At 36.1% G+C, this 72,089-nt stretch overlaps 1 long non-coding RNA gene across 1 annotated transcript; it reads left to right on the top strand.

The window, feature by feature from the left end:
• The first annotated feature begins 32,648 nt into the window (after nucleotides 1–32,648).
• LOC148126367 (uncharacterized) lies at nucleotides 32,649–43,093 on the top strand. The gene is made up of 3 exons (XR_015742615.1): nucleotides 32,649–32,753; nucleotides 41,171–41,271; nucleotides 43,069–43,093. It is a non-coding gene; the product is annotated as an uncharacterized LOC148126367 (long non-coding RNA).
• The last annotated feature ends 28,996 nt before the right edge of the window (nucleotides 43,094–72,089 follow it).

The raw sequence follows: 72,089 nt of genomic DNA on the forward strand, positions 1-72,089 counted from the left end.
AACATGTATTCATCTGTGATTAAATTTGTATGCTTACTTTGTCTATTTTTACAAATAATTCAAATAAATTTAGATATTGAAAGGAGTTGGCAAGCTTTTCTTCCATAAAAACTGCCCTCAGTTCAGGGAATCATGCATCAAAAAAGGATCATATGGTCACGATTTCTTACAGTTTAGTCTGGCAACTAGTAATATGGCACTGATGAATTGGCATGTTATGTTCCCAAAAGGACAGAAAAAAATTGTGAATGTACAGTATATGTTTTTCTTTAAAAGTTCAGCTATTAAAATAAAATCATGTGATGTTTATTAAGAAGTAAGTCTATTGTGATTAGTTGAAATTTCTCTCTGTTGTATATTTAGGATTGTAGCTGTTATTATGAATTAAGAAAAAAAAAGTCAGAAAATAGCTTAAGCCTGTGAAGAAAACAATATTGAGCTCAGCGTGATACAACTTCTGAAAGGAGAAAAGAAAAATCTTAAATTGTTCCTTAGTATATGACACTATTGTTACACGTCTCTTTGCTGATGGATCAGATCAACTATAATATATTCATAACAAAAAGCATTTTGTCCCAAAGAGAAGCATTACTTATAGATGAATAACACATATTCAGTAATAGCTGAAAAGTATTCACATACCTTACCAGGGTTCAAAGAATGGAAAGTGGTTTTTTTTTAAATTAATGTTATTATTTTCAGAGTATGAGAAAAACCTGGACAAGAGATTTTTACAATGTTTCCTTCTGAAACTGATTTGCACAATCAGGTTGTGCAGCACAAGTACAGCCACTAACAATTTCTCAAGGCAGAAATGCACAGTGTCATTCTTTTGCTCACCCTCAGCTCACTGCTAGATGTCAAAAGTAGTGTTTTCTAATTTAGGTCTCCTGGAGTTTATTCCAGAGTTAGCAAACTCCTTCAGGTCCACTTGAATTGTATAGCAGAAAGACCTCCTGCCTTCTGGTCATTGCCATTGATGGTCATTTGATTTTGGGTTACAGGGCTTGAGAAACAATGGAGCTTTTTGTCAAGACTTATGTTTGCTGATGGAACAATGGAATGTTGAACAGTGAAACTTTCTAGTCACATGACAGGAATATCAGCGAACGACTGGTTGAGAATGTTGATGGACCTGAGATGGATGAATCAGGAGGAAAGTGCCAAGTATGAGGAGGAGGATGGCTTGTGTCTCTCGAAAGACCACTCAGGAAAGCTGAAACATATGCTGCTTTTTTTTCAGCAAGGCAGGACCAAAAAAGGAACAACAGATTAACTAATGAATTAGAGTAGGGATAAATGCAATCCAGGTAGAACACCAGAATACTACTACTGGCTAAATAGTGAAGGAGTTGAAATCTGGAAAGGTTTTTTTTTTTTTAAGTTAGCTTCATGTCCACATGGTTTATACATGGGAGTCAAGCACCTTAAGGTTGAAGTGCAAAAAAGCATCTTATCTGGTCATTGTCCTGAATAAACTAGTGAAGTTATAGATCTCCCTTTTTCCTATTCTCTGGGAGGAAAAAGGGTGGTGGTCAGGACAAGAGGAAATTTCGCTAGATATTTACATCTGTGTTTTTGCCATTTACTGAGATAGACAAAGCTTCTTTACTGGGAAAGTAACTTATGACAAATATAGCAAAAATCTACACACTTGGAAGCATAAACTGTACTGATAGGCATAATTCTGTATGAGTTGTTTCAGCTTTTTCAAACCCAGTATGAGTTAAAATTATGACAAAAAAGGAGTGTCCAATGGTAAACAACATTTTTGTAATACTTCTGTAATACAGCCTTTCTATGCTATTTCGAACTATTCCATCTAAACAACGCTATTTTATAAAATAGTGCAGACGTACAATATATAATTGTTTGGTAGCATTCATTTGGTACAATGTTCTTTATAAAATGAGAGTTAATAGCTGAATATTTAATGACAACTTTAGAGAAAAATGGTATCATACTGATATTTTCCAAATGGAAGGCAGTTATAACTAAACCTGTGGATAAAGGATAATATTCAAGTATTAAGTGAAGAAGCATGTTATTTGAATTTTTTTGTACTTTATTTTGATTTTTCTCAGAACTATAGCAAATGATGTCACTGCAAGTTCTTTCACCCATGTAATGTTCCTTGCTGAATGCAACTGCAGGCTTATTTAACATTCATAATTTTTATGGATAGTTCATAGCTTGGAAGGATTTCCCAGGTAAAATATATAGCTTAATTCAATAGACTTCTTCTTACGAACATAAATTCCCCACTCCCAATTTCCTTGGATATATCTCCAGATCTTCCAAGCCATACGGAATTTGATTACCAATATAGATACAATGAGCATTGAACTGTACATAATCTACTAGCTTGGATTGAAAACAGCTCAATATGCAATTTTTAAACCATAATGATTGGAGAGGAGAGGCAATTGGATGTTTGATTACCCTTTCTAAGATCAAAATTTTGGCTCTTATTTCAAAGGGACGGAATTAATAATTCCACTGGACCAAGATGATAGCAATGTAAATGTGCTGGATTTATTTTTTCCACTACCTTATAGTACATTTAATAAGCACTGAATTCAGCTGAAAGGATGCTGAGTTCCATTAAATTGTTTCTTTCTTTTAGAGGCCATGGCTGGTGTCCAACTTGCCCACCCATATTATAGTATAGTGGGATAGTACTTGAATATAGAAGAATGAACACATTGCAACAAGGCCTTTAAACTTGGCAAGTTTAAGACTTGTGGATTTCAACTCTCAGAATTCCTGAGCTAACATGATTGGAGGAGGAATTCTGGGAGCTGAAGTCCACAATTCTTAATGTTGTCAAGTTTGAAGACCCCTGCATTACAAAATAGGTAGATTGTTTCAACAGTGGCTTTGTCCTTTCAGAAATACAATAGTAAATAACCAAGGAATGGCTTGCTAAAAATATAAAACTATTGAAACCTAAAAAATAAAATTGTAGTTTTACCTGGATTTTTTTAATAACAAAAAGCCTCACAAAATTAAATAATACAGAAAAAAATCCCCAGGTAGTTTACTTAAAAGCAGTTGTAAAATATGTTCTTTGCCACTTTTTAATTTTTATGAAATGTACTATTTTAAATAAAGAAGAATGACATACACCTGCTGTGTGTGGCCAAACTTGAGTTCAGAAGTGTGTTTTAATATGTGTGTGGAGGTGTGAAAATAGCAGTGTATGCACCTCTTTAAACCAATGTTTATTTCTGGGAGTGGGCACTGCTTTCTGCATTATAACATGATCCAAGGAAAAGATTGAGTTTAATGGGCTAACTTATGCCACTCCACCACCATGGTTCTGAAATACCAATTGGAAAATTAATCTAAAGTTCTGCAGAGCCATCATATACCATCACAATGGCATCCAATGGATTCTAACTAGAGGTGGTATTCAGCAAGTACTGACCAGGAGCGGTAGTGGAAATTTGGAGTAGTTTGGAGAACCAGTAGCGGAAATTTTGAGTAGCTTGGAGAACTGGCAAATAACATCTCTGAATGCCCCTGCCCCCGTCTGTTTTCTGCCTCCTGAGTCCCAGCTGATTGGCTGGGTCTTATTTTGTTGTCCTGCATAGGAGAATGGAGCTGGAAAGCAGGTTAGTGGAGTGGGGAGTGAATGGGGATTTTACAGTCCCCTTCCCCTGCCAGGGCCCACCAAGCCATATCTACCAAGCCACACCCACATAACTGCTAGTAAACATTTTTGAATCCCACTACTGATTCTAATGGAACTTCTGAAGTAAACAAATTCCAACTGGTGGGCCCAGAAAGAGAACCTGTACTATGGAATATTCTGTACCAGGAGATGAGACAGGCACTTACTTGTTCTCCTGGCTTTCTGGAAATGAGTACAAACATGGCTGTGAGATCTTCATGTGGAGCCCAGAAGACCACATTGGGGCTAGTTTGCATTTTAAAAGCCCTCCCTTCCCCTTTTAATTAATTTTCAAACAATGTTTTAATCATCCTTGCCTATTTAAGTTTTTAACTTTTATATGTTGTTTTCCCATTTTAATATTTATTGCACGGTACCCAGAGTGCCTCTGCGAGGGATACGGCTGATTTAAAAATATAATAAATAAATACTTGCTTATTTGGTCAAAATAATTATATATAAAAACTGTTTCTTCATATTTCTAGGCATTAAAAGTACTAGGAAATAAGTTTCTATGAGTTAAAATAGGAAGGTACCACATAAACAGGAAGCATAGAATAGCCCAAAGCATGGAAGTTCCCTAAGGGTAGACAGAAATTCCCCCAGGGGAACTCCAGCATGAGTTTGAAAATTCAGAACACTAAACCATTGAATCTTGCAGATTATCCTTGGACACATATATTTGCCTTCATTTGCAAAGTAAGTACCGTATTTCTCCAACAATACGCCACCCCCCATAAGAAGACCCAGCATGTTTTCTAGGCATAAAATGAAATTAAGCCCCTCCCCCCAAATTTAGGCCTAGTTTAAAACATGCGAAATTGGAGGGGAAGGTGGGGGGAACTTGCCATTAGGAGTGCCCCGCGGGCAGCTACGCCTCACCATCAGCTGCTCCTAACAGCCAATCTGGTGGAGCACGGAGGGCTCCCTTACCCCCACCAAGTGCCTTTGCTGCAGACACAGGTCAGCAGGTGGGCAGCATCGGCATGGATGTCTGGCAGTGTTTCAGCCACTTCTCAGGCCTCCGTAGCTTCCATGGTTCCCACCAGTGCTGGGCCCTGTCTCACCAGCACTTTCTCCAACAACAGCGTCTGAGTTGCTCCCACTTTTCCCCCGTCCCCATAACAACAGGAAAATAAACCATTTTTTTTAAAAAAAAACAAGTTTTATTGATTTTACAAACAAACAAACAAAACAAAACATCATTAAACATTAAAAACATAAAACCTCTTTCCATTGTAGATCCTTACAAGGCAGGTAACATATTGCTTTATATCACATACTTATAATTTATCCCATTTCCATATAAACACGTAAATTCCCTTTACCAAATTCCACATTGTTTCTCTTTAATCATTATTCAATCATATTTCCTTTCTGATTTATCTGCTATCCAGTCATCAACTTTATATTTTCCTCTGGCTTGTTTATAATTATTCTCATCTAGTCTTCCTCCGAGGTTTTATTATTTAATTCTTAATTAAACACACACACATAAGACATAGACATAAAAACATAAAACTTTCTTCTAGAAAGTAACTTGGCCCCAGATTACCACTTTTTGTATGGACTTCAATTGAATTCATGCTCTTCTTATATACCATTACCCATCTTATTTACCATTCTATATCTATTATATAACTCCTCTCCACTTTTGCCTCCTCTTAATTCTGTTTTATATATTTAATCTTGCTTTAAAGAAAAATATTTTTATATCTTTTGTCCATTTCTCCATTTACATCTGTCTCATTTCCAATTTAAGAAAGAATAGTTTCCCCTGGAATCACTAATCGGAGTATGATGCCTTTCTATCATTCCCCTAAGTTAAAGTTTAAAATAACACCTAAATCCCAATCAGATTCTGCTTAGTACATTCTACTATTTCAGAAACCAATACTACAATAATAAATCCATAACAATCAACACATTAATCTATTAAACTCTATATTCAAACTAATAACTAACTAAGCGGCTGGGTGGGCGTGAAAAGAGCCGAGTGAGCATCTCTGCTGCTGCTACCCTTGGTGTTCCAGCCTCGGGCTCTGCAAGTTTGCAAAAGTCCCAGTGCACAACCCATTCCTGCATTCCAAGCGCCCAGGCCAAGCTGCAGCTCTCCCTCTCTCACCAGCGCCACCTCCAATAACAGTGGCAGCAGTGGCGGAAACCATGGAAATTACAGAGGCAGCTCCCCCACCCAAGAAATAGCTGAAATGCTTCCATGGTTCCCGCCGCTGCTGCCACTGTTGTTGGAGACGGTGCTGGCAAGAGAGGGACAGCTGCAACTCAGCCTGGGAGCTTGGAATGCAGGAACGGGCTGCGCACTGGGACTTTTGCAAACTTGCGGAGCCCGAGGCTGGAGCACCAAGGGTAGCAGCAGCAGAGATGCTCTTTTCACGCCCACCCAGCTGCTCGGGATTAAACCAAAACACAGCGCGCAGTGCTCCCAGGTACCTCAAAAAATTTTTTTTCCTGTTGTTACAGGGACGGGGGGAAAGTGGGAGCGACTCAGATGCTGTTGTTGGAGATGGCTCTGGCAAGAGAGGCGCCAGCACCGGTGGGAACCGTGGAAGCTACGGAGGTCTGAGAAGCGGCTGAAACGCTGCCGGCCGACAACCCCGCCTGCCTGCTGACCCGGGTCTTCAGTGCTTCGTGGGGGTAAAGGAGCCCTCTGTGCTCCACCATGATTGGCCCTTAGGAGTGGCTAGTGGCGAGGCATAGCTGCCGGGGGGGCACCCTAGACGAGGGTGTGCGTGGGGGGAGAAAGAAATTAATTCACCCCTGAAAAGACGTCCTAGCCATTTTTTCAGGGCTAAAAAAAAAAAAAAAAAGACCCGGCCTTATTATATGAGAAACATGGTACTACTCAGAATCATGTAAAGTGAGCATCAGTTTGTAATTATTTTAATTTTATTTTAATAAATTTTATTCAAAATTTAATTTAAATCAATCTACTTTCAGACTTATGAGGTACAATCATTGTTTTAAAATTGTGTGTGTGTGTGTGTATGTATCCCCACAATTCTTGGTTCAATTAATACCAAGGCTTTGAACAAGAATGGTTTTAAATGCAAAATATTGCTTACTTTTTTGGGAAAACGTATTTTCATCAGCAAATACATCCTAAGAGGCAGACTTGCTAGGTTCTAGATGGAATATTTTGAAATTAGTTTTCCTTTATAAATATGATTGAAAGTATATTTTCTCTCACAAGGACAACAAGTTCCTGGTTTAATCAGTGGTATGTAGAGGAAAGAAATAACTTTAAATGATTCATAAGATGTGGTAGATCTTTTGAAAACTTTAAAACATGATGGTTAAATGAAACTTATTTGTCCAATAGCATTTGATTTATTTTACCAAATATTATGCAATTCTTTTAAAATATACATATCTATTCACATTTTTATAACTTATGATAATGCAATAATATTTCTCCACAAGTGCATGTTTAAAAGTAAGGATTTCAATGGATTTGTGGAGAAAGATGGAGTCTGTTTGTTTCTTTCTTTTGCAGATTTGCATGTTTTAGAATGCTATGAAGGAAAAATAGATCTTTCACAACACGTATCTCTGTTTCTTATATAAATCAAATAACCTTAATATTCTTTAAAAATTAAATATATTTCCAAAATATATTTGTATGTTATACAGTATAACATATTGTGATACTAGCACAGATTGGGATGAAACCGGCCTACATGTTGCTAGCTGTCTTTCCAACTTGGGTTGTGCTGTCTGAAGAATAGGGATGCCAAGATCAGAGGGAAATGTTGGATGAGCTCTGTTCAACATACAGCCAATACAATCGAAATGTATTTCATTCTTCTGTTCCCAGAAACACAAAAAGAGCAACTAATAGATTATTTGACAGCTGTCTAGATGAGAGGAGATGACTTCATTCATTTCTGATGAATGCTGTTCTTCATAATGTATTAATGTTCATGGCAAGTGTGGATAACCTGTAGCTGCAGGACTGAGATAGCCTCAAAGTCTTTTCTTCTAGTTTCTAGAATAATTTTCTAGAATTCCTAGGGTATGGGTTTATTAAAAAGTAATTATCCTCTTTTAAGATGGAATTCATGAATATATCTACTACAAAATATAAATACTAAAATACTCTAAAATAAATACAACATAGTTTTAAAAGTCATTGCCCAAAAACCTCCAAGAGAAAAATGCAAAATATAACACATATGTAAATTATAGTCTTCCTTACTTTCACCTTTTCAAATGAAGATTCATTTAATCCAGGCATACATTAATATTTGAGATGTTCCATATATATTCACTGCAGCTGTGAGCTTGGAAAATGATTAAACAGAAACAAAAGTTCACAATTCAGCTTAAATGAAAACTGCATACCTGACTCCCATGTGCCCTTTAAAAACTCCCACTGTAAAAATATGATTAAAAAGTGTCTACTGTAATCAGTCATTAACCAAGGGACAATACCTGCTTTGTCACACATGGGAGATACCCAAAGATCTTTGGAATGTTCCTGAACATAAATCTATTCTGAAATGGTGATATTGCTGCAGCTGTTGCTAAATGTTTTACAAATTAAAATCAGTTTCTTTTGCAGACTGTAATTCATGCATTCTGAATCTATTTCTAGATTTATTTCTAGATTTGTTAAACAGATCCAATAAAAAGAAGAACTGGCAGTTTATTTCAAATAAATATTTGGAAAAAAGTTCTGCTGATTGTTGTGAAAAATTTTTTTAATTGCATTTGTTAGTCATGCTAGCCATTAGAGAAAAAAACATATACTTGTTATGAAATGAGCAATGGACTCACTAAACATTGAATACTTATCTTGACTATGATATGGGCACTAACTGACTTTCTTCATTTCCCATGTTAAAGCTAATATTGTGAAGAAAATTTCTTCTTTATACTGTATAATTGTTTTGGATTTTTGTTCCTAAAGGAATACATACACACAATATCAGCTTCAAACACTTCTCTTAGTTGAAGAATATCTGATGTCTGTGAAAGTGTCTAATAGTATCCTTAATTGCACAATGTTCCAATAGACATCACTTTCCATAAAATCCAAAATTTTGGTTTGTACTAGTGGGACACCATCTGATGAAATTTTCTCGAATCAGGAAGGAAAACTACAAGAGACATAATAAAGAGAGAAATAGATATATATGAAATAATAAGCACCAATTCTCATAGTCATCTAAAGACATTTGTGGAGGTCGAGGAGCAGGGAAGTTAAAAAGTCAGGATGATGATCGTGAACTCATGAAAGACCCAAAATGTGCATCAGGCATATAAAAAGGGGCAGAATTTGGATTGATAGTCACATCCATGATCTTGATTTTGCTGATGTCTCCCCATGGTTACTCTTGATGTCACCCCACAATAATGAAATAAGTTTTATTAAAAATAATTGTTTTCTTAGTTTAATTGTTAAAATAATAAATATGAAAGAAAACAATGATTATGCAACATTATATGATATATTAAAAGAAACAAAAATAACAAAAACACCCAGTAAACAGAAAAAGATCTATATAAGAATATTTATTACATAAAATTAATTATATTATTAAATCTATTAAATATAAAACATAACAATATACTATGCTATTGTTTGATCCATTTGTAAAAATTAGATGACAATATTTTGCTATTTATTTATGTAATAAATTTATGGGTAGCAAATGATTAAAAACAAAATAAAAACAGTATAAAATAGCATGCATTTAAAAACATCAACAACATAGTTTAGCTGCATAATACAATTATGTAAAATTATTACTTTGGTGTATCCCCAGTTCAAGGGAGTTAATATTCTTCATGAAATAATAAATCACAGGTGTTAGGAATATAATTTAACATCACACAGAGATCCTTAAATATAATATTTATTTCCAAAATTATATTATCATATGTATAGGTTGGAAACCAATCAAAAAAGCATAACAGAAACTTTTAACCAGAAAGCATAAAACTCTAATAACTATTCTTTTTTCAATGTTCTTTGAGGTTCCAATATGCTGTGTATGAAATAATGTTTTCTAATGAATTAATTTCATTTTTAAATTATATAAGGTATATTTTCTATACTGTGTGAAATTTTGATACCTGATTTTCCGAAATGAAATATTCCAATTCTTCCTTAGTTCAAATATATAACCAATGCTTTCATTTTACCATCTTATAAAATTGAATTGTTGGTTTCTGTTCAAGCACTGCGTCTCTTAAAAAAGCAAGAATTCCTTATGCCTTCAGGGCTTTTAAAATATCTAGGCCACATTTATTTAATATATTTTTCAACTTTACAAATTGCCAAGGGTATTGGAATTAAAATGCGAGTTACTTAAAATATAGTTACTCAAAATATTTAAAACAACCATTAAAAATCAACTGATTTCAAGGATTAATCTCTTGGTTACCTCATGTATTTTGAAAGAATATTTTCCCAGTTGTTTTCATATCTGGATTACATCATAGCATCAATTTCTTTTGTGGCTTAAAATATAAAATGTAGCTGCTTTGCTAGTAATATGAAATGTACTTAGCAAAAAGCAGAATACAAAAATCCTGAATAATGACCTGGGCCATACAGTTACAAATTGAAAAAAGAAGAAATAATTTTAAAAGAGCCCTGAGAATGTTTTATTTTAAAATAAAAACTAGAAGTTTATCTCACAGAAGGAGAAAAATTTCAAAAGCTTCTCAGATTTCCTCACAGTATTTTTCAAAACAATAGTTTGGTGTAAGAAGAAATGAGAACTTAATCCATATCAAATTCCAAATTAAAGGTGAATGGGGATTTGCATGAGCTATAGGGTATACCTCGGAATGATAGGCAATTGATAATCAATTATTAAATTATTATTAAATTAAATCAATTATTAAATTTGGCTTGCAAATTTCTTTGGTACATGATGTATGATATCACTTCAGGATATTTATTTTATTTTTTATTTTTATTTATTTGATTTGTCAATCACTTACAAGATAATAGGTATAAGTATATATATAGTTATGAATACATGAAATGGGTACATATAAGAAAAATAAAAGAAACAATAGGACAGGGACGGTAGGCATGTTGGTGCACTTATACATGCCCCCTACTGACCTCTTAGGAAAGGGGTGAGGTCAATAGTAGACAGTCTAAGGTTAAAGTTTTTGTGGTTTAGGGAAGAAACCACATAGTCAGGTAGAGTATTCCAAACATTGACCACTCTGTTGCTGAAGTCATATTTCCTGCAATCAAGTTTGGTGCGGTTAACCTTGAGTTTGTATCTATTGTGTGCTCTTGTGTTGTTATGGTTGAATCTGAAGTATTCATTGACAAGTAAGTCATTGCAATGTATGATTTTATATGCCATACTTAGATCAGGCCGAAGACGGCGTATTTCAAGGTTTTCTAGGTCTAGAATTTCAAGTCTGGTGGCATAAGTTATTCTACAACGAGTAGAGAGTGGAGAACTCTTCTTGTGAAATATTTCTGGCCTTTCTCAATTGTGCTAATATCAGATGCATATTGTGGGTTCCAGACTGATGAGCTGTATTCGAGTGTTGGTCTAGCAAATGTTTTGTATGCTTTAGGTAGTAGTGTGATATTACCAGAGAAAAAGCTACGTAGGTTTAGGTTAACAACTCTTAATGCCTTTTTGGCTATGTAGTTACAGTGGGCTCTAGCACTTAGATCATTAGAGATGAGTATTCCAAGGTCCTTTACAGAGCTTTGATCATCAATAAGGTCTTGACTATTCAGCTTGTATTTCATTTTCTGTTTTTGTTCTTTTTTGCCAATATGTAAGACAGAGTATTTATTTGTTGAGATTTGAATTTGCCATTTGTTTGACCATTCTGATACACAGTCAAGATCTTTTTGAAGGGTAGCAGTATTGTCTGTGGTACTAAACAACTTTACATCATCAGCGAAGAGAACGCAGTTGCTCTTAATATGATCACTGAGTTCATTTATGTAGAGTATGAAGAGTGTTGGTCCTAGAACACTGCCTTGTGGGACACCACTGTTGACAGGTACAGAATTTGATAGGACACTCCCAATTTTGACCATTTGTTTGACAGGAATGCTTCTATCCAGTTATGCAGTTGTTCAGAGATACCATAAGATTTTAGTTTTAGGAGTAGTTTGTTGTGTACCATTGAATCAAAGGCTTTACAGAAGTCTATGTAGATTGCATCTATTGTTTTGCCCTGATCGAGTTATGTAGTCCATATGGTTTTGTAGTGTAAGAGTTGCAGATTACAGGATAGTTTTTTTATGAAACCAAATTTTTTATTGGAGAGTAGGTTGTTTGTCTCTAAGTAGAAGATAATGGATTGGTTAATAATTGATTCCATGACTTTATAGGTGATGCAGGATAAGGAGATTGGTCTGTAATTTTCAAGTAGGCCTTTTTGAAGATGGGGCTTGTGACAATAGTTTTGGCAAGGAGTTGGTCCTGAAAGATTTTTCAAAGATTATGCTTAGAGGTTCTGCTATGGCAGTGGATAGCTTTTTTTAAGAAGTAGGCACATATTCCATCTGGTCCAATAGATAGAGATGGTTTTAGATTGTGTAGTGCTTTTTCAATATTGTCTTCTGTAAAATCAATATGTATTAGATCATTGTAATTTTCTGTGGTTTGGGTAGAAAATACTGGGCATGATCCATTGTTGTTTACAAATACCAAGCCAAAGAATGTGTTAAAGATGTTGGCCTTAATGGTGTCATTGTTGCAGTCTTTACCACTAGATCCGATCAGGGGTGGGGTGGACCTTGAGTCTTTTAGTTTGTTGTTTACAAAATTGTAAAAAGCATGGGTGGAATTGATGTGTAGAAGGTTTTCCTCTTGTTTAATGTGATAATTGGTGCATTCAGTCATATCTGGTGGCATAAACTTTTTTGAATCGGCTTTTGAAGTTGGCAATGTGACCAGATTTGTTTTTCCACCAGAGTGATATCTTTTTGGATTGAAATTTCCTTATTGTTATGACTAATCTGTTTTTTTTTCTTTGTTTTGGGAGTTGTTGTTGGTACATATAGTTTGATGACTCTTTTGACTTCAAGTAAAAATTTGTTGTAATGATCTTCAACAGTATTGATCCAGTGAATAGAGATTGCCAATCAACGGATGAGGGATCATTGTCTATAAGATCATAGTTGCCTTTTTTGAAGTTATAATTGGGGATTATGTCATTGTGATGATTTTTGTGTGGGCGTATGTTGACACAAAAGTCAATCATATTGTGGCCACTGTTGGAAAAGGGTTCTTTAGTTTGTATTCCATAAATTAAATTTAAACTATTGCAGAAGATGAGATCGAGGCAGTTGTTAAGTCTAGTATTGTTGGTTACTAGTTGTTCCAGTCCAATATGATGTGATAGACTCTTTTGGAGATAAAATGTGTTTGAATATGGTGTTTCCCAGCCTTACTTCTGGCAACAAAATGTTTTTTTTTCTCTCTTCAAAATAGTAGTTAGCTAGTTGATAGCAGTGGGCCAGCTGATGTAACAGGGATGTAACAAAACTCAGTTCATATTCTGATGGCTACCAGGGTGTAAATAATTGTTGCAAAACTGTCTCTTTCATGCAGATTTGAGGCTACTGGCAAAGCCGCTCAGTCATCCAGGTCATGGTTGTCCCAGAGATACTTTTTCAAGAGGCAACTGGACTTTCTTTGTTTTTCCTTGGAGACATTTCACTTCACATCTAAGAAACTTCTTTTGTTCTAAAAGTTCAGTTGCCTTTTGAAAAAGCTCCTTTGGGACAAACATTTACTTTGTTCAAAATTAAAACAGACTAAAACACTAAAAACTGTTATTAAACAGAATCTTTGCATTACTTCAGCAAAGGAAGTCAAGAAGAACAAAAGTGATGTGCTATACCAGGGGTCGCCAAACTTTTGGACCTCAGGGACCATCAAACTCATAATTTTAAATCCTGAGGACCAGAGACCCTGGGAAAATCCCCCCAAAAGACTGCAGGAAAATTCATCACCCTGTTTTCCTACCGATTGATCATTCTTTATATGGGATCGCAGGATACCATCTCCAGCTTCATTCTCAGAGGGGATATCTATCTATATCTATCTATCTATCTATCTATCTATCTATCTATCTATCTATCTATCTATCTATCTATCTATCTATCTGTCTGTCTATCTATCTATCTATCTATCTATCTATCTATCTATCTATCTATCTATCTATCTATCTATCTATTTGGCTTCATGCAAGGAAAGCAGCAGAAGTGTTTCTTTCTCTCCCCCAAACTCCACCAGAAATGAGTCTGCCAGCACAGCCTCTTGAAGAAGAATGCCTTGCAGACTCATTTCTGGCAGAGTTTGGGGGAGAGAAAGAAAGACTTTTGCTGCTTTCCTTGCATGCAGCCAAAAGCAGAAGAAGAAAGAAGTGGAAAGAAGCAGCCTGGTGGCCAGGCACATGGGGTGAGTGAGGCAAGTTCCCCCATTCTGCCCTTTCCCCCCTCTCCTCACTATCTCATGTTGTTTGCAGTGCAAGCAACACAAGCCTTGTGTTCCCATGGGCCTTGTAGGCAATGCAGCCTTGTCTTCCCATGCAGCCTAGATTACTTTACTTTATTGTTATTGTTTAAAGTTAGTTTACTTTATTGTCATTGCACCTTGTACAACAAAATCAAACACCATCTTCAGTGCATATCATGACCATGAAAATAAACACAAACACACATCCTTCACACTCCACATTAATTGTTTGGGGGTGCTTTGGAGGTGACATTTCCCTGTGGATCATCAAAATGTTCTTGTGGACCATCAGTGCTCCCTGGCCCACTGGTTGGCAACCACTGTGCTACACCATACATTTCTCACAACCAATTGACTAATTCTATCCATTGATTTACAAGGTTGGGATTCCCAAATATCTTGTAATTAAAAGCCGTGTGTGTATGTGTTCGTGTGTGTTTGTGTGTTTGATTTGGTTGATTTGGAAGGATGCTCCAAATCAGTTTGGTGACACCATTCCAAACAATACATCAGTTTGGAAAAGAGATTGATTTGGAGAGTTCATTGAATCACCCCCAAATGTAATATTCGCACATTTGTTAAAATCAGTGTTCCGATGGAATTAGGTAAATACTCTGTCAACTGCAGAGTTAGGACAACAGTTGTTTCAAAAATGTATCAGACATACACGAGGGCTTACATTCTGTCATGCAGAGCTTGCAAACCCAGGAGCTCTGAAATTCAAATGCTATGTTTGAATTGGTAGACTATGTTGATATCTAAACAGGACCAACTGTCATTTTGAAGAGTTCTGCTAGATTTTCAACTATTATACAATAATCTGTTCATCCTCTAAAAGGAGGACAAAATTTTATAAGACTGTCAAAAAAAGTGGACCAGCTTTGCTTTGCTTTTCTACTTTTTGCTGATTATTTTGCTACTCTCCAATTTGTTTTTTTTATGTCTGTACTTTGGAATCATCATTGAGATCTAATGATTGCCTGGACTAATCCAGGTTTTTCATATATTGTTTGCCTCCTTCCTAGGGCTGAGGGAAAGTGACTGGACCCAAGTCAACCAGCTGTTATCATACCTAAGTAGAATTCATACTCTTTCAGTTTCTAGTGAAGAGTTTCTGTGCTGCCAATTACTGATCAGCTGAATCTTTGCAGCCCAGGTTTGCAATTTCAGATTGAACAAACATGGTCCACATTAACTTTCAAACCAAAAGTATTTCTTTATTCAAAGCTTTTTTCCAACTTTATGGTTCATTATATTCCTTTAGTTTTGCAGAGTGAAAGTAACTCAGCTCTAGACAACAAAATAATAGCAACTAGCAATGTATGATTTGCAGCTTTAAGTAAAAGCCAACAATAACAGTGTAAATTAAACGATATTATGAATCTAGAAATGGATTCCCTGTATTGTTACAATTTAGCCATGCATACTATTAATTTGATTTATTTTATTCAGGATAATAAGTACTCATTATTATACCCATATAATAATATGCAGGTTTTGCATATTGAAGAGGTACAGGTAAACTGAACAATTCAAGGAGTTACATCTATTAATGGTTGTTCTAGTTTACAGGCTTCAAATGACAGAAGGTGGTCCAGGAAAAACAGTACATTCTCATGATTGCCTTGGATTTTAACATTGATAGATGGCAGGGTTTCTAGAGCAGCAAAGTTAAGGTTAGGTTAAGGATAACTGTGCTATTCTGAAGACACTCATTCACAAATATACCAATGTGCACACAAAACAGGTCTATGTCACTTTTTACTGACTTCACCTCTGCCTTTGATTCCATTGATAGCCTTGAGTATGGAAAAAGATAAAAATTGGCACCTTGACAATATACTGACATTGCAGCTAGAATAAGCATGGACCGATAATGGTCCTTGTCAGACCCTACCATATTGGAGACAAAAGTTATTTGATTTCTTCTTATTTAATTTTGATATTAATAATATTGTAGTGGCCTTGAAATTATAGAGTTTTTTTTCTCCCCCTCATGCAATGGACAGAAAATTTAAGCATTAATGTATGCTGATGACATACCTCTTTTTCATATACTGAAATAGATCTTTGAAGATTACTGACCAGACTGGCTATTTTCTCTGTGATGAAAACCTGAGGATAAATTATAATATAACAAAAGTTTCTGGCAAAAGTAATATTAAACACAGGTGCCAACATATATGTCTGACTTTAAATACCTGGCTGTCACCTTTCATAAGTCCCTTTATGGAAAAGAGATATCTACTGCCTTGGGAACTGTCCAATGGGTGCTATTTTGACATTTATTTTATTTTGAAGGAGGGACTTGATAACCCCTGCATTTAAGGTGACAGCAGATATTATACGGGGATGAAATATAGCAGTTGGATGAGAAGGTCATTACAAAACAACTTCATAAGGAAGTTCTTGGGCCTTCCCCCATGCCTCCCCACTATTTACAAGAGCAAACAATAGATACAAACTCAAGGTAAACCGCACCAAACTTGATTGCAGGAAATACAACTTCAGCAACAGAGTGATCAATGTCTGAAATACTCTACCTGACTCTGTGGTTTCTTCCCCAAACCCCAAAAACTTTAACCTTAGACTTTCTACTATTGACCTCACCCCTTTCCTAAGAGGTCTGTAAGGGGCGTGCATAAGCATACCAACGTGCCTACCATCCCTGTCCTATTGTTTCTTTTATTTTTCTCATATGTATCCATGTATTCATAACTATGTTTTTACTTATACCTATTATCTTGTAAGCAATTGATAAAATAAATAAATAAAAAATTAAAAAATTAATTTATCATAGGAAGGAGGTAGGGCTACCTCCCTCTGTTGTTAGAATACATCTTTCATAATTGGGGCACCATAAGAAACTAGAAATAATTCAAAAATGTTATCTTGCCATATTCTGCTTTCTCTATTACACAGCTAGAAATCAGTGGACATTTCCTACAAATGTCCTCTGCCACCTTTGGGAGAATTTAGCTCTTGGTACAGATAATATACTGGATTTTTTTTTAATGGGATGCCAGTAAAGATACCATTATAGGACAATCATCAAATTTTCATCTTGTATCATCATTATAAAAGAAAAAAATTGAAGCCTCTCTCATTATCACTACCTCTGCTTGTGGTGTTGGTGAAGTGGAGGATGTTATCCATTATGTCCTTCATTTACAAGAAGATGAGGGACAAATTATTAATGGCAGATAATTTCAAGAGCTCCAACTTTGAAACACTGAATTATCTCCTTGCAAATGTGTTTCGAACTGTCAATGACCAATTTGCTAATTTTGGTCTACTGTCATTTGAACTAAGAAAGGAATATTTAATTGTTCTCATGGCTTTATTTTGTTGTAACCTTTTCACATCTAATAGCCCTATTACTCTACTTCATGTTATTTTATTGTATTTTATGATTTTCCTGTGTTATGACCTGAGGTTACAACAATAATAGTATTTAATTACTAGTATAGATATTCTGAACACACACATGCACATGCGTGTACACACATACATTTTGAAGCTGCATCTAGCAATAGCAGGGTGCACATATTTAGGCTTCATCTGTTCCATACATTTAAGAGATTTTATTTAGCTCCTGCTGTGAAACAATCATTTCCTCATTTTTGTGAATCTGTGTAAATAGCAAGAACATAACCCTTTCTATGCAAATGAGTATTTGCTTTGTATTCCCCAACTCCACAACCTGGAAGCCTTTCAGTTAAATTAGCCATCTACGTTGATCCAAACAGGAGCTATCATCCTTGAGAAGCAAAACCATCTTTTAATACTTAATTTATAACTGGCATTACAGTTAGAGCAAAAACATTAATGCTTAAAAAAAACCTTGCTGATAGCATGACAGCAAGGCAATGTACATTTTCGCTAAGCTGTATATTAAAATTATTTGGCTCATTAATGCTATGAAGGTATGGTGGTTGTTCTGAACTGGATAATACAATACCGTGTCAGTTCAGGAAGACATCAAGTACAAATAAATTAAGAAAATTCAAAGCTCCTTATCTCCAGTCAAAATAAAGAGTAGATGAAAAATACAAACTTACTTTCAAAATAGTATTAAATAAACACATTTTGAGTGTATATCAGTACAAATATTGGGATGCAGATTATCTTGTAAGGCAATGTTTAAATTAGAAATTCTAGCTAGTATGGAATAATGTGAACCCGCTTGAGTTAAAAATATGCCAAGGAAAGGAAGATGTAGTTTTAATTATGAATGAAGGGCTAATATGCCCTGAATTTGGTAGGAAAAACTATCACAAGTATGACTATATGATGAGAAATCATGTTCTGCAGCAGTACATGTGAAAAAAATTCAATTTCTCTTGGTGGATTATAAACCACAACGCAAGGTATTAAGGTAATGAAATAACTTAATAAAATAAATAATACATTCAAATGAATGAAACTGGTATAAATTATAAGGTTTGCTATGAGAGTCAGGAAACAACATACATTTACATTTGGATGTTGTTTCCAGTGAGGTAGCTTGGATTTATGGTGATGAGATTAATTTGATGAATTTAGTTAGGTAATAATTTAAACAAGGAGCTGCCATTTGTGAGAGGAGGACAATAGCACAGGAAACAGGAAGGGATATATTAAATAAATCTAATCATACTTTATTTTTATTCCTTTGATATCTTGAATGTTTCAAGGCAGCCAGAATGTTTACCTACTAGAGAAGGCCTGAGAAAGTGATCACTACCTTTCTTGAATTTATTTGTAATCCGCATTCATAAATTTAGTGCTATAGCTACATAGCTAAATATCACACACTGTATATATATATGCCATCATCAGAAGCCTGATGAGATTCTGCTGAAACGTTGCTACAACTTTAAAAGCACAACTACAATGACGTGGGAAAATACCCGAACAAAGCTGAATGCCATACATGTAAGTACCCGCGAAAACTTAAGAAAATATATATACACACACACACACATACGTACAAATAACACACACAATATGTGAGTTTACAGATTTAAATAAATAGCTTTATACATAGAAATATAGACAGAATTGAAGATGTCAATCCAAGGCAGAGCTTAAGACAGGTGGTCACAGGAAAACACAAACTTTGGCATATTTCAAAATTAAGATGTTTATACAGTTCTTTCAGTTAAATGGGTATTTTGTGACTGGGCATGCCCAGTGTGGCAATCATTTGTCACATAAATGTGGATCAAAGGCTCTTGTTATTCAATGTGTATTGGTTAGAGTTTCTACTCTGGGCTGCAAAGATGAAAATAATCACTAGATGGCAACAACAAAGTAGAGTTTTCTGCCATCTAGTGTTCATCCAGATATTTTCATTTCATACCAGCCACCACATTTGTCATTTAAAAAAATGTTTATATGGGTTGAGTACAATTCATGTTCCATCCTTGATAAAAGGAAAACTAGAAAAATGATATTTTGTTTCAGGCTTCCCAACTGGCAAATATTACAATCATGGGCTGAAAATTTATAGGATAAGTTGGATGTGCACATGCCATCTGCTTCAATGATTATACATTTCCAGACTGAGCCTTTACCATCATTAAAAGTTTTTGTGCTTAGTCAATTTAATGCACACAAATAATTCAATGGCTATGAGATTTGTCATAATATAAATGGATTTTTCTTTTATAGCATGACTGGCAATTTTGGGGTATTTTATAGAACAATTATTTAATTCATCTAGCAGTCACTGATAAAACTTAAAGGCCAAAGTCAGGGAGTTTAATAGGATAAGGTTTTATTAGTTCTGAATGATTGGAAAAGATAGTAAAGCAAGTTAGTAGACAAGTAATATTTTTTCCCTCCCTGATTGCAGCAAAGATGCTGTTGGTGTGTTTATTCATCAATGTGGAAAGCTTATACATCTATTATATCAGCTGCAGAATTTATTGTAACAAGATTCAGAAATGCTTTGCCATGCTTTCTGAATGTCTCTATCAAAGTGGAAATAACTGAGATCTATGTCCACTCCCCTGGAGAATCAGCCTCTGAGTAAATATAAATAGTACCAGACTGCATGATTTAAAAACTCAATTAAAGTTATATAAAATAGTTGAAGGCTTTACATTTCTAGTAACTTTACATCAAATAAGATAGTGAAAAAACCAAGCCAAAAAAAGCATGATTGGATAAGTCAGCACCAAATCAGAGTTGGATGGAATCTGGCAATTCTTTGCAGACATATTCTATCAAATGCATAGATGGCATTAAATGTATGTATTGTAGATAAAGTTAATACAGTAGTACCTTGGTAGTCAACTGCTTTGAAACTCATTGAATTTGGTACTCAAAGCATTTTGATGCAAAATTTTTATCATTTGTACTCATCACAGAAGTTAGAATTTGTTAGTGTCAGCTACCTTGTGACTTACTACATTATTCCTTATAGGAAAAAGAATTGTTTGGTCCTCATAATTTTTGGTATTCATCACACTTTTCAGAACTAATTAATGAGTACCGAGGTACCACTGTATGTACAAAAGTCTATTTTGCTTTATTCATTTTTAATTATTAAAATTGTTGTTTGTTTAAACATATTACATTAAGGATGAGTCTATGATGTAGCAGACCCTTGGATGATACTGAAAAACTAAGATGGTGGCCATGTTAGTACTTGGATGGGAGTCTCTTAAACTTAAATCTCTCTCTCTCTCTCTCTCTCTCTCTCACACACACACACACATAAGTAAAAATTAATATAAACTAAAACAGAGTAAGAAGAGAAAAAAAGAAACAGGAAGAAATAAAAGAGAAAACTAAATTGAAAAGAGAAAAAATGTTATTTTCATCTTGAATACAAGTTGTTGTTCTTTTTTTTTTTTTTACAAATTACTCTTAAACTGTTTACAATGATTTTGGCTCAGAGGCTGAACATAACTTTGCAAGAATTAATCATTAGGATTCATGTGGTTTTTTGGGGGGGAATATGGTCCAAAAATATTCACTGTCCTATTTCAGAGCATAAACTCTTAAGAGATAGACATGGACCTGCCTATCAGTCACTGTTCTTTTCACTCCCCCAAGTTCATACAGACAGCACTACCTAAGTATTGGAGACAGTGCTGGTGATTTCCAAGCACTTTGATCATATGTTCAACCAGATTAATTATTAGCAATGGGAGAGGTAAAACATGAAGGCAGTTTTTGTTTTGCCTCTGTCAGTTTTAGTCTTCTGTGAAAACATTATATGAAAAGCCTCAGCAGCTCCGTCCCTCAACCCCCAATCCTAATCTGCCTACTGTGATGGCACATCAATGTCAGCCTTTTATCTAAGATCCTGTTGTCAGATTGTTCCCTTTTATTTCTACCACCAGTTCTCCCTTCAAGCTGACAGCTGTGTATCCATGCTATCTTATAACATATTTCGGCATTTCTTCCCCTGTATTTTTCTATGTCTAGCAGCACTTACCAAAGTGGCAACTTAAATATCTCTAAAAAGAAAAGATCATATCCCCAGCTGTTGGCCCTAAGCTGCAGGTTATTTACAAGACATTATTGCAAAAAACCCGAAACTTTTAATAATGTGTTTATTACTTTGTATTTCTAAATATTGTAACTACTACTATTTCTACAATTTTGAATTGAGAAAAGGCTTAAAGATGTTGGTATCAATTTCCCTCTGTTAATAAAACAGAGTTGGTCTTTTTCCGATGGGTAAAACCTGCCATCTTCCAACATCTTGGATCTTTAGATCTCATGGTACATCATTTTTTCAGGTTTTCAGCAAATCTTCCAGCAGATCTTAGCAAATTTTTCTTCTTAAGAACAACATCTCTCTTCAGTAGAATTCCCTTCAAACAAGAAAGCCTTAAGCAGTATACCAATGTCTAGGCCAATTTATTTTACCAGCCAGCATTGTTCTTTATTAAATTGACAGCAACTCTTCAAAAATGTAATTAAGTGTACTTTAATTTTTTGACCATATTCTAGTTCTCCTTCCAGTTTAAGATCTAATTCTTATGCCACTTCTACTTGTACTTAGGAGAATAAATTTTTGTGCGTGGGAAAATAAAATATGGGTCAGATAATCCATAGAAACACATTTGTTTTTCTGCTACAACCAATCTTCTGGACAAATCTTATTTATCAATTTTTGGTTATTCAACACCACAGACAATACTACTACCCTCCAAAAAGACCTTGACTATGTATCAGAATGGTCAATCAAATGGCAACTTCAAATCTCAACAAATAAATGCTCTGTCCTACATAATGGCAAAAAAATAAATAAATCAGAAAATAAAATACAGGCTGAATAGTCAAGACCTTGTTGATGATCCAAACTCTGTCAAGGATCTTGGAGTACTCATCTCTAATGATCTAAGTGCTAGAGCCCACTATAAATACATAGCCAAAAAGGCATTAAGAGTTGTTAATCTAATCCTACATAGCTTCTTCTCTGGTAATATCACACTACTAACTAGAGCATACAAAACATTTGCTAGACCTATACTTGAATACAGCTCATCAGTCTGGAACCCATATCATGTATCTGATATTAACACAATTGAGAAAGTCCAGAAATATTTCACAAGAAGAGTTCTCCACCCCTCTACTCATTGCAGAATACCTTACGCCACCAGACTTGAAACTCTAGACCTAGAAAATCTAGAACTATGCTGCCTCCGGTCTGATCTAAATATAGTATATAAAATCATACATTGCAATGTCCTACCTGCAAATGAATACTTCAGCTTCAATCATAACAATACAAGAGCACACAATAGATACAAACTCAAGGTTAACCGCACCAAACTTGACTGCAGAAAATACAACTTCAGCAATAGAGTGGTCAATGTTTGGAATACTCTACCTGACTCTGTGGTTTCTTCTCCAAAAACCCAAAAACTTCAACCTTAAACTGTCTACTATTGACCTCACCCCCTTCCTAAGAGGTCCGTAGGGGGTGTGCATAAGCGCACCAATCGTGCCTACCGTTCCTGTCCTATTGTTTTTTATTTTTCTTATAAGTATCTATCTCATGTATTCAAAACTATATTTATTCTTATACCTGTATCTTGTAAGTGATTGACAAATCAAATAAATACTAAATACTAAAATCATCTTCTGCCAATGTTCTTTTGGATAGTTCTCAGATGAGTATCTCAGAATCTCTTCAATTTAATCATGTGATTAAACTCTTCAACTATCATGGTGATTAAGCATACAATCCTACCTAAATCGTACTTCATTATAATAGATAGCATTATATACCACAAAAATAAATATAATTATTAACCATTTGTGCTACCAAATCCCATAAATTAATAATCATGTAATATCCATAGAAATCTAAGGTGTTTTGCTTTTCTTTGTTTTGTTTTGGTGCCTTCATGGTAATTTTGACTCCTGGTGGATTGATTTTGTGGACTGATTACTATTTGGAGTTTTCTTGGTAAGATTTCAGAAGTGTCTTGTTGTTGCCTTCTTCTTAGGACTGAGAGAGAGTAACTGACCAAAGTCACCAAGCCGGCTTCATGCCTAAGATAGGACCATAATTCATGGTTTGTAGACTGTTAACCAGTGCACAAACTGGTTGTCTTTCAAAAATATTGTACTTGTATATTTATTGATAAACCCTCTCTGTCCTAGAATTTGGTTTTATTTCTTTTTTAATTTTAGAAAACAAAAATAGACTTTTAATAAATGCTTGTTCCACTTCTATTTCATCTTTCCAATTAAAATGAATTAGAAAAGATCACTGCCCTAATATTTCTCTGAACTTCAAGTTTAGAGAACAAAACAGTACTGTAAACTCAGAATCAATATTAATAAAATTCAGACTATATTCTATTGATTATCCTTCTCTTTCTCTAAAATTCCACTTTCTCTTTCCCCTGCTCCTTATTTCTCAATCATTCACTCACTCACACACTCACATGCACACTCATACCTCATATAGCATATGATCAATGATTCAGATGGCTTTTTTTTTCAGGGATTTCAACCATTTTGAATATGGAATAAGTAAAATGTTGCACACAGCAGCAAATTTGATCCTAATAACTCCAAAGACCCAATTTGGTACAGCGGTAAAAGCATCAGGCTAGAAATGAAGAAACTATGAGTACTAGTCCTACCTTAGGTACAAAGCCACCTGGGTGACCTCGTATCAATCACTTTCATTATTAGTCCTAAGAAGGAGTTAATAGAAAACTACTTCCAAAATCAAAACAAAACCAGAACAACCACTCCAAAGTGCATGGCATAACACACAAGAGATCAAACTCATTAGGATATGATTTAGCAGTTCATCTGTACCTGAAAGACAAGGGCCACTCCTTTGAAGACAGCAAGGTTCACATTCTGGACAGAGAGGACTACTAGTTTGAAAGAGGAGTCAAAGAAGCTATCTTTGTTAAAACTGAACAGGCCTCTCTCAACAGAAGGATATGACAGCACCTATCTTCTGTTTACAATGAGTCTTATCAGCAGTCTTAAGATGGTTCCATATTGGTTTGCACTTTGATTCAGGTGACCCTGAGGACACAAATGAACCCTGAGGTGGTTTCAAGAATTCTCAGAGTCTTAGGAACTGGCTGACTGAAAGGAATATAAATCCATCAGTTAGTTAGAACTGAAGACATTTCTCAGATGAGCAGTGAAACATCTTCAAGAAAATTTTTTAAAAAGTTCAGTTGCCTTTTGGAGAAAAGCACCTTTGGGACAACCATGACCTGAATTACTGAGTATAATGAGACATAATTCCAAAATTTTGTAAAACAAAAACCAAAACCTGCAGGGACTATCCAGGCACTGACTTGAAGATACACAGCAACCTAACTCCAACAGAAAACTCTATCCTGCTTAATGTAACAAGATTATTGATTAAATAGAAATGCGTTGGCAAATATAAAATGATGTCCAGTTCTTGCAGCTAAAGCATCTAAGCAGTACCAGATGAACCCTGCTTCCCTATCTTCTATAACTCAGAGTGGCATTAATAACAACAGGTTCATTTGGTGGTTTTCAGCTAGCAGATTGCCTTTCTCTGTGTCCAGAATAAAATATTTCAGGGTGATTAATTGTTAGTGGGCAAATGTCAATATTCCCTGAAGCATACACTGCTGCAAATATACAGACATTTGGAAGGTATCCATTCATTTCAACTTGTGCTTACAATACTGTACCAATAGTGGTGTTCATCTTTTATAGCTTATGCAGAAGGTTTTACTGAGGCACATACTTAAATGCTAGCTCCTGGCAACTTTTATTAAACACGAGAGTTAGGTAAAGAGAAAAAGTGGAGTGAATGCTTCACCAGAGGCTTAGCTCAGCAACAATCCAATGGACTAATCAGATCAAGTGAAGTACTTTGCTGAATTAATGCACAGTGGCCAATGCTTTATTTCTAAACAGAGACTTGAAGGAGCTGAAGACTGCCTTGCATTTGCCAGCCTATTTTAACTTGTCCATTTTTTTTTCATGCAGATCAGAAGGGTGTGCAAAGCTTTTTAAGCAGCCAGATAACAATTATTTGTATAAGTGAGTTACTATTGTCAGATGCTATGATCATACAGATATAATGAGCCATTTCTCCCTTTTCTGTTTCTTTCTTACAGTCTTCTGCATGTGTTAGGCTCCAACTCTTAATCATCCAAAGATTACAGACTTTGAACTCCAATTTATTTTAAGAGAACATGTCTGGGAAGGATGTTCTTTGAATTTATTCTGCCTTGCACTTGAGGACAATTCTAAAATTATTCCAATTTAGGAGCCTAGATAGAATGCTGCTGCTTTCCATTCATTTGATTTAGCTGCATAATCCCAAGCACAACATGTGTCACCAAGGTCCAAGGGTGAAAATCATGAGGGAATTGTATATGTGATCATTACATCATTAATACAACAGAATATATATATATATATTCTTAAGTTTTCGCGAGTACTTACCCGAACAAAGCTGAATGCCATATATATATATATATATATATATATATATATGTATGTATGTATGTATGTATGTATGTATATGTATATGTATATGTATATGTATATGTATATGTATATGTATATGTATATGTATGTTGTGGCTCCGGGCTTGGGTTCAGCTCCTGTGACTGATATGAGTTCAAGTGAGGAGGACATGGCAGAAAAATATGAGCCAGCATGGCTCAGTGATTGGACTAGTAACCAGGATGAGGAGATGGACGTGACAAAGGAAGACAGACCTGATGTATTAGAATTGTCAGGACCTTTGACCTCCTCTGGTTCCTTATCTGATCAACAGCCGGGAATGGCTGACAGGGAAGTTTTGAGAGAGTCTTCTAGTGGAGATGAGAACTTGGAAAATTTGTGGTTAAATGTAAGGAACAGAAGATGTTTGAGAAGGCAAACTCAGCTGGAACGAAGGAGGAGGGCGAGTCAGTAAATTAGCACATTGCCTCAATGAGTATAAAAGGACACAGCTGGGCTGGTAGAATTTGCCGGGAACAAAGTGACTTATTGAGTGAGGACATTACAGCAAGAAGCTGTAACTTGAGATTTATTGACTTGAGATTTATTGCCAGGACTGGTTTGCCGGACAGAGTAAAGATTTATGCTGTGGATTGAGATTTCTGCCAGCCGTTATCTTGTAAGACTTCTTTCTGTTTGATTTAATTTTGAAACGACTGCTTTCTGTTTTGTTCGTTCATTTGAATTTTGAAGGGGAGTCATATATATATATATATATATGTTTTCTGAGGTTCTCGCGGGTATTTGTATGTGGATCTTTGGTTGTTCGGGTTTTCTCCCGCGTAAGATTCGAAGTATCTAGGCAACGTTTCGATGAAGTCTCATTCATCATCTTCAGGCTTCTGTCTCTCTATATATATGATGAACACTATACAGAAGCCTGATGATGGCAGATGAGATTCTGCCAAAACGTTGCTACAACTTTAAAAGCACAACTACAATGATGTGGGAAAATACCCGAACAAAGCTGAATGCCATATATACACACACATGCCATATATACACACACACATATACATATACATATACATACACACACACACACACACACACACACACACACATATGTTGGTCTAGGTGTGTTTGGGTCTTTTCCCATGTAAGATTAAGAGTATCTTGGCAATGTTTCGGCAAGGTCCCACTCGCCATCCTCAGGCTGGTGCTTTCGGCTTCGTGCCAGTGCAAGCAGTGTGTGATCGGAGCGGCTGTCTCTCTATAAATACTGGTGGTGGGGCTGGTGTGCTGGGCTGGTTGGCTGCACTGCTGCCTCTTGATTGGTTGATGGAGTTGATGTTGGTATAATGGGCTGTGTGATGGCCTTGTGAGTTTTGTTGTGGAGATATCCTGGATCTTGTGCTGTAATCTCCTGGGTCATTTGTTTTGTAGTGATCTTTTTTCCATTAGCCTCTTGTGTTTTAATGGCTTGGGTAATGGGTTGTGTGATGGGCTTGCAAGTTCTTTTGTTGTGATATCCTGGATCCTGCATTGTAATCTCCTGGGTTGTTTGTGTTTTGATCTCTTTTCCATTAGCCTCCTGTGTCGTAATGGCTTGGGTAATGGGTTGTGTGATGACCTTGTGAGACTTATTGCTGTGGTTTCCTTGGTCTTGTGCTGTGATATCCTGGGTCATTTGCTGTGTTGCAACTTCCTGAGTTCTTATGATGTAATTTCCTGAGTTTCCTGATGTGATATCCTGAGTGGGTGGCTGTGATGTAGCATTCTGGGTTTTAGTCTGGTTTCGAGTTTGGGGTCTGGGTCTGTGTTCTTGGCATGTGTCAGCTTATTTGGTTTTGGGGTCAGGGGCTGCCACAGCTGGCGAAGCAGCCATGGTCTGTTTTCTGGATGGTGGTTATCCTTCATTTATAGGATGGGCTTGGGCCTGGGTCTGATGAGGGGGATTGGAGGTGGTGTCCCATGTTGTTTCGGATCTGGTGTTGGTTTTTGTGGCTGGGACTCATTTGTTGGTGAGGGCTAGCTTCCCGATGTCTGATAGGCGGGAGGTATCGTCCCGTCTATTCATGTTATGGGGGTATTTCTCTATCTCGATGGCTTCCCTGATTATTCTCTTGCTGAAGTGTTCAGTGTTGGATATTAATTTGGTTCCTTCAAAATTAATTTCATGTCCTGTGGCTTTAAGGTACTGGAAGAGGGAGGAAGTATTTTCTTCTCTTCTGACTGCATTTTTGTGTTCTGCGATGCGTGCATTTATTCTCCTGTTGGTTTGTCCAATGTATGTGGCTGGGCAATTGTTGCATGGTATTTCATAAACTCCTTGGTTTTCTAGCTGGATCTTGTCTTTGGGGTTTCTTAGGATGTTGGCTATTTTTTGGTCAGTGCCGAAGGCTGTCCTGATATTGTGTTTGTGGAGAATTTTGCTGATTTTGTCTGTGGTGCCTTTGATGTAGGGGAGGAGTGTGATACCATTGTCTTTTTCTGTGTCTTGGTTTTTTGTGGGTATCTCTTTTCAGATTAGATTGGTGATAGTGTTTCTTTGGAATCCATTGGAAATTAATACGTTAGTGGGGGTGTGTAGTTCTGTTCTCAGGTGGTCTTTGTCAGGTAGGCATTTGGTTCTGGAGATGAGGGTCTTGGCTATGGAGTTGATCTGTGCAGGGTGGTGATGGGATTGTGCATTTAGGTAGTGGTTGGTGTGTGTTTTTTTCCAGTAGATGGTGTGTCCTAGAGAGCCATTGGGTTTTTTGTAAATTAGGATGTCCAGGAAGGGAAGTTGGTTGTTGGTTTCTGTTTCCATGGTGAATTGTGTTTTGGGGTGTAGGTTGTTAAGATGTGTGAGGAAGTTGTCCAGTTTTTCTTTCTCGTGTGGCCAAATTACGAAAGTGTCATCTACATATCTGAGCCAGAGTTTGTGTTTGTGTTCGGATTTGTCTAGAGCGTTGGTTTCAAAGTGTTCCATGTATAGGTTAGTGATGACGGGCGAGAGGGGTGATCCCATGGGTGCTCCTTCTATCTGTTTGTATCTTTGTCCATTGTGGATGAAGTGTGTGTTGGTTCGGCAGTGGTTGGTCAGATCTAGGATGTGATGTCAGCTGAAATTTAATTCTTTTTTTTTTTAAACAAATTTTATTAATTTTAAAAACAAACAAAACATCATTAAACATTAAAAATATAAAACCTCTTTTCATTATAAATCTTTACAAGGCAGGTAAAACATTATTTTATATCGCATACTTCTAATTTACCCCATTTCCATATAAACACATAAATTCCTTTTAATAAATTTCTCATTATTTCTCTTTACTCTTATTCAATTACATTTCTTTTCTATATTTATCTACTATTAAGTCATCATATTTATATTTCCCTCTGACTTGTTTACAATTATTCTCATCTAACATTCCTCCAAGATTTTATTAAGTCTCAATCGAACATACACACACAAAACACAAAAACATAAAACTTCTTTTTAGAAAGTAGCTTGTCCCCAGATTACCTCTTTTTGTATGGACTTCAATTAAATTCATGCTCTTCTTGTATGCCATTACCTATCTTATTTACCATTCTATATCTTCTATATAACTCCTCCCCACTTTTCACTCTTCTTAATTCTATTTTATATATTTGATCTTGCTTTACATCAATATATTTATATCTTTTGTCCATTCTTTTCCAATTAAACATTTGTCTCATTCTCAATAATAAAAAAAGAAAATTTCTCCTGAAATCGCTGATCAGAGTATGATGCCTTTCTATCATTCCCCTAGATTGACATTTAAAATAGAACCTGGATCCCCATCTGATTCTGCTTAGTACATTCTACTATTTCAAAAACAAATACTGCAATAATAAATCTATAATAATATCAACACATTAGCCCATCAAACTCTATAATTAAACTAAATATTTTAAACATTTCCTTTAATATTTTATTAAAACTTAAAGTCAATCATTATTGAACATTTTAACCTTATTAAACACTTTAATATTTCAATCTTTTATTAAATCTTATAAAATTCTAATTTTCTATTTTTAATACAAATACTACAATACTATCATAAGTACTTTGCAGAATCCTTTTTTTTTAAATTATATATTACCCTTTGTCCCTAAAAAAATTTTTCTTTTTCCCATCTTGTTTTATACCTTTGTGGCTTTTTTCCCCCTTTTCCCTTTCTTTCTTAACCCACCTAATCTTTTTACCCACTCCTCTCCTAACCTCCGCCTTTTTGCCCTCCCCTCTCTGTTGTATTCTTCTTTCCTTTTGCTTTCTGACATTATATTGATTTTGCATCTTATTTTTCTCTTTCATGGATATTTTTTTAAGTCTTAAGTCCTTCCTTTTCCTTCCTCTCTTTCTCCTTTCTTTCTTGATCAAACTTTTTGATTCATTAAAAATGGCTTCTTCTTCCTCCGCTTCCTCCAGCTGTTGTTGAATTTGCTGAAAAGTAGCAAGCACCATTTCTAAAAAGCAGAGGGCTTCTCCCATAGCATCCTTGCCTTCTTTCCTTGTTTTTCCGTATTGTTTTCTTAGTTCATCAAGAGATAAAGCCATTATAAACCTTTTCTTCTTTTTTTTCTTTATCTTTCTTCTTATTAAGCCAACCAAGATATTTCCAAACTTAAAACAATTCCCCAAAGTCCCAAAGTCATCAGACAGTCCAAGTAAAGCACAAAGTTCTTCCCTTTGCAGTTTCTCTTCCTGGGGTAATATCAGTTAGGAAAAAAAACCCAATCTGTATTTTAAAGCCTTATTGCAGTTAGCTTCTAGTCTCTTGATCTTCAAGGCATCTCCTCCAGCAAAGTCTTAATATAATTTTTTTCCCCAGACCTCTCCCTTCCCACTTGTAACAAAGAGCTTTTAATTTTTACCTTCTGTAAGAAAGCAGGTTTTTCAGTGTCCATTTGTTAATTCCGTAAGGGAGGGAGAGTAACTTTCCCTTTCAGCACTTCCATTCGCCGCTTTAAGAAACCTCCACTGGGAACAATGTAGCATCCAAAAATAGTAACTTTCAGGGTATTAAATATATCCTTAGAGTCCCAGTTCAGCCAAAAGAAACTTTCACTTTGTAGCTTCCTCCTTCTTCCTCCTGCACATTCTTAAGCCAGTTGCCGGCTTCTTCATGGCAGCCATTAGAGACCCCCGCTCCACCGCCTTGAGAAAAAGGGGTTTTGCCGGCTGGGGAGGGGGGTCTGTGATACTCCCCAACCCCTGTCCGGATCCCCCCTATCTTCAGCTGCCCCAACAGGGCAGCCTTATCCTCCAGATCCGTCGGGATCGGAGGCACCAAGACAGCTAGCATGGCAGGAATCGCGTGGAGTCGCGAATCCCTGCCGTCGCCGAAGCCTGGCAAACTGGAAGTTCACTTCTCGCTGAAATTTAATTCTTAAGGAATCAGTGAGACTGGTTACTCATGATTTTTCTACTGAAATTTCCCTTTAGATCAGGAGTGTCAAACTCACAGTGTCATGGCATTGTCACATGATGTATAGGGACTTTTTTCTCCTTTACTAAACTGGACATGAGGTGACCAGCACATGATACATCTGCGAGTTTGACAGTCTTGCTTTAGATAATCCTTGGATGTTCCTTTTCAGAATTCACATGTTCAATGTATGGGTTTTTTTTTCTGTGTGTCATGGTCTTATTATTCAGGTTACTAGCAATGACTGAACATTGTTTTCTCCCATGTGAATCTGTGGAATATGTAAAAAATAGACAGGGGATAAAAGATACATGCAGCTATTATTACAGTTAATGAAAAGAATCTACCAGGAATTTACCATGCTTTTAATTCTACCTGAATATTAATTGACATTAATTTCCATCAACTGTGCATCTCCCATAAATAAACATCATTGGGTACTAATAAAATAATGCAACCCCTCCCCACAAAAAAAGCTAAGGATGCCTTTACAACAACTTCAGAAGTTAATGCTAGGATATGATAGAAAATTATTCATTCTGCAGATGTTTCTCTTTTTCTCATAGAACTAAGAGTCAGGCTGACTGAGAAAAATAATTGATAGTAGATTGATGATGGGCAAAAGAAGTCCATCTTCAGACAATGCAAAATAGAGGCTGCAATCCAATGAGAACAACTCAGGATGATTTACTTCTATGTAAACATGTGTTGCATTGCAATGTAGCAAGTTAATTGAAGCATAAAACCAGGTGATGTATTTGGGGATTAGATTGACCTTTCTGTGCTTTGGTCCAGATAGGGTGGCAGGAATGGAAGTCTAACTGCAAAATAATTAAAGTGAACTCTTCGCTATCAAGGTAGCAGTCTTTTTGATTGTGATTTCTTTCTGTATCCCCCCCCCCCCCGTCTGTTTTTTGAGCTACAAAAGTTTTCCCTTTTAACAATGACCTTTTTCATTTTATCTAGACTGTATCACTTGCTCTTTATGCAAGGCAGACATCTCTGATATTTTTAAAGCAATATTTTTTTGGCCAAAATGCCAAGGCCTTTAACTTTAAAAAGCACTTGCTGTGCATCTCCATTTAAAATGTTTCATATCTTTTTTTTTTTTTTTTACAGAATGCTGGAAATTCATGTTCTGAACTGCAGAAGCATGGAAATCTACAAAGGACTGCATTACACATTTCACACATCACCATACCATATAGTAGCAGGTCTTCTAGAAGGACACGGGTATATTTGTCTCTTTCTTTCAGCTAGGAGCATGATTATTCCTATATCAATTATGACGCATGCCTTCTAATTATATATTAATCTTCTTTTCTTTTCTCCTGCCAAAGATCTACCTTTGAGGAGTTACTGTTTCAGCATATTTGTCATATTTTGATTAGGTCAGACATGTGGAAACTTTTGAGGTTGTGTTATCTTGAATAAAATATTTATGGGTCTTCATTTCACCATTAAAAATGCCAAGCCCCCAAATGTATATAGACAATGGCCATCTCTTCATTAATTAATAGTAGCCCAGTAATGACAGCCCCTAACTGACTTTGCTTGGACTCAGAATGTAAATGGCTTGGCCTGGTTAATATTTGGATGAGTGAACTTGGAAAGACAAAGTCCTGGAGGACAGCAACTATAATTATTAACTACAATCTCCACCAAGGCATTATAACTATAAAAAACAGTATGTCTGTGCCAGCTTTCACTCAGGCATGGCTTTCTCAGGGCACTCTAATAGCATTGGCCTAGATTGCCAAAGGATAGAGATGCCAAACCATCCTTTCTCCTGAATCATTCTCAAACTACTATTTGTTATACTATCAGGTAGTGGTACCTTAAATCGATCTGGTCTAAGGATGCTATATATTCTTAAGCCAGCATTGATACTAAGATCTCTGGTCAAATTGCAATCCTTAAAACCATAGAATAAAACTTGAAATATGTACTTATTTGTTAATTTATCACATTTCTATACCTAAATAAAAATGAAACTTCACATAACTACAATAACAGACATAGAATTGTACAGGAGACAAGAGGACAAGGCAAGTTATTGCTATAGAAAAATAATAATAATTTCCAACCTACCCAATAGAGGAACAACATACCAAAATGTATATGAGAGAAAAGATGGTTTCTCTTATCATATGAGCCATTTTCTCTGATGAAAAGCACTCTCCTAACTATACCCAGAAGTGTTCAACCTTGGCAATTTTAAGACTTGTGGACTTTAACTCCTGAGCTGGGCTGGTTGCAATCATCCATGCCCAGTGTCTCTCGTTTTAGTTACTGCAATGGGTTTACAAAGATCTATGTACTACAACAAGGTCCCAAGATTTTGAGCATACCACATGTATATACTAGAGGTGTATACCAACCATGGTAACTTTAAAACATCTGGTGTGATGACTTGGGGCATGGCATAAAAGCAACACAACCAGAGAATGATCTAACTCCCCTTTATTACTCCAACTGTGCACCCAAACATTTCCACATTCCCTACAAGTCCTGAAGCAAAGCTTTCTTATGCATCTTCAGAAGCTTCTGGCTGTGATTAGTCCAGTAAGCAAGGTTAGCCACACAGCAACCAGGGCCAGCAGTCCAATAACCCAGGTTATCCCAAACATTAACCAGGGCCAGCAGTCCAGTGGTGGGATTTAGCCAGTTCTGGCTGGTTTGGGCAAACCGGATGTTAGTTTTACATCCTGCTTGGTGAACCGGTAGTTCCAAAGACCAGCTGGACCTGTCCCACCCCACTCCGCCCTTCCCAGGAATCTCCACATGCCCCATTTTTGCTCCCAGGAGGCTTCAGGGAAGCTTACTAGCCCAAAACAGGGCATGGAAGGGGTGCGGCAAAATAAATAAATAAATAAATAGAATAGAATAGAATAGGACCAAGGGAGACATGATAGAGGTCTTCCAATATTTGAGGGGCTGCCACAGGGAAGAAGGGGTCAAACTATTTTCTAAAGTGCCTGTAGGCCAGACAAGGGATAATGGATGGAAACTGAACAAGGAGAGATTTAACCTAGAAATAAGGCGAAACTTTCTGACAGTGAGAACAATCAACCAATGGAACAGCTTGCCCTCGGAAGTTGTGGGAGCACTATCACTTGAGACTTTCAAGAAGAGATTGGACTGTGATTTGTCAGAAATGGTGTAGGGTCTCTTGCTTGGGTGGGAGGTTGGACTAGATGACCTACAAGGTTCCTTCCAACTCTGATTATCTGATTATCTGTTATCTGTTAGAATGGAATGGAATGGAATGGAATGGAATGGAATGGAATAGAATAGAATAGAATAGAATAGAATAGAATAGAATAGAATTCTTTTATTGGCCAAGTGTGATTGAACACACGATGAATTTGTCTTGGTGCAAATGCTCTCTGTATACATAAAAGAAAACATACATTCATCAAGAGTAAGGATACAAGCAACAAGTTACAGTCATACAGTCACAAGTGGAAGGAGATGGGTGATAAGGAGTGATGAGAAGTTTAATAGTAATAATAGTGCAGACTTTTTAAATAGTTGGACAGTGTTGAGGGAATTATTTGTTTAGCAGAGTAATGGCGTTTGGGAAAAAACTGTTCTTGTGTGTAGTTGTTCTGGTGCGCAGTGCTCTATAGAGTCGTTTTGAGGGAAGGAGCTGAAACAGTTTATGTCTGGGATGTGAGGGGTCTGTGAATATTTTCACAGCCCTCTTTTTGACTTGTGCAGTATACAGGTCCTTGATTGAAGGCAGGTTGGAAAGAAGAAGGGATGGGAGAAAGAAAGAGAAAGAAAGAAAAAAAGAAATAAGAAAGAGGAAGGGGAGAAAGAAAGAAAGGGAAGGAAGGGAGAAAGAAAGTAAGAGGGAGGGAAGGAGGGGAGGGAAGGAAGGAAGAAAGGGAAGGAAGGAAGAGAGGAAAAAGAAAGAAGCAGTGAGGGGAGAAAGAAAGAAAGAAAGAAAGAAAGAAAGAAAGAAAGAGGGAGAAAAGGGAGAAAGAAAGAAAGAAAGAAAGAAAGAAAGAAAGAAAGAAAGAAAGAAAGAAAGAAAGAAAGAAAGAAAGAAAGAAAGAAAGGGACAAAGGGAAGGGAAAGTGAATGAGATATGGATGGATAGATGGATAGCGGGAGGGAGGGAGAGAAAAAGGAGAAGAAGGAAAGACCACAAACCCTGGCACGAGATGCAGCTTCAGAGGATGCTTTGAAACAGCACAGCAATCCAGGGCTGGAAAGGATCTCAGAGGTCTAGTCTAACCTCCTACTCCAAGAGCATTGTTAAAGTGAGTTTCTCTCTTTTGACCCACCCAGTCACATGACCACATAGCCATGCCAACTAAACCACGTCCCCGAAGCCACACCGATAGAACCGAGGCATGACATCTGGACTTCAACTCCTAGAATTTCTCAACCAGCCTGCGAGTTGAAATCCACAAGTCTTAATAGCAAGTCTTAGCATTAATAGTTGAATTTTCCTCGTGCTTAGAATTTGAATGTTTGGAATTAAGAAAAATATTGTCAACTATGGAATTCAAGTTTGTGAGTCTTTTTGGTTGTTGTTGTTTTCTTTCAGTAGTGTTTGGTTTGGTTAGAGAGAATTCACAAATAAGAACCTCAAGAAACATAAGTGGTGTCTGCAGGTAATACAGGTGGCATGTGTTCTTGTCTGAATGGTTTCAACTGACTTGTATAGTACGCATATAGGTGTGGGTGATCTTGCTAGTATAATTCTAATTTGTCAGATTTGTGCCCTGAACCATGCACTTAATAATATCCTTTCTAAAATTATAATAGTGAGAGTGACTCCTTATCTAAATTTGATTGCCCCCATTATATGGCAATTATTCTTTGCATCAGCTACAATATTGTAAAAAAAACAAAACAACTAACTCTGGAACTGAGCTAGAAGTTTTGAAATATGTCTGAAAAAGCTCAGCCCCCTTTCCCTAACAATTTATTTCTGCCACAGATAACTTACCCTGAAGCCTTTATTTTGATCCAGTGTGTATTTTTTTAAAAAATATTTCTTTGAATGAAGATGGTAAGAAATTGAGATTACTCTATTGTGAGTTGAGTCAGATTGGGTTTTTTTATTATAATTATTTTCTCCAACATGTATTTTTTATTTTAGTCCTGTGGTAGTGAAATTTCTATGGAGCATATACAATAAAACAGCTTATATTTTGCTTCATGCCACACCATGCCATGAAGGGGGGAACTCGATTGTTTAAACTTCCTATTTTAAAACAACCTCATTTAGAAGCATTTGTATTTAGAAGCATTTGTAACAATATATTAAGCTCATCATTTCAGAACTCTAGTGGCATAGGACCCATCAATTAGGATGTTTGGATTGATTCATTAGACCAGGGGTCCCCAACCACTGGGCCCTGGACTGGTACCGGTCCATGGATCACTTTGTAATGGGCCGCAAAGAAAATAAAAATAAAATAAAAATGGCGGCTTTCTTCGCCTTTGGTGAATGCTGCTGGGATCAGGGATCAAGAACACAAAGGAAAGAAGGGGAGGGAGGAAGCAACCAAAGCCTGTCCTGCTCTCCGGCTCAGTGGCTTCAGTTTCCTCCCGCCTCGTTCCTCTCTCAGTCGCTCTCTCACTCCTCCACCAGCCCAGGAAGAAACTGCTTCAAAGAAGCAGAGTGGCTTTTCCTGTTGACATAGCTCCTCCAAAGCGCCTGTTCACCCACACACAGCCGCCCGTGGTTTAATTCAGTCCTCCATTCTGCCTGCCTGCCTGCCTGCCTGCCTTCGTTTCTGGTTGTTTTGGAGCAGCTTTGGCTGAGAAAAAGAGGCAAATAGTTATTAAAGGGAGGGAGACACCTGAGGGATGAGGCTGAGGAAGGAGGGCTGAGAGGTGGGGCTTCTCAGCCATCCTGCAGGGACTTGTCCTGAGCCGCGGAGGCAGCCGTGGGCCACCACCGCCCAGCGCTCAGCTTTGAAGGCGTTCCTCAGCCAGGCGCAGTTCCTGAATCTGCACTGAAACCCTCCGTTTTAAATGTCCCAATAGAAGAGACTATCTGTCGCTCAGGGTTGCAATGAGGAGGCATTGGCGCTCCCTGAACTTGGTGGTTTGCTGGCGGATGTTTTATTACCTGACTAGGTAACAACATCAGATGTTACCTAGTCAGGTAATGAAATGTCTGCAAGCAAACCACCAAACTCGGATTCCACCCCCCCTACCCAGTCCTTGAAAAAGTGTTTCTGCGTGAAACTGGTCCCTGGTACAAAAAAGGTTGGGGACCACTGCATTAGACCACTACAGCTTTAGTTGGTGCAAAATACAGTGGCCCGCATGGTTTTGTGCAGACCTCAATGTGCACATATTTCACCTCTCCTGCAGGAACTGCATTGTTCGCCAATTTGCTTTTGGGTGCAATTCAAGGTGCTGGCTATCATCTTTAAAGCCCTTCATGGCTTTGGACCAGATTATCTGCGGGAATGTCTCTTGCCAGTCACATCTACCCAACCCATTAGAGCAGGAAGGCAGGAATGCTGCAGGTCCCATCCCTGAGGGAGATACACCTTGTGGGATCCAGAAGAAGGGCCTTCTCCACGGTGGCTCCCTCTCTCTGGAACATCATTCCTCCAGAGATTAGAATGGCCCCCTCTCTAACACTCTTTTGGAAGATGCTGAACTTATGGTTCTGCCAGTGGACCTGAGGATCCCAGAGCAGGATGGAACCTATTAAATGGCTTGTATGAATATGTGTTGTCGCCAGGATGAGGATGGGTAAGGGGCTATTATTTTATTATTTTATTATTTTATTTTATTATTTTTATTTTTATACAATGTTTTATATTTGTATAAGCCACCTTAAGTCACCATGTGAGAGTAGGTGGCAATATAAATTTTATAAAATAAAAACATTTTCTAATTTTTCTTTTCTTTTTCTGAAATAAAATATTAGTTTCAGGCATGCTTTTTGTTTGTGGCTGTTCTAAATACTGTATATGGCAACCCATATGGCTCTATTTTGCTCTAGCACTTGCCATTGCATGCCATTGTGTGAGTGGCTACCTCACTGTCATGAAGCTTTGTAGGGATGGTCATCATATTTTGTAATATGACCACAAAAAACTCTGTACAGATTTAGTAATTATTGTGTTAATAACAGAATAATTGTGCAGTTGTTTATTCCAAACAAATTACATGGTAGTCATCTTTTGAATTACCATTAAAATGAAAAATGTCTTCACTAGATGCCAGTGTGTGATTAACTGCTAATTATAATATAATGACACACTTATTGGTGTCTGGCAATATAAAGTGTTGTACAAAATTTGAACACTATGAGGTATTGTCAATGCTGAGAGAACTCCAAGTATATTATTTTTGTCTGTCTGTCTGCCTTGCTCTCTCTTTAATAATGGCTGTAAATTTGCTAGCATTCACAGATCTGTTCTTGGCAGACACTAAATATCTGTTGGCACTTGGGACACAACATGGTGATACTCATTAAACATATAGTTTACTTACTAACAAAATGATGCTATTTTAGTAAAACTGAGCCAGATGCATGGGTAAACAGGTAGATTTGACAAAGACGTAAGTCATAAATATAATGTATAAGTTGGGGCATCTGAACTCTTTTGCTGTGCTGCTGAGCTGGAGGCAATCTAGAGCATTGGCAGGTTGGGAAAACAGTTTCCTTGACTAGATTAAAAAGAGAAACCAGTAGATGTGCAGACAGTTGTATGATGAAGAGTTATGACTAGCAGATGAGCTGTCATAGCTAAGCAATCTTGTCCAGATAAAATCCAGAAAAACCCCTATGTCACTAGGACGTGAAGGGATCAATGTGTAGCGAAATAAGTTGAGTCTAATTTTATAAATTCCTTTATTTGCAATGTTGGCTAGCATTCTATAAGGAACAAAAGATATGAGTCTAGCAAAAATTCAAATGGGTATCTCTTATTCTTCACTCTGCAACATGAAGAGAATCACACTTTTATCTTAAATACCACCACCACCACCCCTCCGTGCTCCAGGACTCTTATTGACGTCAAACTACACTTACATTTACTGTGAAACATACTACATTCTTTTTCTAATGGCTGCCAGGAAGAGTATCTTTTATTAGTTTCCAGTTATGGATTCCTAAAATTGCTTTCCCTTCCTGAATGGTAGATTACTACTGGTATCTTCTGCACAAAAGAAGAATAAGCTTTTCTTGTGTGCTACTTCTACACTAAGGAAACACATTTGGAAGGGAGGGAAGGATGGAATTAAAGCTCTTGAGTAATGAAGGGCTATGATGGCAACCCAAGGTAAAAGATTTTATTCACTCATGATGGTTCAATTTCTATCATAATTCAAAAATATCTATAAATATCTGCCCCTAGTTAGTTGTTTCAAAGTGCATTATTCGGTAAACAGTTACAGGACCAGATATGGAAGAAAGCAGAAGGAAGCCCATTACTGTAGATTTAAAGAGCTTTCCTAAACCTGCAATGACCTTTATAATCTATAAAAGGATTATATATTACTGGCCACCCCAACTGTCATTTTTTTTTCAATAGATGATGAGATTATGGCAACAGGACCCTCTGGTCATTTTGTAGTGGAAGAGTGACAGGTGGTAAGAAGTTTCTGAGGAGTTGATTTGGAGTTTTGGAACTGCTATAAAGGAAATCAGTTACAGACCAAAGTTTTTTTAAAAAAAACAGAGTGCAAAATATCTATTATTGAATGATGCCAGACTCCAAAGATATGGTTCTGGTTGCTGAGAAACTGGAGTTATTTTCACCTCAACAATCTCTTCAGATTACCAAAGTTTACATTTAGACTTTCTGGTTTTTCTTTGAAGTTGTTTCACTTCTCATCCAAGAAGCTTCTTGGAAGAGAAGCAAAATGTTTTCAAAGAAAAACCCTACAGTCCAGTTGCCTCTTGAAAAAGTACCTTCAAGACAACTTTGACCTGGATGAATGAGAATATCCATAGACATCTGTTCATCAGTCTTTCTACAGACTTGAAATAGGTCCCACATAGTCATGCAGTAAGATAACTCTTGTAACTTTGAGCAGAACTTACAGCATACACATAAAGTAGGATTATGCAAAGCATTTGAAAGATATGCTTTCATGCTTGCCTGGAGACATTAACACAGCTGCTCTTTGGAAGGTTCATGTGGCTGCGGTGAGAACTGCTTTTAAAGCTCTCTCCATTTATCTAGGTAATCAGGAAATACATCTAATGCAATTCTCATCAAACTATAGTCCTCATTTAGAGCTCTACTATCAGTCAATAGAGTTTCCATTGAAATATTCAAGATGATGAAGAAGGAAAGGAAAAAAGGAATTCTGTCACATTGTATGCCTGGACTGGAAGAAGTGCATAATCTACAATAGTGAGTCTCTAGGGACTGGGAATGTCAAGATGAGGATTATATCTGGTGGAGCAAGATGAGCTGTTTACAAGGAATCCAGTTAATATCTCAAAGTAGAGTGGACAGTTTATCCAGGATCCACTGCACAATTAATACAATATATAATTTGATAGCAAGAATATGTTTATACTGAAGATCAGTAGTGGGATTCAATTTTTTTTTAATTACTGGTACTGTGGGCATGGCTGGGTGGGCATGGCTTGGTGGGTGTGGCAGGGGAAGGATACTGTAAAATCTCCATTTCCTCTCCACTCCTAGGAGAAGGTTACTGCAAAATCCCATTCCCTCCTCACCCAACTACCCTGCTTTCCAGGTGTGGTCTCCTGTGCAGGACAGCAAAAGAAGACCCAGCCAAACAGGTGGGTCTTGGGAGGCATAGAATAGATTGGGGTGGGGCCAGTCAGAGGTGGTATTTGCCGGTTCTCTGAACTACTCAAAATTTCTGCAACCGGTTCTCCAGAACTGGTCAGAACCTGATGAATACCACCTCTGCTATAGATATAGTTGTACTTTGCATATTTTACCTCAGAATAAGTCTGATAACTCCAAGAACATATAGTTACAGTGATTGTCTAAAATGCCAAAAATGTATATGTGAAAGCCAATTTCACAAAATTCTTCAGATATTATCAAGTGATTAAGGCTTACAGTATAATTATCTTATTATGTTGAGGAGATCTTATTGTCAGATAAGTTGACACAAGATTGCCTCATCAGAAAACTCATCTAACATTACAGTCCAATGACTAGAGGTTAATTTTGACCTATTGATCATATTATTTTGGAAACGAATGATTGTACATTTGTTATTTTATCTCTGAACATGTTCTGGCATTCTGCCTTTGAAGATAATTAATTGGATTGGTCTTTGAATCAAGCAGAGCATTTCAGGAAGTGACAGAGAAAGATGCTGTTTGATATGAGAAAACAAATATGCTGCTACCTGATTTTCAGACATTATACATCCTGTTTGGGATGTGGTGGCGAAAAGAAAAGAAAGCCCCTGTGTTATAATATCCTAAAGTACAGTTTGCAATTTTAAAATCAGCATGATTAGGAATTGTTGCATCATCTTTAAATAAATAGGTAATCTTTTCCTAGACTAAGAACAAACTGTTCTCTTCATCAGTTTCTTAATGCTAATTAAAACTATGTTAGTTGACTTTGCATTAATGTGTGTGTGGTAGGGTGAAGGAGAGCAAGAAAACATTGATGAAAGAGCCACTGTTTGATATTCAAATGAGAAAAAATATTTTTTTTGTTTCCAAACATAACATATATACTACATATGTTGGCATTTCCAATAATGGTTTGATTGGGAAATAATGAAAAAAGAAATCCTCTTTTCCCTCTTTCTCATTTCAAGATTTGGCTCAAGTTCAATATTTAATATAGTTATAGATGAGGAGCTGTGAAAGAAATAGCTTATAAAGATAACAAACCTTCTTCCAAGCACTGAAACCAAAAACAAAACCCTTTCCTGAAGCCTTTTTAATATCTTTATTTACCATTATTTTCTTTTTATATATCTTTCAAGTGGTCTGCTGAATTTTCCTGATTAAATAAATCAAAAAGTAATTCAAGTATTTGTTTGTTTTATTAAAGCTACCTTTTATCCAGATGATTATGAGGCTCCCAGCTCACATATTTGACCTATTTTTGTCTTAGTAATAAAAAAAAACCCTGTCTACCTGCTAAGGCTGATATATATTCTTGATTACTTCTCACAGAGCCATCGCATTTTAATGTCTGCATAAAGATTGGAATTAAATATGAAAGTGGACATATGACAACTCTTTGTAAAAACCTTTTATGAAGATGGAATAGGAATATTTTTCTCTTGATTTTAGCATACAATAAAGCATTCTCAATAACTTCTTGGTTGACAGTAAAGAAAAATAATTGTGGCATCTGTGAAATTTTCTGTCAAATATTTCATTTTCAATATATAATGTAGCTGTAGTTTATAGGATGAGAATCCTTCAGAATAACTCCTTTCATTAATACTACTATTTTCAAGAGGTACTGTGCTCTGTAGTTAAGATTAAGGTAAGTTTAGGAAAAGGTAAATTCAGATTCTAATCCACCCGTACCAATGGTAGCCTTCTGTGTGATATCTGGCCAATCTTTCTCTCTTTACCTCATTTATTTTGCAGGATTATTGTACTCAACAATAGTAGGATAAAATATCCCTTGTGCTCCTGGAGTTCTTCAATGAAATACAAGGTATCAAACAAGTAACAATTACCTATAGTTGCTTTTCAGTCCTGCTATGGACATAAATGCACCAAAGATGTTTTAGAAAGATAACCAATACGGTACTGTAGCAATCAAAGATAACTATTTTGATCATTAAAAAATTGTCTAAATCCAAACTTAGGAAATATGTTTGCTAGATTATTTCAGCATCATAAAATTGCAAGGTTTTTGATTCTAATTCTTCTCCTTTACTGACTTGTTTGTTTATATTGTGGTCTTTGATTATTGCATCAGCCACCATTGAATCAATGGGACTGCATCCAGAAGAATTAGTCTAGGTAGGGGGATGATTTATTATCCTAGAAACTAATAATCCAATATTGAGGCATTGTTAATTTGTGGTGATATTTTGCTTGTGTTTTTCTCTGATAAAGTCACTTAGATCTTATTAGCATTTTTCAACATTATTAAAAAAAAGGAGGAGAGGTAACAAGATATATTTCAGAAAATGGCTATTTATTTCTTATTTTTTAAAGAATTCATGTTGTGTTTTGGAAATTACCAGAGGCATTAACAGAAAGTAATAATGATCAAAAAAGGAAGGCATAAAATGCCAAAGCAAATTTAAAAAAATTACTATTTTAATGTAGAAGTGGTAAATCATATTATAGAAGCCAATCGGAGATTATGATAACAGTAGCACATCATCAATAATGTTTTATAATGTTCATTGTTTGGAAATAAGTTTTGTGGCATTGAATGTTTATACTCCACTGTTCTACGTTTACACTGCTAGAGTAGATAAATAATGAATTAATATTAAACCATTTAAAATGTTAAAAGGCAGAACAATAAAAGCAGCTAAATAGAATGCAAAGCAATCTTAAGAAAGCTTAAGCAATCTTTTGAAAACTTGAATGGAGGAATTTTGTAGTAACATAGCAGTAGTAGCTCTTCCCAGTAGTAACAAACTTGACTATTAGAAAGGCTGAATTAAGAAAAACTGATGCCTTTGAATTGTAGTGTTGGAGAAATTTGTTAACAATAACCTGGACTGCAAGAAGAACAAATAATTCAGTACTACATGAATTGCTCACTGGGAACAATAATAATGAAGTTAAAGTTTAAACATTTTGGACACATAATGTGAAGGTAAGAGTCACTGGAGAAATCAAAGGCAACCAAAAAATAGTTAAAGAGAAGACAAGGTGGTTAATTCTGTCATTGATGACACAAGCAGGCAGTTACAAGAATTCAGAGAAGCAATTACCGAATCAGACATGGTGAAATGATTCCAAAGTGATTGAACAATAACCAGAAAGCATAATTTTAAAATATTAGCACTTCATATTTTTTTAAAAACAGTATGATATTTGAAAGTTATTTGTAATATTATTTAATTTTTAATACTAAGTACAAATGACTATTATTTTCAGTTCCAGAAACATGCTTTATATAATAAACTGACTGCATTTTAAAATATTTTTATTAAAGTTTTACCTACAATAATAAAAAATACAAACTAAAGAGAAAAAATAAAAAGAATAAAAGGTACAAGAAAGCAAAAAAGAAAGATTAGAAAGAAGACAACCCCCCTCCCCCAAAATAGCAACTTCCCACTTTCATCATGACAAGTATAAATACTGTAGTTTCACTATCTCTTCATCTCCTCTTATTCTCATTCCATAACAATTTAACTATAGGCAAGTCCAACACATAACACCTTTACCAATCCAGGGTATCAGCAAAAAATCTAAAGTTCACTTCCATTTACATATTTGTTTTTTTTTCTTTTTGCCTAATATCTCAATGTCATTCCTACGGAGGTAATAGATATTTAAAGCAAAAGCAAAATTCTTCATTACTTTGTATTTCCCGCTATCTGTAGTGCAAATATTTAATTTTTGAATGAGGGCTCAAAACATCAATTCTCCTCAGTTAAAGAGGCAGTACAATGACCAGCAGCCATTACAAACAGTTTATTAAATATGCAGAATCATCCATGGCATGCACACACATAAGTATATATAAACACAGAGATATAATTGGGAGAAAATGTTGCTTGACATTGATTGATGGCCATAATAAACTTGAATTCTCTGAATATTGCCTGAGAAAGGAAGAAAAGGACTTAATAAAAATAGCAGAATTTTATTTTCAACAGCTGCAACAGGTGTTTTGTAAATCTAATGGATCTTAATTACCCATTTAAGCTCAAATTACATCAAAATATTTCTATTATCCATAGAAGCAAGTTCCAAAAATATACTGCTGTCTAGCTATTGTGATGGTTGCAGCTACGTCTTACATTGTGAACTGTAACAGATGATACTACCTCTCCTAATAAAGAGGTTTTGTGGTTTCATCTCTATAAACATGCTACTATGCTGTTTGTACAATTCTGGCAACACGAAAGCTGCCCTTGAAGACTTTTCAAATATCTATTTAGATGAATGTTCCCACAAATGAGAAACAGTTGCTGGAAGGGACGTTTGCACAAAATCCTGTCCCTGGGGCCTAAGGACTTTCTTTGACCAAGACTGCTCAAAATTAGTGGCAAAATTTTCTCTTATTCTGAATTATGAAGTACTTGGCTTTAAACAGGGACAGCAGTGGTGGGATTCTCCCTGGTTGGTCCAGTTTTACAGAACCAATTGTTATGATTCTGCGCAGTTTGGAGAACCTGCAAATTGCTCCACTGGCTGGCCCCGCCCCACCCCACCCCACCCCGCCCACTCACTCCTTTCCTGGCGTGCGTGCCATCCAACTTGCCTGCCTTTGGTAAACTGCTATTTTTCCTTTCTTTTTTCTCCAGACCATCAGCTGTTCTGATGTGCTGGAAGATTTAGATTAGCTAGAAGGCAGGAAATTGTTGGATTTCTTGCTTTCTAGCTAATCTAAAAACAGAGCTGAACCTTTCTTAGGACTGAAGCTGTTTTCATCTATTTTTCAGTGCAGACTCAGCAATAGATTGTAGAATGGTAGATCTCTGAGTGAATCTGTGATTCTGTGAGCAACTCAATCTGCCTGCCTGCTTTGCCTGATTTTGGGTTAAAGTCGCTCTTTTTTAAATAAAACATTCAACATTTACATAAATATTTACAATATTTACATACAAGCCATGCCCAGCCAGTCACGTGACCACCAAGCCACACCCAGTCAGCAAGCCATGCCCAGCCAGTCATGTGACCACCAAGCCACATCCACAAATTAGGCCAGGCCCACAGAACCAGTTGTTAAGAAATTTGAATCCCACCCCTGACAGACAGTATAATTTTGCACATATATCTGGTCTCCACAACACAAAATATAAAACTAATTGCCACCATCTTAAACTATTACACGTTCCAGCCTTTCAAGAAGTGCAATAGACTAATATGGTTGACATTATGTGAATTATATTCCTGTAAATTTGAAAGATACCAGATCAGGGTAGGCTTTCCAATATGATATGGGGGTAATAATCATCCTGTTACATGGGCAGATGGAAAGGTTTTCCAGCAAGCTTTTTTTTTTTTTTTTTACAATTTCCTGCAAGGACAATTGGCTTATTGCATTGTAAGATGAAGAGACTGTGTATTAGGCCTTTATGATTTTGTCCATCCATCCATCCATCCATCCATCCATCCATCCATCCATCCATCCATCCACCCATCTATCTATCTATCTATCTATCTATCTATCTATCTATCTATCTATCTATCTATCTATCTATCTATCTAATTATGTTCATTTATTGAAAAAAAAACAAAATAATAAAGGTATTTATAAAAAGTACTTAATTGTAAAATGTGTCACAATATGAACTCCTTCAGCAGTGAGGGAAATTGCGTTGTAAGGTCTGAAGTGTGAAGTAAAATGAAGAATGAAAGACCCAAGAGGTGCATATTGCAGTAGTGAAGCTTTTGTTCACTACAAAGATGGGTGGATGTGTGTGTCTGAAGGTTTATGATAAATTATAGTGTAAATTCACTGGTACTCATTTACTAATATATAAAATATTTCTCTGTACATAGCTTGGGCCTGTGCCAATATAATGCATGCATTTGGAGCAGCAGGAAGTGAAGAGTACAGAAAAAAAACAGAATAAGACTATGTTGCACTAGCTTAGCACTGACAGACGGATTTTGCCCTAACTTGTCTATCAGGTCTCATAGTGATACAAAATAATTGATTAAGTTAGTAGGGGATTGCTAGCAGCCTGAAGACTTGGATATTGTGCTGGCAAGTGTCAGACATCATATGGGTCAAAGGAACTCAGTTTTTTTTTAGATCTATGAGTGACTTGGATACTTTTGTAAATATTCAAGCTAAATATCACCTGCTACTTGATGTGTTGATTTTAATTCAGTTTTAATTAAAAAAACCCATCAACTGACTTTTTGATTCACCTACATCTGCAGCTCCTTTCTGTACCCCACATCATTGGTTTAGAACAGGGGTGTCAAACTCAATTTCATTGAGGGGCACATTAGGATTGTTTTTGACCTTGGGGTGGGGATGGGGGGCATATCTGGGATTGGTGTCACTGGGGGGAGCATGGCCACATCAACATCACTCCTCAAGGCCCCATTTTTGGCCATGACAGCCTCCTGCAACCCTCTGCCAGTGAAAATGGAGCAGAAGGGGGCACAGGAGTCTGTCAAGGCTGAAAACAGAGACTGGGAGGGCTGCACATGGCAGAGGCACCACAGGCTGGTTCTTCACTGTGTCCAACATGGCCTTGTGGGCCAGATCTAAGCACCTTCTGAAAAAACAGTACTACTGACCTTATCATCACTTTGGTGTCTGGTTTGTCAGGGTGTTGCTATTCAGGACCATCTCAAAAACAAAAGTCAATCAGGGACAGCTGTGGCTACTATATTCTAATAATGTGCTACAGCTGACATAACTTACTACAGCTGACATAATGTTTAAACTGAACAACTTATAACTGGTGTAATGAATGAAATGCCTGAGATGATGGCTCACAATGCTTTACATACATTACTTAGAGAGACTGAGACAGTAGTTTCCAATGCTATATAGTAATTGTGTATATGGCTGCAAATAGCATGGTACAAGTTACATATTTATTGAGGAATGCTTGTCTTGCTTTCTGTTCTTTGACAAAAGACCAACATTTTTATTTGCTATTTTGAAATATATCCTCTGCCACTTTATCATTTGTCCCAAAAGTGTTCTGGCTAGTGGCTTGATGGAGCATTTACTGTTGTTAGCCTCTGAATTGATTACAGAGTCTTATGAGGAAATCCTGGCATCTTCAAATGGTTATACATGGGACTTGAAAAAAAATAGCAATCTACATCACACTGTTTCACATCTACATAATGCTACATATAACCAAGGGGAAGAATGTAAAACTCTTCTGTATGTAGTTGGTCTTCTGAACAAAGAAAAAAGAACCTGCTTATGACATTGACTACCAAAATGGATAAACCTGAGAAAAATAGCCACAAGTATTCCTGTAATTGTCAAGTTAATGCTCCTGCATAGAATTGCTGAAACAAAGAGGAAACTTATGCATTGAAGCTATATCTATAATATTATGAAGATTACTAGGTATTATGAACACTCATGCTCATATAGATCTTAGACATTATCAGAAAGATCATTCTTCTGATTTCATAGAGTTAAATTGCATCAGGCCAAATCTAATCATATGACTCTTCTAAAGGACATAAGCAAGTCTTGTGGGAAATTAATCTCCTATTGTAGACAAAACATTTATCTAGAGAATACCAATTCAACAGAACATATTCGGTATGATTAAGACACTCTCAGTTTCATTTAGCTAATCATTAAAATGATTAAAATTCCTCCTCCGTTATTTTGTATTTTTACTTGCTCTATGAATTTGGATACCTAATACTTGAGGGTAGCTGACCCTTTTCCCTGAACAAATTGACAAGTTAATACTCATGCATAGAATTATTGAAGCAAAGAGGAAACCCATTCATTAAAGCTATGTTTCTAATATTAAGAAGATTTCCCCATACAATGAACACTCATACTCATATAGATGTATCTGCATAGTGTGTACATCCACATTCCATTTGACCTTGGAACATATATATTGGAATGGAGAAAAATATAAAACCCTCTCCACAACTAAATTTCTAGTCTATTCTTGCATCTTGAAAATATATAGATGTGGGAAGACTTACAGGTAAAGTGACAACAGTTTTAATTTGATACAAGTGAGGAAGCAAAGTAAACAACACATTTGTATTTGATGTAAGGCTCACATAGGAAAAAAAAAGATTGCTGGATATATTTAAAACAGAGCTATGCAAACAGAATACAAAGCTCTGTTTTTGTTACACAAATGCAAATGTGCAGCTTCCAACCCTCAAGTTCTTTAAGTTATTTTATTCACTGACAAATCCTTCTGCATACAGTACTGTTTCATAAAGCAGTGCTTAAAGGGCACTGTTTCTTAAAAAGATATATGAGTATTTCTACTATAAATACACTATTGCAACCCAGCCCAGATCTGCTTGCAGAGAAATAGAAAATGATATACAAGGGCACAGGCATCTGGCAGCAACATCTTGATTTTACTTTAATTTTCAGCTATAATGGAAAACAAAATATTACATGAATAGTTAATACTTGTTTTTCTGAATAGGTGAAATTAGGTGAGGTAGATGAAAAAAAATCTGCACTCGGCTAACAAATCACTTTTACATTAGCCAGACCAAAATTTTCCTGGCAAATATATGTAAATCACTAACTTTCAGGGCACCCAAGGGAAATGTTTTATGCTATAACTTAAATACTAATGAAATCAACTGAAAATGATCTTCATTAGTCAGCTGCGCCTTGATAAGGCTCCCTGTGGGCTGATATAAATTCACCATGAGAAATGGATTCTCTCCTAGTCCACAGTGAGCATTTAATCCTTCTGCAAAGCAAATTCAAATATAATGTTTAATGTGCACCCTCCCCACTCCTACTGGCTCTATTTCAGGCATTTTATATTCTATTTTGCACTGCTTTCCCCCACCTTTTTAGAGCGGCTGTGTTTTTCCTTTCTTCCATCTCCAATTTATTTACTTTCCTGTGCGTATTTGCTCATCCATGTGTGACATAAAAATCCAAAATTAGGAACAATAATTTAAAGGCTGCTAATTTGCATATAGCAGCTCAAAGTAATACCTTCATTGGCAAGACAAACACATTGCTTATTGATGAAAGGTGAAAGGTGTTGAGGTATTCCCTGTTAGGAGAATGAGTGCACTCAGGGAAATGTAGTGAGAGTGATGTAGAAAAATATACACACGACCAGCACACAGATACACTGAATAGTAAAATGTAGGTTTTACTTCCAGTAAACGGATAAACAAAGTCCAACAAACAGTCCAAATCATACACGGTTAAAGCAGTAAGTATCAGTCCAGGGATAATCCAAAAATAAAATCAAGTATCATAAACAAAGTTCAGTAAACAGAGATTGCTAACAGTTGCAAGACTCACAGCAATCCAAGTAAACAACGATCAGGCAATATGGCAATACAGGAAATGCAAGGAGAAGAAACCAGGTTTCTGGCTCCATCTTATGGCCGTTGGAGGAACCTCAGCCAATCACAATTACAGCATTCTCTTAAAGATACAGTATTAAATTACTATTCTGGTTTATATATGTTAGGTGAGTATCATTCCTAACAAAAGGTCCAGAGCATCCAAATATCAAAGGGATGGCTGAGATGTCAACTTTTGCCAAATTGAGGCTATTGCTAGGTTAACCAGGTATAGCTCCAGTTTTAACAGCAAATTTGCTGATCAGAGAAGGGAAGAAGGAGAGAAAAACTCACCAATCAATTTCCCAATAATGTGGTTGTTGCCACATATGGAATTCAATTTTGAGAACTATCAGTTCCATAATCTCTGACCATTACCATACTATTAGAATCTAGATAAGCCAATGGTTGCCATCCATTTGTCTATGTAGATTTTCAGTCATACAGTAGTCTCAAAGGTCCTTTCCCAAAAGGCAACTGAACTTTTGATGGTTTTTCTCTTGAAGACGTTTTGCGTCTTATCCAAGAAACATCTTCAGTTTTTCACAAAACAAAACAAAATACAGAAAGGAGCATTTTTGGGATCCCTTTTCATTTGTTAAGCCTAGAATAGCCGTTTTGTGGTTTGGACCTAATGTCACACAGGCAAAGAAATGTGGGTAGCCTGACATAGCAATAAGAAGCTTTTTCTTGCTTCAGTGCATTCACATTAAACCTTTGTCTGGCATACGGTGCCAATATTTATTAACCTCTGTTCCTGTCTCTTGCACAATATTTTAAGCTGAGTGCATTAATGAATGAGAATGTTTGTCATCATGTTGTAAAACGTCAAATACAAAAAATGCAGCTGCAAAATCCAATCTACCAAGCCTTCCTATCCCACCTCTTGCCTCTTTAAAGATCCACTCTTCCTATTTCTTTGGGTATAGGAGGAGGGGAACAATCTCTTTTTGGTAAGAGTAATCCCTTCCCCTGGTTCAATAGAAAACAGGGAATGCTGTTTCTAGCTTTTGTTTGCATGAGATAATCACAGCTGAACAATTGTGCTGGATCGAACTTTGAGACAGGGGAGGACTTCTCAAAAGCTTAACTCTTGATGTAGGTCACTTTTTGTTTTTGTGGAAGTAGAAGATATAGCTCAGAAAACCTATATGTTCCATTTGAAGCCTTAGCTCAAGAAAATGCTCTATACTTGCAAACAAAGACATCACAATGTATGGAGATCCATATAGCGTCTGCAGGACAGACATTCCATCAGTGGGGTGCCATCCTGAAAAGGCCCACTAATTCTGCAGCACTTTATTTTATCTTCTTTGAAAGAAATATGAGTAGGACATTTACAAGAATCACAAATAATTTTACAAAAATAATATTGAATGTGCTTGTGGAGACCGCTGCATCTCCAGAAACATCCAAGGGAGCCAAACTTTGTGCAATTTTTATACAAGGAGGCTAATGGTTTAGATTGTTTAACTACAGTATTCTATAATAAACAACAATGTATTTGTCCCATATTGAGGATAAGATCAGTAGCTAATTTCCTATTTTGTCTATTTCCTTTTTAAATTCTATTTCAATATTTTATATTGTTTAACATTTTGTTATTATGCTGGGTAACTTGGTTGTTATTTGGTTCATAAATATGAATGTTGTTGTTTGGTTAGTTTATGGAGAAAGAGGAGATTATTTAAAGCTTTCGCTTTTTTTCTCAAAAACAAAATAAATCTGTGTACACTACAAGTATTCACTACAAGTGAGCTTGTTTCACTCACTCCAGATCTTCCTTTAGTTATAAAATTATTATCTGAGGATGGAAGAAAAAATTGTTCTCTATTATAGCACTATACAAATGAACTTAAAAAAATGGGTAGCCATATTAGGAAGGGAATTTGCACAAGGAGAAATCTTCAGGTAGGCTCCTTTTTCTTCCTCTTATTTATATGTCAAGTTCTGTTTCCTCTCCTTCACTTTGATACTGCTTTTTCATCAATTAGGTGATTTTATAGTGAAATAAATGCTTGGCCTAACAGTAGAAGAGAAATTTCATGGGATATATCTAAAATACTGGCAGGAGTAATGAGGAGGTCATTATTTTAGATAAGATGGTCCCAAGTCAATTAGACTTTCAAAAGTTTAAGCTGTACTTTGAATTAGCCAGACATGGATTGAAAAAGAACATACATGATATAACTATATGGTAGCCATCCAATTTACAACTGGAACTTAACTTCTCACATGGTTTTTTTTAGTTTCAATAGAAAATGGCTATTATTCTTTTCAGCAGCCCAACAGCTATAGATTGTAATGATCTTAAGTTATTTTTTTCATGAATTTATTTTGTCCCTCCTTCCTAGATATAGTTTTCCTTCATAATACCAGGGTGTAAGGTACAAGGAATGAAAAAGATTTTAATGAGCTACCTCATTAGAGGTTTAGACCTACATAAGGAAAAGATTGACTCTGTGATATAAGCACAGCACTAGACTAAGTGAGAAGATATGAGAGTATTTGGAACGTGGCTCATGTTCAAGCAGCAACTGCTCACTGATGAGATCTCTTTTTATGTAGGCTTAGGGTGAAGCAGTTTATTTGTAAAGTATCTATCATACATTACAAATAAATTCTAATTACAGAATACTTGATACATTGATTTTCATATCAAAATCAGCATTTTGAAATCCAGAAGCAAAATGCACATGTATGTCAAATTTGTGTCAAGAAGTAATATTCTGCATATTCAATTAACTTAAGATGCTAGCAATTAAGCTTACATGAGTCATAAACAAGTAAACAGCATGAAGAAACTAACTTCACTCTCATGATTGGTAAGAACCACTGTTTGATAGGACATATCTAAATAGAGGATATTTGTCACAATATGTTCTTACAATCTGTTTGTTTCTATCCTTAAAAAATGAGTTAGTCCCACAATTTATCTGCCAGCTAGGCTTATAGGATAATATGAATTGGACATATGAATTTTCACAGTAGGTGTACCTAAAAAGACTAAATCCTGCATTGAATGACTGAATCTGTGTGTATTATTTACATTGTGAATCTTAGAACTTATCTGCTGTACAAAATGAGAAGGATCTCTCTCCCTCTCCTCCCCCCCACAAGTGTGAATCACTTATTAAACTCATAAGTATTTACATTTTTGGAGTCTAAAACTATTCTAAGATCAATAAGAATTAGATTGTGATTGGTAACAATCATGTGGCCAGTTCATAAATACCCAAATGTTCTCTCATGGCATCAACTACTAGCAACAGATAAAACTGAATTACACAACTTCCCCCAATAATTATGTTAATTTGGGTTGATGTTCCACAAACCAGGGATCAGTCAATAGGGCTGCTTTCAATTCTGTGGTCAGTTTGTCTTCCAGGTGGTTGGGGTTGCGATTGGTTTGGCCTTGAGCAGTTACTTGGCCTGCCAATTGAGGTTCTGATATTAAAGACTGTACTATTTCCTCTTGGTGACTGTCAAACTGGGGTTTCCTGGACAGGGCATCTGCCAATATGTATTTCCTTCCGGGGATATATTTCAAGTTGAAGTTGAATCATTTGAAATATTGAGCCCAGAGGACTTGTTTAGGGGATAGTTTCTGGGGTATCTTTAACGCTTCAAGGTTTTTGTGATCAGTCCATACCTCAAATGGCTCCTTCACCCCTTCTAGGAATTGCCTCCAAGTCAACAAAGCCCATCTTACTGCAAATGCTTCTTTCTCTCAGACCGCCCATCTTCACTCTGTGTCCGTTAGTTTTTTTGGACACATGTGCGCAAGGCATCAGTTGGTTCTGAGAGTCCTTTTGTAACAGAACAGCCTCTGCTGCCACATCACTAGCGTCAGCTTGGACTATAAAAGGTTTGGTTGGGTCTGGGTATTGAAGAATGCATTCAGTTGCAAAAAGGTGTTTTAGAGTTTCAAAAGCTTTCTGACAGTCCATTGTCCAAGCAAGGGATTGGCTGAAATTTGGGCTTCCTCCATTGCTGGAAAAAATTCCTGGGGTTTTCAGCAGCCCTTTTTGCTGAGTTTGCTGAGTTCCAGAATAATGTCAGGGTTCCAGAAATTGTCCGTATCAATCAGTAACTCCGAGACAAGCATATTCTTAAAGTGCTTAATTTAAAACAGAAACTTGGCACGTCTGTGGAATTCTGGAACTAAGGTTCCTTCCAGACTTCCTACAATATTCAGTCAACACCCACCCCTTTTCTCCCACATCATAAATCATGTGAACCAATCATCCTTCAACTATAATTCTTGCTGCACCATAGAAAATGACCTTGACAGTTTTACGTATCTATTATGTCTACTGAAAATTACTCAAATAACAACACCCCCCCTTCTATTCTTCATAGCTGTGTGGCAACTTTTAATAGGGATCCCAAAGCTGACAGCTAGAGGGAGACACCTATTCATTCTGCATGAATAGGACTCTTTATTTGTTGAACTGTGCTGTAGAAGTAGGAATAAGATGGTGTCAGATTATCCCTAGACTACCTAGAAGAGGCTGGACTATTCCTGGAGTGTAGAAGCTCGAGGTTTTCAAGATGAGACTGGACAATAATTTGTCCAGGATTGTATAAGATCTCCTGCCTTGAGCAGAAGATTGGACTATAAGACTTCTAAGGTCCCTTCCAGTTCTACAGTTCTAGGATCTAGCCTATGAACATCTAGTCACTGCACAACTCTAATCAGTTTGTGAAAACAAGCACAGGTACAATATAGGTAGGCTCAGACATGTTAAGATGACTTTTAGAGCTGAATTATTGGTAGCAAATTGCTAGAAATTAAGCAACTTTATTCAGCTGCAGAAATTGAGACTAAAGCTTCAAGACTGTGTTTATACATTCTAATCCATTTCAAGAGTGTGGTAAGTACTGCCACAGGCAAAGAATTGTGAAGGCAGCAAATTTTTAATTTTAATTTTGTAAAGTAGAAGAGTAAAAGTAAGAAAACCTTCAAACACCACTGAAATTCTTTAGCACAAATATGCCACATGCATATGTGTATATGTATGCATATATATGCAGATGTAATTTATACATTTTTATCCATTCTGTATTATAACTATGGGTGAAATCTGATGCATATAGAATTCTTGTGTGAAAATCTCTTTGGGCTCTGTTTCTCCCATTAAACCTTTCTAGATATTTTCCTAAATACTGGAGTAGATTTTGAACTGCAGAGTGGAAGAGAAATTGTATCCTTTCAGCTTAGGATACCACCAAATTATACAGAAAAGCATTTCATTTAGAAGTGAAGTTCAGATTGTCTGACTTTATACTAGTGTGGTCAATATAAAGTCTATTTATAACAGCCTTGATGCATCTTTGGATTTTATGATGAAGTTGTGCCACAATCAGTTCATCCATTTTGGGTAGCTTCCTGCCCCGCTATGAAAATGGTTTTCATCCATTCTAAGAAGTTTTTTTTTTCCAGAATTTCTTTACCATTTATTTTCATTCTGTTTCTGAGTAGAAAGTACTATTGTTTTTTTCCTTGTTACAGTTCCTTCTAAAGCTCTTCAGCTTTTCTGACTGCTTTTTCTTCTTGAGAGCAAAAAAAAGATTTCCTGGGAGGGATTTCTTGATCATATCTTCCCTTTATATTTAATTGAGGTGTAAGGAGCCAGAAGAGTTGAAGACTGCTAGAGAAATGATAAAATTTAAACACTCAGACATCTCACTTGGCTATTTTTTAAATAACACAAGCATAAGAATGTCAGATCTTGTCTATCAAGATTTTGTCAAAAATCCTTTCTTTATTACAAATAATTTTTTATCTAATTAAATAAGACATGCTTTTTTAAAAATGAAAATAAATTTTCAGCACAGCAGTACTTCAAGTTACCTGCTAATTGCAGAGGCTAATTCTACTTACCCCCATCCTTTTCTGTACCTAAAGAGGGATCAAAACATATAAAGGTAGCTAATTAAATTTGAGAAACCCTGGAGTATTGAGAGTGTTAGTTATTATAATTTCTGTTTTATATCTTAGTATGAAGGATAATGATGATGGTTATTCATTTCATTTAGAATGAAAAAAGAACTGAATGAACTGGGCCCTTTTAGTTTTAAGGTTAGTTCTGGAATGAATGCACTAAGTAATGAATGGAATAACTGCATTCAGTTTTCATTGTCACATTCTTTCTCATTTTTTCAACCATGTGGGAGTGTAGGGAGGCTGTCTCTGTGTTTAGGTTCAGCAACCAAACTGATTTTAAATGTAAACCCTACAAAACATCATAATTAAATTAAGAAAAAGAGAGAGAGTCATCAAGAACATATAGTGTAAGGGTTGTGCCAACCACTATATAGACCAGACTTGCATATTACCCATAAACAGAAGTGGGATTCTACTGGCTTGGACCAATTCAAGTGAACCGGTAGTTCTGGTGAGCATTTGGCCCTGCCTACCAGCCGCTGCTCTTTCATGTGATTTATTTCATTGTATTAGAGCACAGCTGATTCATGTGGCAGAGCGATTTGCTGTGCCTCAGCTGTTTTCTTCACAGGGGCTGCAGTAGAAGATAAGTATTAGAGGTGAAAACGGGCTTTTTAAAACGTGGAGCTCAAATGCTCTGTGCGTACTCACTGAACCAGTTGTTACACCAGTTGAACCACGCCACTGCCCATAACACCAATTAGTAGTCAGAAGATATGATGAAAACACTTTCATTTCGAACACATGAATGGACTCAACCATAATTTCACCTGTGAGCATCCTAAACCAAGCTAAATCCAAAAGTGCTAGGGAATTCCTAGAAACTTGTATTCAGACAAATCAATCATCAATAGATGTAGAAATAAACATATTTGCATACCATTCAAAAGAAGAAAATAAAAAGATCTGAGCAGTAGCCAAACCCAGATAAGCAGATATTGGCACCAGCAAACTATCAAACAGAAACCTGTACCCTAGTCAAGGAATTACCAAGGAGAAACATGCCTTCTCCAACAACAACAACAACAACAAAAATCTGCCAAGGCAAATTACTGTAAACAGGGAGCAAACCCCACACTTTCTTGTACTGATGACATTACATACTTAGGTTATGAAATATCTCAAGCAAACAACCAAACTCAGAAGTATCAAGGACTTCACAGGACTTCGTTTCTATTATTTTACTGTTTCTATTATTTTAAATTATTATTCTACCATGAGCCATTTTACTTATTTATTTTTGTGTTGTTTTAGTTTTATCATTTTGCTTTAAAAATGGAACATCCATAATTATAAAGCATTGTATTATAGTAGTTCCTGAACTATTCATAATGCTGCTGAAATGAGTTTTGCAATGAAATTTAACAAGGAGAAAGGGGCTAGGGTAGAAGAATGTGGTTACTGAAATGAACTAAATTTAAATGAATGAATAATGATAAAATAAACTTGATTCATATAAATCCATCATAAAACCAATGAGATGTTTAATCACAAAACTATGCAAAGTAGCAGAATTAAAAAATATATCATTTCATAACCTCAGTAACACTCCTTTATCATTGTTGCACAAATAACTGAAAGTTCATTTTATGTATAAGGCACTCAGAACTTTTTTTAAGCAGAATATCATGTTTAAAAAGAGGGCTAACCCCATTCCATCTTTATCCCGTAGATTTCAAGGACTCCATTTCTGGATATAAAAACTTTTCAAGCACTTAATGAAATAAATAGGATTTGATAGGTTGCTACCTGGATTATTGTAAGACAAAATAAAAAAAGGAAATAAAGAGCATGATCAAACCTAAGACAATGTCCATATCTGAGTAAAAAACATGCTTTCTTTGCTTGTTGAATGATTGTTTGCTACATGACTAATGTCTAGCTTAATAATAATTAAAAAAAGTCATGCCCAACTGATCTGGTCATTTGATAACATGACTAATGCAAAAAAGCCATGCCAAGGTGAATAGAAACACATTCCATTCCAGACCAATAGTGGCACATCAAAGATAAGGATTATGGAGGGAGTGGGTGTTTAAGAAATGTGTCTCAGTGTTCAAAAACAAAAACACATTCTGATGAGTAAAAGAAGATATTATAGTTCATTGTTATCAAAATAGGGCATTCCAGAGATCAGAAGAAAACAAATTGTTCCAATATCTGTCATCACTTCTCAACCCCACCAAAATTAAAACTGTAAAAATGATTGGACCAACAGAAAGCTGCTGGTCAGGATCCAACACACAATTAAAGAGGCAAATCTATCAGACTTTCATTCAGTATTCTGCTGTCCACTACACATAGTTAGACAAAGATCCTAACTTGATTATAGCTAGCCAGCTCAAGAGGCTCCAGCCTATATCTCTAATCTTTTACCTCGTCTTCATCTTAGCTTTCCCAAATGGCTCTTCTCTGGGATCTGTGTGCCCTCTGAAAATCTAATTCCTTGTCATCTAAGCTCACTACTCATCACAATTGCTTTCTCTCCAATCATATTCAGATATATCAGAATAGCTATCAATCTAGAATCTAGGCTATTTTTTTCACCTCTTGTAGGCTATAGGCTATCTTTATCAATGAAGAACATCCTCGACCCAGACGAGGACAAGATGTTTGTGATGGTTGAAGAAGTCACAAACACCATGGATAACATCAGCATGCACAGCACTCTTGCCTACGCGCCTGACAAAGACTGTTACTGGGACTAAAACACTCCGTGTCTCTTAAAAAGGAAAAACAGGGGAGATGTGGAAACTATGATTCTTTGTTCTTTGTGTACATGCTAGGACAACGGAGCCTTCTGGTGGTTGGCTGGAACACAGAGCAAGGAGCAAGGACAAATTGTTGCCATTTCTTAACCAGAACTGTAGCAAACTTAAACTTTGCAGCCTTGTATGCTTTATGCGAATGATCGGTGCATGTTGTGTGATGTAATGCGTTTGTGATAGGACGTTAACAAAAATTGCTACGTTAACAAAGATTGCTTCTAATAAAAGAGGGTTTTGGAGTTTGCTCTGGGCTCTCATCCCAAGACAACTTTGCGTAGTGTCTTCTTTTCATGAGAGACCACCACAAACATTGACTACTGATACAATGTCTCTCTGTTCTGCAACATTACACCATTTTCTTATGCTGTGTACTTGTATGAACACCACTAATGTTAACAAAATGGAAACTGTAACAAGACAGCTTGGCATTGTAGCTTCCATGCAATTATAATGATTGCTTAGTAAATCTTCTGGTGCAATGGAAGCCAAAATAGTCTGGTTTCCATTTGTGTGGAATGGAGTCATTTTTTGTGGGTTACATTTAAATTTTTATGAGGTTGCAATACATTTTCAAGATCTTTAAATCACTTCAATAAAAGCCATTGTTAACCATACTTCTTTCTGTATTTGTTCTGCTTCAAAATCCAGTTCAAATGAATGTATTCTTATTACAATCCTTTCATAAAAGTGATACTATTTGGAATCTGCAATTTGGACATAAAAATCATATTTTGTGTCAGCGTTCCAGCAACTTTCCAGTCCATCCAAAGCTGATATATTGAGCCTCAAGGAGAAACTGCTAGTTTGTAAAACATTGATGAAACAGTGACTGAGACATGTTTGCAAGCACCTAAATTTTAGATCCAAAGGCTCATCTGCTTCAATTAGTTCTTGAATGCTATGAAATAAAAAATAAATTTATTTTTAGTTTAGCATTTAAACCATAATTAATAGAAGCTTTTAATTTTAATGTGTAGAATATTCTACATATGTATTGTCCTTTCTAAATATGACATTTACACATATAAGAATGTTATTTTCTACTAACACTGGGCCAGGGGGATGTCAAATACTATAAGATATTAAATTAAGCAAGGGCAGTTTCAGCAAAATTGATTTTTTGAATCTTTGGAATCCTTGAAATCACTCAGAGTCCTTGTTGCTTGGAAGGTACTACATTAATCTTTATAGGACTCTGTTGACATTGTGGATGCAACGATCTTATTCTGTTTTCAGGTCAGATATGAATAGTCTGCACATAGAAGTTTCAATTTTATTCAGCAGAACCCATATTTAGCTCTTCAAACTGAACAAAAATAATATCAAAAAATTTGTAAAGAAAAATATAATAAGGTAAAAGTCAATGCTGGAGTCAAATTTGGAAGAACAATTTGAAAATTAATAAGTGTCAGATTCAGAACTGCAAGAGTAGATCACAATAAAGAACTACCTTGTAAAAAAATGAACAATGAAGAGGAATGCAGTAAATTTGGAATAGAAGTTTTGGTTGATAAGAAAGAAAGAAGAAAAGGGACCTACTCAAGTGTAGATATGACCATCTATCTACAGGACATCATAAATAAATTCTTCCTAAAGCAGTCTGAATGTGGAAAAAACAATTCAGCGAACTCTGACACTGATAAATTAGCAGCTCTAGGCTATGTAGGTTGGACTGTTGCAAAATATTACATATTGTAGTGCTGGTGTTCCATCCAAAAATTGGTGAGAAGCAATTGAAAAGTGGTATGTACTACTTTTTTTAAAGTGCATGATATGTACATGATTTTATATTTTCATATAATGCATCAGTATTACAGTGCAAAATTAAGTAAGCATTTGTTTTAATCACTAAAGATCCACACCTGGGTCATACTGTGTTTTGCCATGTCTTTGGTGAGATTCCAGTACAGAGTAGAAAGATCTCATATTTAACCCATTTAACATAGAAAACAAATACTCCTTAACTTTGAGACAGCCATATTAGCACGTGATATAAAAAAAAGACTCCTTGACCTTGATGGTTTCATTCTTGGCAGGATACTCAACCATGAACTTTGAAGTTCTCAGGACAGTAACTCATTCCAAGATAAGACAAACTTGTCTCCTGGTCCTTAGTAAAATCATTTACATGAAAAACATTGAAAAGCAGATGAGCTTAATTATGCTTCAGACCCTATATTAACTAATCAGAAACCTCCACAGGACATAATTTTGATGCAGCTCCTAACCATCTGTTCACCCTCATCTCTTTGGGATTCTTTTCCTGGCAGAAGGGATCTAAGATTTTTTTTTTTTTTTTTTTGCTTTATTTTATTCTTGAATATTCATTGTTAGTTTTGATACATTATATTATATTCCTAAATATTATTTGATTACTATCTCAAGTTACAATGTTATATTATACTGCTTTGAAATAAAGCTTTAAATAAATAATAGTAAAGATTTGGTTTGATAAATAATTGTATTGTATGTTTTGAATAAAAATAATCTTGTTACCCATCCCAACTGGGATAGGGCTAGAGCAACACACAGGCTAAGTATACTTTAAGTAGCCAAGATTATAATTTTCATAACACAGAGAATTGGCAGAGCATAAGGCAATGATCTAAATTATCGGGCAAATGAACAGCTGTCTAATCAAATAATTCCAAAGCATATTCAGATATCATTGATGGGAATGGCAGGATAGCATGTCACTCCTATAGTGCAGATTTTTACCAGAGTCTCTTCCTGGTATGTTGCTCCTAGTTTTGTTTGGGCTTTTTAATGCTATCTAAACATTCCTTACCCGGATATGTAACTCTTAGTCTCCTGTACACTGTATTATGAAAATAAGACAGAAATGTTCTAAGAGAAGAGAGAAACAGATTTTGGGTGGAGATGAGATGCGATTTTATAACAGAAATATTCTATAGTGGAAAGACTGTTTCAGGTCTTTCTTTTGCATGACCATCTGTCAGGGATACAATAGTAGTGAATTCATGCAATAAGCAGAGAGTTGGGCTAGATCAGGGGTCCCCCACCTTTCTGGCACCAGTGACCAGTTTCACAGAGGAAACAGAACAGAAGGGGTATGGTTTTGCAGTAAACTTAACATCCTGTGCATGTGCAGATGAAGTTTTGCTCACTTACCTGTCGATTGCATGGGCCAATTCATATCAGACCACGGACTGGTCCCAGTCCATGGCCCGGATGTTAGGGACCCCTCGGCTAGATGATATCAAATCACTATACTGTGTAATTCTAGGAATACATTCCAAAGACTCAAGTGCCTATGGTAAAAATTCAGAAGCAGTACAAAATAAAGCATTACTAATAGACTTGCCACTTGAAAAAACAATAAAACTTCGCAACTATGATTAAATAATACTAATTCCTGAAAAATGTGCCTGATAGAGGTGGCTTTTCAGAAAGTAAAAAGTTGTAGCATAAGTGCATAGAAATTATATCCTGGTTGATTTTTGGACAAAACAGAAAGCAAAAGAAAAAAAAGAATTCTAATATTTCCATATTTTCTAATAGCTTTGCTGTTACTCATGCTGTTTGAAAGAAATTTCCTCCTATTTGAATGAATGAATTCTTTATTAGACAAGTGTGATTAGACAAACAGGAATTTGTCTTGGTGCATATGCTCTCAGTGTGCATAAAAAGAAAAGATATATTTGTCAAGAATGATAAGGTATAACACTTAATATAGTCATAGGGTACAATAGGCAATCAAATCATACTAGGAAACAGTCAATAAAATTGTAAGGATACAAGCAACAAAGTTACAGTCTTACAGTCACAAGTGGAAGGAGATAGGTGATAGGAATGATGAGAAGATTAATAGTAATAGTAATGCAGACTTAGTAAATAGTTGGAAAGTGTTGAGGGAATTATTTGTTTTAACAGAGTGATAGCATTTGGGAAAAAACTGGTCTTGTGTCTAGTTGTTCCGGTGTGCAATGCTCTATAGCATCGTTTTGAGGGTAGGAGTTGGAACAGTTTGTGTCCAGTATGTGAGGGGTCTGTAAATATTTTAACAGCCCTCTTTTTGACTCATGCACTATACAGGTCCTCAATGGAAGGCAGGTTGGTAGTAATTGTTTTTTCTGCAGTTCTAATTACTCTCTGAAGTTTGTGTCTGTCTTGTTGGGTTGCAGAACCAAAACAGGCTGTTATAGAGGTGCCAATGACAGACTCAATAATTCCTCTGTAGAACTGTATCAGCAGCTCTTTGGGCAGTTTGAGCTTTCTGAGTTGGTGCAGAAAAGAACATTCTTTGTTGGGCTTTTTTGATGATGTTTTTGATGTTAAGTGTCCATTTTAGGCCTTGAGATATGGTAAAATCTAGAAATTTGAAGATCTCTACTGTTGATACTGTCTAGTATTGTAAGAGGTAGTAGTATGGGAGGGTTTCTCCTAAAGTCTACCACCATTTCTATGGTTTTGAGTGTGCTCACACCATGAGACAAGTTGTTCAACCTTCCATTTGTATACGGATTCATTGTTGTCTCAAATGAGACCAATTACTATTGTATCATCTGCAAACTTCAGTAATTTAACAGATGGATCATTTGAGATGCAGCCTCAATATTTTAATGTGTTCATGTTGTAAACATTGTAACATTATGAAAAGGGCAGATTTTGATGTGCCTATGTGTTCCACTTCACCTACAGAATTCAATTTCCAAAATGTCCCATTTGTACAAATGTCCCCTACTGTATCTGTCTAAAGACCTATATGGATGTACTGGGATCACAGGCATCTGCTATGTTAGTAGTCTGAAGATTAAGATTAAGTTAAGTCAAATGGTGTAATTGCACATTCCAGAGATCTTTGAGTTTCCTATTCACCTTTTGTATCTAATTATTCTACCAATCAGCTAAAGAACATTTGACAGCTGCACAAAACATCTTTGGCCACATTTTCTCATCTGGGTGCCAAATACTGACCCTGTTATGTATAATTAACAAGAATCCAGACATACACATTCATGAACACTGACATTTAGACTGAACTAGGATTTACTTGGAGGTGAAACACTTAGAGCATTTTTTTGGCCATTGCACAAAAAATTGTACATACCCTCAATTGTCCCACACTTTTCTTAAAAAGAGTAAGATATTTTTTGATAAAGGTTTTTTTTTCTCTTGCTTTTTTTTCCTTTTCAAAAGTGATTTTCTATCCTATAAAGAGAATTTTGTACTAGAGTCCCATTGCAAGGTTTAGATTTTAGCTTTATAGATTTGATTACATAAACTAATTCATTACTTTTGAAAGGGATTGTGAATTAAAGCACTCTCATCTAAAAAAGATGAGAAATTGAGATGGAGACAAAAGCCAAATAGAGACTCTGAATTTCTTTTTAATGGAATAGCTGCCTGAGAATAAATTTAATGCTGGAAGAAAGCATGTGTAAATCTCACTTAACTGTTAATAAATAAGGCAAATGTTTAATTGGGATAATAGATTACATTTTTGCTTTTACCAAAGCTGAGATAGAAATGTTATTTTAGTTAATGGTGAATGATCGTGTGATTTGTAATGTTTATGATATTGAAAACATAGATACACTGATTCACCTCTCAAAAGTTCAAGCTACTTGGATCACGAATGAGTGCCTTGGATTAGACTGGGAATCTGTCATATGCATTAGAACATATGGAACTTATGAGCACCTTTGCTTTGCTGCAGATACACTCATTCTGAATGGTTGAGAGATATTCAAAAGTATTCTTTATCTGACATAGAAAAGAAATCCCAGAAGACACTCTCAAATGTTTGAGGATGCCTACATGAATGAATGTAATAAATAAAGACAGCCAGTTTGATATAGTGGTTAAGGCTTTAGGCTAGAAATGGGAGACTAAATTCTAGTCCTGCTTTGGCCCAAAGCCAGCTGGGTGACCTTGAGCTAGTCATTTTCTCTCAGCCCCAGGAAGGAGGCAAAACGTTGGAAAACTTTGCCAAGGAAACTGCAAGGTCTGTTGATTTTGACAGGTATTTCGCTGTAGTATTTGTCTATTATTTAAACAGAACAAACATTGCAGTTCAGACTTTAAGTGAACTACTTTGTATATAAATGGCAGAACAGTGATACCAACAACTTAAGCAGGGTTAAACTGCTCAGTTATAACTAAGTGTAGTGAATTCAGGAAGCCTGAATATATATAGCATCACAATCTATATTTTCAGCTTGGAGAATTTTGCAATTCAACTAGATTGAATAAAAATGTACTCTCCCTGGTTTTTCTTAGCACTATGATCTAAGAAAGTCTCTTTCCACATCAATATATTAAGTTCTTCAGCTACACTGAAGAAACATCTTTCAGAAGCAAAACATATCAGCAGCCTTGGGTGATTTTGAATACATTTTGAATTTTAAAAACACATATGGACAGTTTCATCAAATGTCCGCCATACGAGGAATGACCAGTTATGAAAAACTGACCATACTGTAAAGTTTCTTCCTCAGCCACATTGACAATTCTCCCTGCCATCTCATTTTACATTTGTCATTTTCCTGTGCAGATGGGTAATACTTCCAAAACGCTGCACTGACTTAGACTTAGAATAACTTTATTGTCACTTTGAATGTACACTAATTGACATACATTAAAATGAAATTTTGTTGCATACAGTTCTCAAGGTCTCTCCAGCTCTAATATACACTATATAAACATGACAATATAAATAAATAATATAAAATTATGCATATACCCACCTATATTATATGACACGGAGAAACAACACAGTCTAGTTCAGATGCATATGTCTACATGGCAAGAGAAACAAATCTTGCAAGGTTACCAGATGGATGGCACAGGGAACAAAGCTGATACAGAATCGGGTAATCCTGCTAGAAATACTTCAAAACCTCTTCCCAGAGGGGAGCAACTGAAACAAATCATAAAATGGGTGTGTGGAGTCTCTAACAATGCTTTGAGCTCTAAGCTCATAGCACGTATAAGCAGGATCCTATAAGCAGTAGCTTATTATTTTCATGGTCAAAGAAGGCTTGCAGGATGTCTATGAGAACAAAAGTGCATACCAAAGACTAGATGTTTTTGTAATTAAAATAATCTAAAGTAGGTAAGTAAAAATCAGATGGAACACTGAGTCTAGGAAGTGCTATGTCCTTCCTCACCATCAGAGTGGAATATGGCCCCAGCATTTGGAATCCAAATGTCTTTATCTCTAAGCGTAAGCTATGAACCAGTGGTGGGATTCAATTTTTTTAACTACTGGTTCTGTGGGCGTGGCTTGGTGGGCGTGGCAGGGGAAGGATACTGTAAAATCTCCAGTGAGAGGTGGTATTTGCTGGTTCTCCGAACTGCTCAAAATTTCCACTACCAGTTCTCCAAAACTGGTCAGAACCTGCTGAATACCACTTCTGCTATGAACTGAATAAGATTGTGAAGGAAATACATTCTGCAACATTCACTTTTTCTGTAAATGCCTTGTTATCTTTGGCTAATGAAAGAGTTTTCATGGAACCTGCAAGTGGAATATCCTGATAGCTTTCAAAAGATTGTAGACTGTTAAGTCTAAGATCTCAGTCTTTCCTTCTGTACTGAAAAAAAGTGTTTGGGATGATGGTGGTGAGGGATGAGGATTATAATATATAAAAAGGCAACAAACAGATTATATCAGTCTACTTTGGTTCATCGACCACATATCTGAAGAAAAAAGAAATCCTACAGGGAAGTAAACTTACTTTTTCCATGATCAGAAAGATTGGGTTTTCAATTTGCAATACTTTTTAAGAAATCTTTTGTCAAGAACATTTGCTTAATGATAATGTAGAATCAATGCTCAATATTTCTAATTTCATTCTAAAAATATATCAGGAGTCATGTGATTCACATACTATAGATTTGAAAGTGCTGGATTGAAGCTGATTGCTGAGATCAGAAAAATAACATAAATTTAGGCTATCAAGGCTGTCCATGGAAAAGGGAAGATTGAAGCAGACAGTTTACAAGATCACAATATATGGAAGATCGAATGATAACTCTTGTTAAACTGTCTAATTATTATTATTATTTAATTAATGTACCCAAAAGCCACACAATATTTGATTTTAACGTTATGCCTGCCAAATGGACAACATGAGAATAAACAGGAGGACATGCCCTCTTTTTGCCAAACTTATGGTAACCCTACCAAGCCTGAACAGTCATTGAAGCAAAATCTCTTCAAATGTAGTCCAATAAAATCTATGGAATTGATTGAAAACCCAAGGATCTACCACAAAACCTTGATCTTAGGTCTTATTACTATCTAAGCAATTTGTTTTATATTATAACGGACTCTTTTAAGATCCTGCTCTTTGATTTCTGCCTTGGAATCTATTTATTCCCTATTTTGGATCTTACATATGGTATTTTTTTAAATATTAAAAACAACTGTCTGGAGCATGATGAATTCATAGCCATGTGGAATCTGCACTTTTGTCCCCAGTAAGCACAGCATATATCTTAGATCTTAAGTCTTTTGTCCCTGAAAGTGAAATTGCATAATCAATTTAATATGCTTTTAGTGTACTAAAATAAATAAATTTATTTCTGCTAAATTAATCTCCTATATGATTTCCATCACTCTCATGATTGACTGCCTTTCTTTTCTGTTATTAAGACAGATCAGGCACAAGCTTGCCCAATGTTGTTCTAGTCATTGGGATACTGTATATTTATAAGTAAATATATATTTCATCTGGTGTATAACCTGTTCAACTGACTCTTACCTGTTCAGAAAGCTGATAGGGGCCAGAGAAAATTCTGGATAATTTTGGATGTTAGATGAGAGGCTTGGTAAGAAACATAATTATGATTACAAATAATCAATATTTGACATTTGTTCCTGTTGATTCTTCTCTGATATCACACAACTTTATCAAAAAGCCCCTGACCACTCAACCCAATAGTGCAAAACCAACACAAACCCCCAAAAGACTGCTATACATCAAGAATATTACAGAAATCACCAACACACTCACATGGAATTGGCATAGTACACAAACCAACTAAAGCTTTTCAAAACATCTCAAGCAAACCAAAAGACCCAATAACTCCCGAAGAAAAAACAGAAGTCATCTACAATATACTGTACAGTGTAAGAACTGCAATAATCACTATGTAGGACAAACAGGCAGAAGACTGGAAGAACGCATCTATGAACACCAACTAGCAATCCAAAGACGTGATGAAAATTCTTTAATTTCACAATATATAGACAGATTTAACCAGAGTTTCATTGGGAAAATGTGACAATCCTAGACAGGCTAAGCCCCAAACATTTCTATCAGACTGGGACTCTGACAAATTAGCCTTCAATAAATGTTAACAACAACTCTAGACTATGCAAAAGAGACAACCAGCCCAAAAGGGAACAAAAAGATCCAAGCAACTCTCCACCAGGAATCAGGACCCAGATCAGCATAGATTAACTCCAAGGTTAACATCAGGTCAACAATCAAGTAAACAATACCTCAATCAAGAAACTGCCAAACAGCTAACAGATAACAGATAATCAGAGTTGGAAGGAACCTTGTAGGTCATCTAGTCCAACCCCCTACCCAAGTGGGAGACCCTACACCATTTCTGACAAATGGCAGTCCAATCTCTTCTTGAAAATCTCAAGTCATGGCGCTCCCACAACTTCCGAGGGCAAGCTGTTCCATTTGTTGATTGTTCTCACTATCAGAAAATTTCTCCTTATTTCCAGGTTAAATCTCTCCTTGTTCAGTTTCCATCCATTATTCCTTGTCTGGCCTATGGGCACTTTAGAAAATAGCTTGACCGCTTCCTCCCTGTGGCAGCACCTCAAATATTGGAAGACTGCTATCATGTCTCCCCTGGTCCTTCTCTTTACTAGCCTAGCCAAGCCCAGTTCCTGTAACTGTTCTTCATATATTTTAGTCTCCAGTTTCCTAATCATCCTGGTTGCTCTTCTCTGTACTTTTTCTAGAGTCTTAACATCTTTTTTATAATGTGGTGACCAAAACTGGATGCAGTACTCTAGGTGTGGTCTTACTAAGGCTTTATAGAGTGGTATTAGTACTTCCCTTGATCTTGAATGTATCCCTCTGTTAACACAATTTAGGATTGCATTAGCTTTTTTGGTGGCGGCTGCACACTGGTGGCTCATATTTAACTGGTTGTCCACTAAGACTCCCAGATCCCTCTCACAGTTACTGCTATTGAGCCTGGTTAAGAGCTTGGCCAAGGAATCTCTAAGACTTCCCCCACCAACACTGACAGGGCAAGACCCCAGAATACAAACTGACAGCAAATCAAATTCCTTATTAGCAATGATGGAGTTTCCATCATCATTACCTACTTTAGGTAATGAAACCTCTGCAAGAAAACAAGCAAGCTGAGAGAGCACCAAAGACCCCTGATTCTTCTTTTTAGGGTGGGATTTCTGTCTCAGTGAATCAGGGTTAGCTGGATTGGTTACATCTCTTTATTTTATTTGTGATCTTAAATTTAGTATAGAATACTTGCTGACAATGATGCTTTTCTTTTGGCTTGAATGGAGATGCATGCATGTAATTGCGCGCGCGCGCGCGCACACACACACACACACACCACACTAAGTGAACTGTCCGTTCCAAATTCAAATATCTAAATTCTGACTTTGTCCACAAAACAGATATTATACTTTCAAAATGTGAGCCAAAAACATTGAAAATCTAATTTGATGAGACTACTTTCAAAAGTAACAGGCAAATTCATTTATTTAAATCTTTTCAGCTCAGAAAGAAAAAGCTAATTATTGCCAGAATGAATAGGTTGTATGCGGGAAGGGGGAGACTGCATGGGGAGAAAGAAAGATTTAACAGTCCCATTCTTTCTAAACAGATCATTTCCTTTCTTCTAAGAAATGTTGTAACTCCTGTATTTATTTTCCTGGTGAAATATATGACTGATGTATAAAGAAAGAGACAGATACATAGGTAGAATATTATAATGTTTGTCATGAATTATCTTAGGAAATAACCAAAAAAATAAAAATCACAATAACATTAACAGTAAATTAAAAGCAATTAATATAAAGCCATAGTGTTAAAAAGGAGAAACAGAAAACATCATTTGTAATAGTTATTTGCACTATTCTTCTCTTCTCCTCCCTCTACACAGATCCCAATGCAAACAAATAACTACATTTAAATGAATCCTAAATTTAAATAACCAATAAAAGACCCATTTACTAACCCAAAAGACAGGGACAGGAGAATATATTTCATACCAGAATAATCTTCTGGGTTTTTGTTTTTCTCCACATAGATGGCATATTGCGATGTGAAGGCCCGATCAATGGCTACTTTTCCTGCCAGTATTGCTCCATATTCATTTCACACATTTAAGAAACATCTAAAGAGGAGACAATTACTGACTGCTCATTAGTTGTCTCCATGAACAGAAGTTTGCACTAACAACTAACAAACCTACACCCCCACACCCATTTAGATATTTCCTCAGTGACTGAATGTATGGGAGCACATTGTCCATAAGGATAGTGGTGGAAAGCAGTCATGACTCCAATATTCATTCATACTATGTTACTTGCACTCAGAGAAAACACCTGAAGAGAAAAAGTGCACATTGTTTTCCTGTTGTGCTACTTGAAGTCATAAATGTTGCTTGGAAAAGCAGTTGGCTATTAATTTACATAGCACATGGTTACCTAGCCATTATTTATTTCCTCTACAGTATATATTGTGTCTCATTATTGCACCACTCCTTACTGTAAAAGGAAACTATTATTATAAAGTAGATGCATAGTGGGCTGATTCATCTTTCACCGTTTTTCCCTTCTTATGTTCCTTTTCTCACCCAACTTCATCCTTTTCAGTTTGGATGTGATCTCATGTTTACATGATAGAGTAGAAGTATACCACTCTGAGCCTCTGAAACTATTGTGTCTGGCTTCCAGAAAACCTATAATTTTGCCACTGAATTTTAATTTTCTCTAAGGGCAATATAGAGGGTATTTGCCCTTCCTCTGACTAATATTTATCTCAGAGTATAACTTCCAGCATGTGACTTAGTGTGGAGAATTAAATTTTACACAGCCAGTGAAAAATAACATGATAGCAAAATATATCCACTGCAAAAAGAAATAATATAAGGAAAACATCCCTCCCACAAAAAGGGAGATTGGACATTCCAGTAAACAGGGCATGGATAAGAAATGTGAGACTTAATACTCAAACACCAAATGCACCTTTGTTTTGGATACCTGCTGCCCAAGTTTACAGTATGACAAGTGATACCATGCTCAAAATCCTGACTGGAGAGTTTCATTTCTTCTTACCCCAAAGTCTACCACAAAATCCTATTTATATATAATGGCACAGCTGGTGAAAACTAGTTAGCACATTTAGATTTAACTGCAAAGTCATTAGAAAGTGAGTTAGATAATTCAGTGATTTTCTGGCTAGACCCATGACATCAGTAATAGAACATCTTGCTTGCTTGGGCAAGTACAATCAGTGTCCCCAAAGAGGGTTGCTTTCACAGATCATCTCTTCCTATAAAATTGTGAGGAAGTGCTCCAAAGAGGTGAGGAGGACCAAAGAGAAGTAGGAAATAAATCAAGAAAGTCCTAACAAAATTTAAACAGAAGGATGTCTTGAAATATCCTCTCTATATGAACTGTGAATGGATTTAAAACACAAAATCTTATGCAAACAATGTAATTAGATTATATTGTCTTTATTTGAAATTCTGTCTGAAATTTGTTT

Source organism: Pseudonaja textilis, chromosome 3, assembly GCF_049901715.1.
Source record: "Pseudonaja textilis isolate UNSWEBS1 chromosome 3, rPseTex1.2, whole genome shotgun sequence".
NCBI lineage: Eukaryota > Metazoa > Chordata > Lepidosauria > Squamata > Elapidae > Pseudonaja > Pseudonaja textilis.